The following is a 72,089-nucleotide window of genomic DNA, read 5'->3' as shown; positions in this document are numbered from 1 at the left end:
CCGGTAAAGCCCCCTGCATTTGCTCTATAAACATGTCCTATTTGCAGCTCTTGATACATTCTGGCCTGAAGCACCTTTTAACCCAGGGTGAATGTACTCTGACCGCTTAGCTTTCACAGGTGCACTTCCCTTCCTTTTTCTCCTTCTACCTTGGTGTGTCTTCTTGGCACCTCTCTCTGCAATTAGGCTCTTACTTTCTGTAGAGAGATGGAAGACTAAACAGGCTAAAACCCAGTATATACTACGGCCTGTGTTGGGTTCTTAGATGTTTAAAAAAGGTGTTTAATTGAGTCTTATTTTCCTCTTGTAGTCAGTCTCTTTGTGAGGCAGAATTTTTACTTAATATGACAGCATTTGAAAAAAGCAAAAAAGCAGCAGCTGGTTGACTCTGAAAGGTGTAGGACTGCTTTTTGCCAAAAAGAAAATGCAAGTTCAAGAATCATTCTTTGGGCTGTGGGGACAGGAAGGAGACTGCCGTGTGGCAAAGCAATTCTCTTCTACAAAAGCATCTGATCCGTACTTTCCAGAGATGTGCAAAAATCCTGCTCTATCACCTGGTGACAGTGATTTGCAGGCCAAGAGTTGGAAAATAGGACAACTCAGTTCTTAAACTGTGTTTGGACAATTGGAGCTGCACATTCCACTGACAATGGGTTTGCTTCATATGTTTAGGTCTCCCTAGATTCTAAGGTATGACAGAAAATAATAATTATTCCAGTTTCTTTTCCAGCCCTTGCTCTTATACCTAAAGAACAAGGTTCTGGCTTGGACCAATAATTTTTGAGAGTTTTAAACAGCTATTTAAAGTCCTAGGAGTGGGGCTAGCATTGTGGCACAGCAATTTTAGCCTCTACTTGCATATCTAAGTACTCATTTGAGTTCTAGCTGCACCGCTTATAGTCCAGGTCCCTGTTAATACACCTGAGAAAATAGCACAAAGTATCCCAGGTGCCTGGACACCTACCACCCATGTGGAAGACACAGGTGGAGTTCCTAGCTCCTGGATTCCAGCTCATTGTAGTCATTTGATGAGTAAAACAGTGGATAGATGATCTCTTTCTGTAGATCTCTCACTCTTTCAAATACATAATTAAATATTCAAAATAAAATGTGAAGTCTTGGTTGGCTTTTGGAAATACAGCAAAAGGAGGAGATAAGAAACAAGTCTCCAGTAAAAATGAAATGGCTGTAGAATTTTGAGCTGTTTGGTCCTGGGTCAGGCAAAAATCCTTCTCTAGATTTTACAGAGTTTGGGGGCAGGCTTTTGGGTAGACTAGGGAAGTAAGTTATGCAGAAAAGAAGCGCTGTACCAATTACGCACAAAAAAACATAGGTTCTGGTGTGGTTTTGTTGTTGATTAGTACCAGGACAGGTCATAGAAACTTGAATTTTCTGAGCTTCAGTTCCTTGGAAAACAAAAGTAACACTAAATCAATGACTCTGAACTGTGAGAGAAAGACAAGCCAAGAAAATATTATGATCACCTGGAAGTGAGCACATGTGGTGTGCAACTCTCTTGCCTACCACCAAAATTACAAAGCAAAGAAGCTAAGAGTCTAGGGATAGGTGTTCTGAAAAAAGTTCCTGAAATGCTTTTGATGGAAACCACACCCATCTCCATCTTTGTCACCTCCTAGTAGAAAATCTGATTTACATGATTTGCCATTGATCTCTAACATTATATGATGCTACCTGAAAAGAAATAAATAGGGCATCACAATTAAACCCATAAAACTACTAAGAGGTTACCTTAACATATCTGATAGTTCATTCCTATGTCCAATTTTCTTCATATTAGAGTAATCCAATTCAGAGAATTACAGGTCTCCAATGAAATGTTTTTTATTGAAGCAAAGGATAAGAGAAGCACCACTGGAAGGCAAAGAGTTAACTGTTAGCTTATGTTTTAAAAAATGTGCACAAAGAGAAAACTCATACATGGAAAATTAATGAAATCACTACTGTGAGTAGTTCAACTTATATGTGGCTTTTACCATTCCATATTTTTAAATGTGTAAATGATAAGCTTTGTCTTATTATCATAGGATGCAATTGGGTAAGAGAATATACACACAATCTATTAAAATGCTTTAGTGATTCCATTCCACGAAAATTTCCCTTTGAAAACACATACTACATTGTCTAGGACTTTCAAATGAGGTGATTTTCCAGCTCTTCCTACTTTTACACGTTAGCTCAATTCCAGCCATATCTGGAAAACAACTAGAAAGACAATCATTTGGAACAATCTTTTGTGATGATTGGAACTTTTGTATTTGTTCTCTGCTTCCTGCGTATTATATAATAATCTCCCTTCACATGCTCTGTAAGAATTATAAAATAAAATATTTTCCCTTGAAAATAGAACATCCATATAAATGTCAGAATGGGAAGCTCTTTCTTCAGTAAACATTGGCAGCCTACCTCATGTCAACTATTGGATTAGTACTAGAAATGCAAATATAAGTGATATGCATTATCAATTCTGAAGATATCTATATTTTTAACAGAAGAAATGACAAAACAAGCCATCATTTAAGTGATGGTTAGCTATCAGCAGATGGCAATATGCAGGCAATTAGGAGAAAGTTCTAGGTTAGATTAGACTGTAAAGGAGGGTCTTTGAAGTGATACTCTCAAAACATTTGAAGAATGCATAGCAGTTCACTAGATAGCAAGGAAAAAATAGAATGAAAAAAAATTTTAGAGAAAACAGCATGATCCATTGTGAAGAGATGTGTGATAACCAAATGGAGAGAGGCTAAGCATTCTAGAGATTGAAAAAACAAACAAACAAAAAACAAAAACAAGTTGTGGTGTTGCAGGATTTTTGACTCCGAGTATGGCAGCAACCTCAAATTCTTGTCTCGCAGGAAAGAAGAATTTTCATGGGGACACAGTTTAGTTTTAAAGCAAGATTTATGGTGCGGTGGCGCAAGTGGTTAAGGTCCTCGCCTTGCACACCCGGGATCCCATATGGGCGCCAGTTCTAATCCCGGCAGCCCCGCTTCCCATCCAGCTCCCTGCCTGTGGCCCCGGAAAGCAGTCGAGGACAGCCCAAAGCTTTGGGACCCTGCACCCCCGTGGGAGACCTGGAAGAGGCTCCTGGCTTCGGAACGGCATAGCACCGGCCGTTGCGCTCACTTGGGGATTGAATCATCGGACGGAAGATCTCCCTCTCTGTCTCTCCTCTCTATATATCTGCCTTTCCAATAAAGAAACTAAAAAATAAATCTTTAAAAAAAAAAAAAGAAAGGCTAAGAAGAGAAGACTCCCGTCCTAGCGACGGGAGGGGGTTTTGAGATAGAAAAGACCCGTGCAGGGGAAGTGTTGGGATCTTTTAAGGCTTTATTTCGGAAGGGGGTTTTCCAAGGACAAGGAATTTCCTGGTCCCCAGGTATCTGGTTTTGGGGCAAAAGACCAGAGACGTGCCAGACATGGGACATTCCAGGCCTTAGGCAGATGTGTATTACCTCTTCCTGTTCTCCTTTCAATGATAAAGAGATCCGCATGAGGCCTTCCCACAGTGGCCGGAGGTAATGGCTGATACTTCTGGTGGGGAATTGATACACTAATAGCACCCCTGTCCCTTGGAAGAAACATGCCCTTGTGAATCCAAGACATGGTGGGGAAATTGTCTTTTATTCGGGGACCCAGAATACCCTAACTGCCTACTACCCACTCTAACTCCTCTCTCAGTGGTTAGTAGGCTGAGGAACCTCAACCTAAGTCAGCAAGCTATGGAGAGATGTTAAAAAATTTTTTTAGCAAGGTAATGACATGATTGAAAAAGTGTTTTCCATCTGTGCTTCTGATAGCATTGTTAATAATGGTCCAAAAGGAAATTAAGACCAGGAAAAAAGGATATTAATCATGCAGGTAATATAAATATTCAGACAAAAGGCATAAAATCTTTACCCAAAGTGACGATCTAAGATAAAAGAGATAGGTTGCTAGATAAGAACTGTTTAAGAGCAGAAGTCAACAAATTCAATGACTACCTAAATTCAAAAGATGAAGGAGAAAGAAAATCAGAGGGTGTCAAACCAGTTTCTGGCTTTGTCAATTACATGAATAGTGTTGCTATTGATTTAGATAAGAAATTAAAAAATCATCAATATCTTGGAAGCTGTGCTTTATATCCCCATATCATATTCTAAACAGCAAACAAATAAAATTACAATTTTGTCAATTTAAAATTATATTTTGAAAAGGACAATAAAGACTATTGCAACAAGGCCTCTAAAGAGATAGAAAGGCATTGAATTCAACTGTCTGGTGAAGTAACAGCCTTAAAGTAGAAAGAATTTAGCTAAAATAAGAAGAAATGAAGAAACAATGGATAGGAATAAAAGAACAGAGACACATGTGTTAGTTTCAAATCCTCCCCAGGTCCCAATTTAATAAAAGTAAAATTATTAATACATAAAGGTATAAAAAAGGTTTGTCAACATTAACCACATGATTTGGGAAACTGAAAACAAAATGAGTGAATGAGAAATGTGGCATTGGGACAACTAAAGGATAAACCCAGCATATATCTCCCCACCTGCTGGGGATGCTGAAATGTAAGTAATCAACTTACATTATACTGACATTGGAGCATGTTCCTCCAGTCAAGAGCTTGCAGGAAGCCTTCGCTGAGGAATCTTGTCCACCTGCAAGAAATGACCCAACATAATGATGTCAGGGATGTGGTAAGGAAATAGCCAGACAATTCATTCTACAGTGAAGCTAACCATCCATAAAACTCCACCCACAAAGATAGTGATTCTGAAAGAACAGCAAAAATCAGCATTGGAGTTAAAACTATAGCTGTGCAAATGAGAACTTGAGGATAAAGACTGAACTGAAAGCCTAGGTTAAAAAAAAGAAGAAGAGAAAGAAAGAAAAGAAAGTTGAAGTTTAAAAACAGAAAAATAGGAAAGAATAAAATATTAGAGAATCATTCTAAAGAACAAATATAATTGATTTCCAGGAAAGGAAAACAGGTAAAGAAAATGAAACAAATAAAGTCACCAATTGATGAAGAAAATTTCCCCAAAGCATAGGGATCCAAGTTTACAGATTAGAAAGACTGCAGGACCCCATACGATCGCATAATGGCTAAATCCTTGCCTTGAATGTGCCCAGGGTTCCCATATGTGCATCAGTTCGCATTCTGGCTGCTCCATTTCCCATCCAGCTCCCTGCTTGTGGCCTAGGAAAACAGTGGAGGACAGCCCAAAACCTTGGAACTCTATATCTATTTGTGAGGCTGAGAAGCTCCTGGCTTCTGATTGGCTTAGCTGCAGCCATTACAGCCACTTGAGGAGTGAAACAGCAGATCTTCTTTCTCTCTATGTGTCCTTCTCTCTGTAAATCTGACTTTCCAATTAAAAAATAAGCAAATGTTTAAAAAGAAAGAAAGACAAAAAAGAAAGAAGGAAGGAGAGAATAAGAAAAGACAAGAAAGAAAGAAAGAAAAGAAAGAAAGAAAGAAAGATGTCAGAGTTGATAAACAGAATTAGCACTACACATGTACAATTCATATATAAACTTTAAAAAAGGGATACAAGGAAGTTTTCTCTCAAAATTTCACACATGAAGTACTAGACATTTCAGAGTTTTTGAACTTCTCAACAGTGATGTTAGAAACCAAATGACATGGCAAGTAGCTTCAAAATTCTACAAAAAAAAAAAAAAAAATTCCAACCAATAATTCTAAACCTAGCCAAATATCAAGCAAGTATAAGAATAATGACATTTTCAGACATGCAAAATGTCAGAAAAGATGACAGCTGCAAAAGGCATAGTATTCATCCAAACCAAACTGGAACAGATCAGCAGCTCCAACAAGAGGCCTTTCCAGAGGAACTTATCAATCTGGACTGAAGAGACTAAAAGAATATTCACACAGTTGAGAAGAGGTTAGAGAAAACCAAGTAGGTTCATTATGGAACCTAAGAAACTCAAACAGGTACGTTTTAATAGGCTCCTTCTATGGTTTGAGTGTGTCTGCTAAAAGCTCATGTGCTTGAAATTAATCATTAAATGCATGTGCTCACCATATTGAAAGGTTGTCTCTTGGGAGGTAATTAGTTAGAATCAGTTGAGGTTACAAGAGCAGGGTTCCCATAATGGGATTAGTGGATTTATAAGAAAAGAGACTCCATCTTATTAACTCCATTGCCTCACCATGCCACAACCTCTGCCAAATTGTGATACAGCAAGAAGGCCCTAACCTGATACTGGCACCCTGATCGTAAATTTTCCCAACACCCATAACTATAGCAAACAAATTTCTCTTCCTTTTAAATTAGCTGATCTGTGGTATTCTGTTATAGTAGCAGAAAAAGAATTAAGACATCCCTTCATCCCTTGATGAAGGAAGAATAACTGAACTCATAACACCTGACACTGGACAGACAACCCTACAGAGCTTATTCATGACAAGTGCACAGAGCCATGGAAGGGGATAAGCATACCACACAGGGCAACTTGTAGGGACTGCTCTTAGGAACAAAGTGACTAACAGAGTAATGTGGGAGGCAGGTTCTGTACTGTGAAGGGGTGGGGTGATGCTTGCTTCACATGGGATGATGTGATTGATTTATTTGAATTATATGAATCTATGGACTGACATGGATTAAAACCTTTACTCACCCAGGGACAGACAGAAATGGCACCCGGTGCTTTGAAAAAGAGCACAGTTTTGCTGCAGTATCTTCTCCAAGGGAGCAGAGTATATAGAGGTTACCAATGGCTTAGCCATGATTAGCAATTACATTCTACAACGTACAGATGAATAAGACTTGTGAAAGGATGAAAAGGAACAGCAGATCTGGTGGGCGCCCCGAGTGGGTGGGAGGTTTGCTGTATGAAAAAGTTAAATCTTAATGCTTCCTGTGGGAAGTCAATAGAAAGTGGATTAAAGGTACAAATCAGTAAGTAGCAACATCAGCATGATATTTAGGAACAGATGTGCATGCCAAAAAAAATTCAGCTGAGAGCAGTTGCTTCTCAGGAAGAGAAGATTAAGGCTAAGAAGGTCAGGCTCTGCTGTTTTCATACCTATTTGTCTCCTTGACTTGCGTGCATGAATAACTCAGAAACTTTTTTTATAAATCTAATTTTAAAATATTTAGTTATTTAGTTATTTACTTTGGAAGCAGAGCAACAGAGAGAAAGGAAAAGAATGAGAGGCAAGCATACCCTATTTACTCTCACACTGCCTGTACAGCCTGGGCTGGGCCAAGTTTCACTCCAAGACTCCCACATAGGTAGCAGAGACCTTGAGCCATCCCCTGCTGACTTCGACGTGCATAAAAGCAAGAAGCTGAATTCAGCAGCTGGGGGTAATATGAAACTCAGGCATCTTAGCTGCTAGGCCAAATGCTTGCCCTAAATTTAATTTTGAAAAATTAATGAAGGTAGGGGCAGGTAATAGGGCACAGTGGGTTAAACAACCACTTGGAATGCCCAAATGCCATAGAGTGCCTGTGTTCCCATCCCAGATACTTTGAGTTTCTGATCCAGGTCCCTGCTAACATGTCCTGAGAGGCAGTGATAATGGCCAAGGTACTTGAGTTTCTCCTATTCAACAGCATGGATGCTCCTCCCCTGCTAGTCATTCTGCCTTTCAATTAAATAGATAATTAGAAAAATAAACAAACAGGAGCCTGTTGAGACATTTGTTACTCTGGTCACAACTACACCAAGTTGTTATGGCCATCATCCACCCCAAACAGTTCCTCCTAGGAGAATCACTCAACTTCTCCGAGCCTATAGTACTTCCATTCTAAAACCATAACTATATTTATGTCATGAGAGTATAGAGAGGTTAGATGAGATGAGGTAAATTAAGGGCCTGGTGTGAAGATAGCACTCAGCTTAAATTAATGATTATTCATAAGGATGATTCTGTTTTCTCAGCAGGGTGACAGATGAAGGTCAGGAGTTTGAGGCAAGAGATTAAAACTGAGAACAATCACCATGCAAAGCTGGGTATGCAGAGTTGGGATGAGACTAACAATGGGTTGCCATATGGGGGAAGACACCATAGTGGTGTGGGCAGCAAGGCTGGCTGGTGTCTAGACAGAGAAATCAATTGCTTTGGGAATTGGAGTTTTGCTGAACAAATATAGCAAGGGAATTAAAAAATAAATAGTGGTGAGAGACTGACTGAAGTGATAAACTGTGGAGGTGAGGCTGGAAATGGAAGCTGGTGAGAGTTAAAGTGACCTGACACATGGGACCTTTAGGTTTCTGGGGAGTAAAATGGTGGCAGGAGCCAGGGAAAGAAGGAAGCTTCCAGCTCAGAAAGAAGATCAGAGGAGAGGATATGGGAGTTTTTTGCTTTATAGTTCCATCGTACAGAATAAAATGCATGATATGGGATAAAATATTTATCTTCTTATATGCTCTCAACAATCTGAAAGAGAGCAAAGGTGAGAAGAGGAGAGGCACAAAAAACTGACCATGGCTGAGTATTTAATGGGTGTCTGGATTACATTAGGATTGTTACATATTAATTTCATTTATTTTTCAAAACAGCCTTGTGATTCAGAAAACAATGTCCTATTTTACCAAGAATAAACTGTACCTCAGAGAAGTTTAATAACTGGTTCCAAAGCGTATACAGCTTTCACAGTGTCCAGCTGAAAAGTGAACTAAAAAATGGGCTAGAGGTACAGCAACTAGCTGTGTGCGGGAAGAAAGGAGGAGAATTATTTTTTCTGAAGTTCAACTTCCTAAAACTGAGTGGGCTAGATAGGTGCTCTTTAAAACACTTCCAAAACTAATTCCCTATAGTTTTTTTTCTTTAAGATTTATTTTATTTTTATTGCTAAGTCAGATATACAGAGAGGAGGAGAGACAAAAAGGAAGATCTTCTGTCCGATGATTCACTCTCCAAGAGACTGCTACGGCCGGTGCTGTGCCGATCAGGGTCCCAAGGCTCCAGGCTGTCCTCAACTGCCTCCCCACTCCACAAGCAGGGAGCTAGATGGGAAGCAAGACTGCTGGGATTAGAACCGGTGTCCACATGGTGATCCTAGTGCATTCAAGGCTAGGATTCTAGCCGTAGGCCACCGCACCGGGCCCCATTCCCTATAGTTCTAAACAACAATGTTTCTAAACATCATTTTTCTCATTTGTCAATAGAACTAACTAAATCTGCCTTACCCATTTCAGAGTATTATTATGAAGATCAAATAGGATATGTCTGTAAAAGTGATTTACAAATAAAGGTACATTGTGTGTTATAAAGGTTAAAATATTTTTGAAATATGGATGGTGGGAAATAAAATCATAAGGAAAAAAAGAGATCAAATTTCTAGCAGCACCTTGGGCAGGTATCTAATCATCCTGTGCCTCAGTTTCCCTATCCAGAAGATGAGGACTACTAGAGCCAGCACTGTGGTATAGCTTGGTAAACCCACTGCCTGCAATACTAACATCCCATATGAATGTGAATTCAAGTCTCAGCTGTTCCACTCTCAATCCAGCTCCCTGCTGAGGCACCTGGAAAAGGAGTGTAAGATGGCCCTAGTGCTTGGACTCTTTTACCTACTTGGGAGACCCAGAAGAAACTCCTGGCCCTGAATCCACCCAGTTCCTGTCATTGTGGCCGTTTGGGGAACGAACCAGCTGATGAAAGCTCTCTCTTTCGAATCTCAGAAAAGTGAGTATGCTAAAAATATAGCTATTAATATAGTCATTACTGCTGCTGCTAATACTATTTTCCAAGTGTGGCATTTCTGAAAATAAAATATATATGAAATACATATGGAAAATACATGTGAAAATATTAAATAATATTTTACCCTAGTATTTGCCTATCTACCTATCAATCTATTGATATCTATATTCAATTGTAACAAATAAAATCAAAGAAGAAGTATTAGGAGCTTGGAATAGCAGTAGAGATTGAGACAAGAGAAACAAAATGTGAAAATTAAAGAAATTTGGTCTGCTAAAAGTTCCAGATTACTAACTAGAAATAATGGGCAATCAATCCTATGGAAGTACCACTGCATCCTTCTTTCTTTCTCAAATCTACCACGTGTTGATTCCATTAGATGTTGTAGAATCACCTGACAGTGACAGAACCAAGTATTTAAACAGATAACTGCAATAAAACACAGAAACTGTAATTTTTAAAAGGACAAATAGTAATAGTCACCAGCAAATATTGAATGCTTGCTGTGAGCCAATACTGTGCAAATGCTTTACATATATTATTTTTACTTATGTCCTTAGAGAGACTAGAATTCTGGCTCCCAAGTGGATTACTGCTTACTGCTAATACATCACCCTGCCACTGTGCAAAGGATATAGTCAGGAGGCAATTTTCATAATACAACAGGGATCTGCAAGGATCTGAACTAGGGAAGTAGCAGCAGGAATGAAAACGAGATGATGGGATTAAAATCAGTAGGTCTTGACAACTGCAACAAAAGTAGTGGATGAGGAGATATGGAAATCAAGGAATATTTTCCTAATAGCTCTTGAAGGGCAATGCCCAACATGAGTCTAGAAGGCACAGACTTAGAAATGATACTTTGAAAGCTCAAATTTATTTTTATGAACTCGGACATCAGTGACTGCTAATTTCCCACCAAATATCCCAGAACTCAGCCTTTTCACTAGTAGAACATATACATTCCTAGGTGCAAAATAAAAGGTGTCCAGCCAATCTGCTTGATATGTCAACAGAATGCTTTTGGAAGGAATTTCTGGAAAGATCCTTTGTGCTTGACCTTTTTTATCTACATTAAACTTGGCTAGGATGGCTAGAGCTTCAGCAGCCTTTTCTGTGGACATGGGGAATCTGTCAGAATGAACAGCAAATGGTAAGGATGGGAGAGTTAAAAAATTAGAGTAGCTTATGCCCCTGAAGACTTCCTGGTACAATCAGACCACCCAAGACTGCCTATGTTTGCTTTTTCTGGAGAGAAAATTAGCTAGTGCTATTTCAGATGTCTACTGGCAAAAACTAACTGCTACTTTTAACCAATATGGCTCCCCTCACTACCAATACCAAACCCCTATTCTTTCTGTCACTCCACATCTCTCCTCACTGTGGATATCTTGGGACACTCAATGGGCTATGGACCATCAATACTGGTAGTCAGGCAGACCTTGAAATCAGAATCTAAAACTCAAAGACAAAGAACTCTTGCTACTTCCTCTTAGCCCTTCCCCTCTTTAAACTTGTTTAAGTCTGTTGTTCAATTGAAAATCAGTTATAAGCTCTGATTCCCTGAGTTTCCTCTCTTGTGGTTGAGGTAAACAGATACCACTGTGTTATAGCAGACGGGATCTGGGAATATGAAGAAACTGACGATTTGAGTTTGGAGGGAGCTGACCTCAAGATGACAAGGACTGCTGGGGGAAGATACACACCTGGAGATGAACATGACTCCAAACACCAAAAGAATGTGTTTAGCCACAGGTTGGGTCTGGTGGTATTTGGCACTCTAAATATGGATGGAATCCTTTGATGGTGTATGTAGAGGAAGAAGAGTTGTAGGATATGAAGTAACCACAGGGACAGCAACCTACACCTATGGACAGAGGAACCCTAAAAATGACAGACATAGCCCAATTTGGTAAACATCTAGACAGCCAGCGAGAAAATGCAGAGATAGGCAGGAAAAGCTGTGCAGACAGAGAAATCTTCCCTAGAAGTTATGCCCTCCCACTGCCAATCTTATTTTGGATGCAAGCTTTCCTCCATGCCCACTGATGTATGATACTAATTTGACTAATTTAAAGAGTGTTTAGTCTCCACAGGCTTTCCTTCTAGTCTAGGTAGAGGAAGCAAGGAGCAAGGGAGATTTGAAGGCAAGCATGATGGACAAGAAGTGACAGGAAGCCAAGGCAAGCATGAAAGTCAGGACCTTCTCTACTCCCAGCTTGCACAAGGTTTCATGAATCTCATGCTGTCAACAGATCACCAATGTTCTGAGTAAAATGGGCCCTCTTTGTACCTTTCCAGAAACCTGTAGTATTTGATCAGAAAGCCAGTCTTTGACACTTCCAGAACAAGACGTTCATTCATTAACATTGTTAAGAATGAAAAGGTGACAGGACAGGCATTGTGACACAATGGGTTAAGGTGCCACTTAGGATATTGGCATCCCATATCTGAGTGTGAGCTCAAATCATGGCTTGTCTGCTTCCCATCCAGCTCTCTGCCGCGCACCTGGGAAAGCAGCAAAAAATGAACCAAATACTTGAGGCCCTGCCATCCATGTAGGAGACCAGCATGGAGCTCTGGATTCAAGGATTCAGCCTGGTCCAACCCTGGCTATTATGACTATTTCAGAAGTGATAGAAGAGTTCTCTGTGTCTCCATTTCTCCCTCTCTTTTTATCACTCTGTCTCTCCAATAAATAAATTAGTTTTTTTAACATTAAAAAGTTTGGAAAAGCTGGTTAAAACACAAGGCAGAGTTTAAGAGGGTGACCACCGATAGCCATTTTCAAGGTCATATCTGGCTCATGTGTGTAGCAGAATGAATACTTAATTTTAATGGATCTTTCTGAACGATCATACAACTTGACTGAGTTATGAGCTGGTAGTACCACAATTTGGTTTCAGAAGCTTATTTCAGTAAATAGTGTAAACTTTTGCCTAACGCATCCCTATATCGGATAAGAACCTTTTCATATCCTTTAGTAAAACCACTTTAATCATTGTAGGGGATATGCACCCAGGTGTAAAGCAAGTGACTTTTTTCCCCTAACAAAATGTGCATCAGAAATGCATATGCCAGGTGCTTGCTGCTTAATGCAGTATCAAAGTATTTGTTCTGCTGATAGTTATTTTAATCACTAATATCCTTTATTTTGAATCAGATGGAATATTTGTTTAGTATTCCAGAGCCCCATTTGACTGGTTTTTTTTTTTTTAGTTCTTTTCCTAAGAGAACTAAAGCTATTTCTGTGAGAAGCTCAATAGAGAATGAATTTAAGATACAAAAATCCAGTAAAATATCCATGTCCCCAGTTTCACGTTCGGTTTTATTAATGCATAATATTATAAGCAAGGAGATCTCCCTCCAGGTCCACCACTCAAAGATACACACAACATTTATTGAATGCTTTTTCAATTACATATTACCAATCATGTCTAGTTTTAAAGATTCATTTTCCTGTTCTCAGATCCTTGATCATTATAACTGCATTCCATATCTCTGAAGGGTGCAGATTCATAATAGAACAAGCTTGATCTAAAAAAAACAATGGAAGAAAGCCCAGAGACAATGTCCCTTTCACACTCCTTACTATGCCTAACCGCTGTGTAATCAGAACAACAAACTAGTGAGAGGAACTGAAGCACTAACTTGATACCAAGAAACTAAAAGCTCTAGGAGGGACAGCCAGGAGCCCTGAGGGATCTGCAAAAACAGAACAGCAAACTTCCTTCAGGACTAGGGAGAGGAGCGTCTTCTGATCCTTGCTTAGCTCCAGCTTTGGATCCCCACCCTCTTTTGCAATGACCATCAGGATCGCCCCAGAGCCCCCCCTCCAAAAAAAAATAAAATAGTCAGAGAAATACAAGGAAAGCTTAGAACCAAACAGAAAACGATCAGCGTGGATCTACGTATACCTTACTAGATAGGACACATAGATTAGTTACTCCTCACTAGGGTATGGAAGATTTCTCTGCACTCCCCTCCTAAAATTGTTCTGCACCTCAACTGTTGGCATATGCTTTGTTAGATTTATAAGCCAGTTTAGACTATCCTAAAATCTACCAAGTACAGCAAAATTATGCGTCAACACAATAAACTGCTAAATACTAAAATGAAAACAGATACAAGACAGCTGAATAGTACCCTATAGCCATTTTAAGGTGTATAGCAGCCGGTTCTGTGGGTTCTGTGTACAAACAAAAACTGAATGGTCAATGAAGTAGTCACAGGATGTGGTTAAGAACTTGCACTGTTATAGTGTATTGATTACTCAATACCATATCAATTAATTCCACAATGTTGTAAATTGTTGTTGATGTTGTGCTGGGCCTTCTAATTGATCAGGACAATATTCTGCCAGCTCTACCTTCATATCAGAGAAGGTCTCCCCAAGAAACTGTTGAAATTATCTGGACAATAAAATGCTGGACAATACTCTATGCTTGGTATATGGTTGCAAAGAAAGAATCTTGACTTAATTTGAACTGTAATACTGCAACTAGGTGGAGGAATCCACCATGGGAGGAGGGTACGGGGAGGAGATGGGGGAATCCCAGAACCTGTGAAACTGTGTCACATAATGCGACGTAATTAATAAAAAAAAAAAAAAGGAAAAAAATGTGGCAGGACATAGAATAAAATTTGTTTGCTCCATCAAAAAAAAAAAAAAGCTCTAGGAAGAAAAGCTGGCTTGTCAAATGGGATTTCTTTTCTTTGCCATCTAGAGAACATTTGTAATTTTCACTTGTCCAGATAACACAAAGGTCTCTGCTCTTCTTCAGACCCATATCCCCAGTTACAAGAAAATTGTGAAGTCCTTTACAATTTCACCTTTTATCCTGTAAATCGCTGTGATTGAAGAGGAGTCCTGATCCTGTCTGCATGCCAAGACTAGATTTCATCAGGAAATGTTTCACTACATTCTTCTCCTGTCATTAGAGCCAATTATCATGTATATTTATGCATTCCTTTGTGTGAAAGTGCGGTTTGAGACTGAAAGCGCCTTATGAAAGGTCATCTTTAATTAGACAACCTCTGAATCTCCTGACTCATAAATGGCTAAATAAAATTATATATACCTCGACTGGACCAGCTCACTAAAGTCAGTTCCTACTGCTTAGCAATATTTCACTAATGGAGCTGGTGAGGAGTCGGCTGCATTCCATTCGACCTGACACATCATCAGCCAAATATCCAGCTGAGCTTGAATCCTGCAGATTATTATTGGTAATGATGTTTAAGGCAAAATTGTTTGGGCACAACACCCTGAGCTTCTAATTTGGCAGTTAGAGCAATCTTGTTGTGACTTGTAAACTTTACAGTGAATATGCAAGGCATTTGATACAGAAATTAGGTGTAGGGCTGAAGGCCTTGTGACAGATGTAATTGAGTGAAATTGCGTATTCTCTCTGATCAGAATGAGCGTTCCTAAATTTCCAAAGAAATTGAAAAATCACTATTTCCCCTGAATCCAGACGAAGAATTCTTTGACAGTTTTCAAAGCCTATATAGTGTTTTCAGAACTTTCTTGAAGTTCTTTTAGCTACAGGATCTGAACTCTCTTGACAAAGCCACCAAAGCATTTCACACTCCCTGGCAGCCAAAGAGTGTGGGCACACAGTGGGGCCCCACCAGAGCAGTACCATTCCCTTGCTTTGAAACAGCAGCAGCTGACAATAGGAGACTGCAACCATACAGAATCCTCTGGGCAAGGTACTAAGGGCCAAGTGATTGCTGCAGCTTCCTCTGGTTTCAAAGGCAACTGTCTGGTAAAGTGTCTTGTGCTAAGGACATCAGCAATGCAAGCCTGTGTCTGTGCCCAGCAGTGGCAGCTATGAGGTTTTCACTAGCAAGAGGAAAAACTTCTCCTCTACCAACAACTTGGGTCCTTAGCCTGGGGCTGCAAATCCACTGACAACAGACAGTTGTGTAAGAAAATGTATTGTACATGTGCAAGTACTCTATGGAGAGAGTAAGTCTCAGAACTTCTAGGAGCAGAGGGTTACTATACTGGCTTACATAGGGGATGGGCGGGGTGGGGGGCTCCACAGTATTAAAGGATGGAAGGTTTGATAGCAGACTGCCCTATGCTACATTTCCCCCTGAGGCCCCAAACTAAACACCTCTTGTTATAATCCCCAAATCTTTTTCTGAAAAGCTCCTCCAGTTTATGCTTTAAAAAATATAATCATACATTTATTTATCTGGAAGGTGAGGAGACCCACTGAAAAAGAAAGAAATCTTCCATCCACTGGCTCTCTCCCCAAACACCCACAGCTGCCAGGTCTAGGCAAGGCTGAAGCCAGAGCCAGGAACTCCAACTGAGTCTCCCACATGTCAGGCAGAGAGAGAGGGAAATAAGGCAGGAAGCGAGTGTAACCAGGGAATGTTCCCATGGTCTCTGTTCCTGTAGCCCTGCACTGTAATTCCACCCCTGGCATGTCAATCCAGTTTGCAAACTTTCCCATGATGCTACTGCATCTCATTCTGGAAGAGGAAGGAAGAGATAATGCAAGGGGCATGTGGAAATTAAACTCCACCTGGAACCATTATAAAACTCCCAGAAAAACCCTGCTCCAACTCTATACAATTTATGTATTCTATTAAGGGATCGTACCCTACCTCATTAAAGGAACTGTAGCATATGGGAGCACCCTCGTTGGGGAACTTATATCCTTCCTTTTTGACCCCCCTCTTGCTTTTCCCCATGTGCTCTCTCCTCGTGGGAGGCAGCTCTCCAAGCGAAGTGGTCCAGGTTCACATGAACATATGCTCACTTTCTCATTCTAAATAAATCCTGCTCTAATTTTTTGTACCTTATTTTTGCCTTTGTTTTCAATTCTTACCTCTCATGAGGGCAAACATTTTAATAATAAATTGGGAAATATATTCCCATCATAAAAAGAATCCAGATCATTGGATCATCACCTACATTATCAGGAAGCAGGATTAGAAGCACAGTGAAGCCAAGATGCAAACAAGGCAGTCTGATACAGAATCCAATCATCCCCAGCAGCAGCTGAACCACTGTGCCACAATGGTGGTCTCTCATCATATTTTCTGACATCTCAGCTTTTTACAACATCTGCTTAGGACATGATGGTAGGTGCACAGAGAAAATTCAGAGCGCAGAACTGCACTTCACATAACCTGGGCATGTGCAGAAGTAGAAAAATTTAACTAGCAGAACCAAAGACATCATAGTACTTCTGAAGCCTAAATACAACAGAACTCCTTCAGAAACTACAAGCCCATGGAATAAGGAAATCCAGAATTCAGAAGTTAGTCTTACCAAACTGGCCTGATTCTAAGCCCCTGAAATCAAAATTTGCTTTGCCAGTGCTTCCACATTGCAGCTTTCTCCTACCTGACCCATAAAATTTTCCTCACACCCCTATTGGGCAAATTTGAGTCATATTCGCCTACCTCCTACTAACCAAGAATAAAGCCTTCCTCAACAGCTTTTCATAACTCCATTTTTTTTTCTTGCAGCCTTTTGAAACCTCTCTGGATTGCCTGGATTCTGTTACTAAGTACCCTGAGCAGAGAATCAAATTTATATCTAGAAGTTACATTGTAATTCAAAGGGATCCTGTCCATTCCCATCATGATTGGAGGTGGTTTATTCCACAAAGGTTCATATGTTGGAAGCTTGGTTGTGAGTGTGATGACATGACAAATGCTGAAACTTTAAGAGGAAGGTCATAGAGGAAGGCGACAATCTGGGGGGCGCTACCTTCAGAAGGAATTACCAGAGTTTTTGTGGGATCCCAGTTGATCCCATAAGAGCGGCTTGCTATACTGGCCCTTTCCCAATCTCAACTGTTCTCCCCCTACGACACAGAGAAAGGGAGAAAGATCATTCCCTCTGTTGGTTCACATGCTAAATGACTGCAACAGCTGGGGCTGTGGCAGCCCTAATTCAGGAGCTTGAAACTTCAACTAGGTCTTCCCATATTGATGGCAGATACCCAAGCATTCAGGCCATCTTCCGCTTTCTTCCCAGGCACATTATCAAGGGACTAGATTAGGAGGAACCAAGACTAAAACCGACACTAGGATCTGTGATTGTGAACATCTGAAGCAGCCTGCTGTTTTTTAAAATAAGCTTTTTGAAGTTGCTTCCATTTACTCAGCCTACATCATGTAAATATGCAATTAGAAACCTGGTAGCTAATTTCAGAACATGTTTCTACTTTCCTTAAAGAATTTCTTCTCATATAAAAAAAAATTCTCAGACATTCTGAATGTATCCATTCAGATAGAACAGGCAGCGTTTAGCTACTACACAGACACATTTAGAAAAGTATGCAAGAGAAATCATGCCATTTTGCAAAGTATACACAGTACTCAGACACAAAATTCACAATAGAAAAACCCCATGTGAGATTTTGTTGCCAATACACCTGTCGCAAAATTCTGTTGCCTAATAACAGATTGTCAAGTGAAAATTTAAGTGTAATAATAGCATTATTAATAATACAGCACACCTATGGGAATTCTCTGACACCAAATACCAACACAGTCAACTTGAAAATAAATCTCAAAACAGGTTATATATATATTTGACTAAAACTAGCAATAAGATGTCATAATGTCATACACACCACAAATGGTGATAAAAAATTTTGAAAAATAATCAATGATCAGTTCTCAAGAAAAAAAAATAGGAAGATAAGCTAACCAATAATGAGACCCTAGATTTTGAAATGAGTCATCGATGTTGAAATCAGATTGCTGTGGCTCAACTCTCTTGGTTCTTGCAAGTAAGAAGATAAATGAAAGAAAAATTTCAGGCACAGGGGGCTGAAACTTGGGCAGGAAATTAAATACATTCCCAAGCAGTGTCAGTGAGTTTAGTTTGTGAAATGCAAAGGAATAGTAGAAGAGCCAACAGGCTGAATAACAATAATGTTTTGAGGGGGAAAAAATGTCAAATAATCTATGAGAGGGAAAAATACTCTAGCAATCGGCGGTTCAAACAGCAAATCCAGCTACCAAGCAAAGAATAGTCCCTCAAGGGTCTACCTACATTTGGCATTTCAGCCACACACCATAAATAACATAGGCATTTTAGCTTTAAAAACGAATCATTGTGCAAAACCATTTCTCTACCACATGAACACACTGAACCACTAGTGAAAGCCAGAATCTTTCAGATTACAAAGGGAAACTCTCATGATTCCTTGGTTTTCTTGGGTGACTTCAGATAAAACAAATTATGTCCCAAGATGCAAAAAGCACCAAGACGGTGCTAGAAATATAGATTTTCAAAAGTATGTCTATATGGTTTATTAGTGTTATCTATTAATATACAAAATGTTCCCCTGCAAGAGTGCGAAATCCTCTGCCAAGGGTCTTTTGGATATTCTTAAGAATCAACCTAAAATTTAGCCTGCTTCAGATTTATTGAATTCTGAGTCCTGTCAGCAGTTGTCTTGGAAGAGCCAGACCAAATGATTTTATGTGGCTTACACAGCCCGTGGGCCGAATGTTCCTCACCACTGAGTCTAGAGAACTAAATACACAAATGTTTAGTACTTCCCCTTGGATGTTTTATTTCTGATAGAGGGATTTTTGTCTGAAAGAAAATGTGTTTGAGGGAAAAGCAAAGAGATTTTAGACTATAGAGATAAGAGGGTATTTTGCCAAGCAAACCTAATATCATGATTTTTATTTTGATGTAAAAAATACCAGTTCAAGAAGCGAGAATCCCTGGGAGATGGATCTGATCATTCTCTGATAACAGGTGGTACCAGTAACACTTTGGATCAGGAGGGACACATGACAAGACAGTTTTAAAAATACTTGTTTATTCTAAAGGCAGAGTCAGAGACAGGGGAGGAAGGCGAAACAGAGAGATCTGCCATCTGCTGATTCAGTGGCTGAAACTAGGCATGTCCAAAGCTGGGGCCGGAAATTTCCTCCAGAAGCACTTTCTAATGATTTTTAATTCTTAGAATTCCTTATGAATTAGAAGATAGGAAAGCTACAGACAGCTTCAAATATTTGCAGTCACATTGAATCCCTATAAGCCACTAAATGAATCTCCTCCTTGTTCACTCTGTTCACTCTGTTCCCCTCTACATTCTAACTTTCTAATCCTTGAGTGTCAAACCCCTTCCCCGGTTAGGGTCATTGCATTTTTTATTCCCTTTACTTACAATTATGTGCACCAAAATTGTAAAATGGCTGACTCCTCACATTCAGGTGTCAGCTCAATGTCACTGCTTCAGGAAGTCCTTTGCAGGTTTTTCATTCTAAAACAATTCCTCATGTGACCCTTCAAAGTACCACTTTGCTTTCTTCACGGCACTATTATTTTTCTCTATGTCCACTAAGAAGTAAGCTGCTAAAAAATTCAAATTGCCTGCTTTCTCTACAATAATTTCCAGAACACTTGGCATATCATCAGATCTAAATACTATGTAATGAATGAGTAACCTAATGAGCAAAGGACCAAACTTTAGTATCAGACTTTCTAAGTATAGTTTCAGAAAAATCAATATTCAATGCAAAAAGAATAGAAAAAGTCTGTATCACTATGCTGTGCAGAATTTTCATTTCTCTTCCATCCACAAGATCACACCAATATATGCGGTCAGTAAGGATTTGGAATGAGGAAAGGAAAAGGAATAATAATAACAATAATAGTAATAACCATGTCAATCAGGGTCCAATAGAATTAACAGGAACTGTCACATGCATGCTAAGAAAAAAGTCATTTAATGCCATGTAGAAGTTGCTTAAAACAGCACAAGGATTGGAAGGGCAGGTTTGAAATCAAGCTTCCAGAAACTGCATGCAAACATTGCAGATATGATACAGTAGAGGAACAGTACTTTTATCATTCTGGAGAGAGAGGAATCAGTTGCCTGACACTGGAATTTATGAATTCAACAACACACTACCAAAACTGTAATGCAGGGATCAAGAAGCTATCAGTTAACAGCTACAGTGGTGACTGCCTGCATTGTGGCTTATGGAGGTGAGCCAGCTCTGATATCAGTGATTCCCAATTCCCATAGGTTGAAGATCACATATTGTATCCAGTTTCTACTACCACAGCAACAGTGCATAACCCAACCCAACCCAACATCAATGGCATACATTTGTTTCTATGATTCCGCTGTGTGGTTCAGCTCATCATGGCTGGCTGAACCAGCTCCTAGGTTGACCAGGAACTAGCTGATCTACAATGTCTGAGATCACTTGTTGGTTTACTTGGCCAAGGCAAGCAAAATTCCGAGAGCAAAACTAGAAATGTATAATTGTCCTTGAGGTCTAGGCCTAGAGCCAGCACACCTTCATTCCATAACATTCTACTAACAAAAGCAAGTCACACAATCAGGCCAGAATTAAAGGGTGAAAAACCAGCTCCATTCTCTGATAACAACAGCTGTAAGGGCACACCAGAGAAGAGGACGTTCATTTGGAGCTATCACTGCAGTCAGTCTGCCACAGATGCTAAAAATTCTTCTGTGAAATAGAGTTCATCGCTCTACCATCTACTTGCCAAGCAAAAAATGACCAAAAGAAAAAGATGGTTTCTTACTTCCTCCCACCTTCTAAATTCTACATGATTGTAGTAAGTAATTCACACATACCCAATTTGTCGCCAGAAACTTGGGTGCAAGATGGTTTAGGAATTGCTTTTTTTATCTTCCAATTTGTGATAGTATAGGAAAGCACATCAGAAGACAAGAAAAGGAGGGAAAATTGCCTGTGTTCACAAAATATCATTTGTTAAACATTTAATTCAAAACAAAATATGTCACCTACTAAGCAAATTAATATCCCTGATTTTTTTTTTAAGTTCTCTCTCTCTTTTTTTTTTTCCTACTCATCTCTCTCTTTTCTTTCTTCCTGGGCAAATCATAGATTTACCTTCCACTTATGAACATTTCCGGCCTCACAGAAATGTGCCAGAAAATCAGTACCAGTCTTTAAAACATTTCAAACAGCACTGAGGTTCAGACCTGCAGGATTTGTGCTCAGGCTTGCAGCCATTCTGTTTCTACTGTGTGTCTTTCTGAACTGGAGCCAAGAGCATCCCTTCAGGCCTTAAGAATAATTTACCTTCATGTATGCAAGGAGGATGAAAATTATGATTATATCTGATCTGTCATACCATCCGTTTGCTGACCCAATCAACAAACAGCCCGAAATTCCAGCAGCAACCGGAAATGTACATCTGACATGAATTTGTTTGAGAAAAGAGACTTTTTGGTAACATGCCTGGAATTGTTGGTGCCATGATATTTGCCTTTTTGTTGTTGTTGTTGAAAGCAGATGTTCGCCATAGCACCCTTCACAGTGAGCTGCCAAGCCAGCTTGCCTGACACTGTTTTACACCAAACATAATCCTTGTGGTTTCAGTCCCTTGGCATATTAGTCCTGCTTCCACAAGAAACAATTTTCCCCATATACTCATCCCTTTGTCTCTGCCTCAGAAATGCCTTTGTCCTCTTTTTCCTTGCAAGTAAGATACATTCTTTCCGCACATCCCTTTTCTTAGTTGCATAAATTGTTCAGTTAATTGTGGTCATCACCGTGAGCCTATTTTATACTCACAAAGCAATTTATGCTTCCCTAGCCTTCCAACTATGATTTCAAAGAGTTGTTTCTCGTGACAAATGTAAGATTCTTTGAAGTTTTCTTTGATTTATAGCTGAATATTAAACAACTGCCTAATGTTACACTTGAGACACTTAGGCTGGTGTCTAAGTAAGATGTTTTAGGCAATTTAAGATTTACAGTAACTCTTGCATAGTACCTAGCTGCCTTCTTAACTAACCGTCAAGAATTCACAATAAAGTTGGATCTTAGAAATACTCTAATAATTACTGTGAGACTGTAGTCTAGTCTTAGAAATATTATGGATTTTGCATAAAAATCTCAGGGGGCCTCAAAGTAGAAAAATAGGAAAGACAAGAGCTTATATCCCCTACTACTCCAAAGTGTTCACACACACACAGGCACACAAACACACATATATACCACTCATCCCACTATATCGCACATCACATAGAAAAGCTCCTACATCTATATAAGTGATTCAAGTTTCACTAACAATAGCACAGAAACCTGAATGCCATCAACTTATAAGGGTCTAAAATAGCAAGTGACATAACCAGGGCACTGGTTTCATGTCTACCGGCCTAGAGATTTCTCCACTCATGCTACTTTCTTCTACATTGCTCTTTTTTTTTTTAATCAAATGCAAAAATCTTAAAGAATATTTTCTTAATTTATAATTATCTTTTGATTTGCCTAAATATTTGATTTGTTATTATAATTATAAACAGAGAAGACTTAGTTCTGTTTCAGTAAGAAATCCTTTTTAGTTTGTCACTTTTTCAAGCACCTAAAAAATCAACATTAACAGTGCTAAAAGGTGTATTTATATATTCTAATATTGACTTCACCAAAATTTCAATGTAGTTCTTTTATCTTATACAGAGGTCAAAGAACTGTAAGATGCAAGACAAAATTGTGAATCAAAAATAACAGTTTTTCCTTCTGTTTCTCGAAATAATTTGCTATGCTCCTTCGGTCAGTGTATCATCTAAACACCCTTCCAGTCAGTTCATAAAATATACTTGACTGTCCCTGAGAAAGACTGAATATTCAGAAAGTGTTTATAGTATGCCCACCTCTTAGGAAGGCTTTTGGGAAGCTATTACAGATACCACCAACAAAATATTAGAAATCTCACCATTATATTTTCAAAAATAAATTTAATTTAATACAAATAATATTACAATTGAGGTTTTGCTTGACAATGTAGTGCTAAATACTTGCAAAAATCATAAGAAATGGCTCTGAAGTTCCCCAAGGCTGTGAGGTGGAGTTTGGGACTGTCACTGTAACCATATCTGCAATGTGACTTCAAGCAAACTATTCTCTCCTAAATACTTCATTTAGAGAGCAATTTAAAAAAAAAATAGGTACTTCAACTTTTAATCTATGCAAAAGACAGAACAATGAGAAAGAAACAGAGACAGAGAGAGACTCTTCCATTTACTCACTTGCTCCCCAGCTACCCTCAACAGCCTGGGTTAGGTCATGCTGAAATGGGGATCCTAGAACAGACAGCAATATGAACCAACTTTGTGCAAATTTTGTGAATAAGATATATCATGTTAACCTTTCTAAAAAGAGATATATAAAAAGCCTTATAAAAAACACAATCACATGAGGCTGGTGCCATAGCATATTATGCTGAGCCTCCACCTGTGGTGCTGGTATCCCACATAGGTACTGGTTCAAGTCCCTGTGGGCAGGGCTGAGATAGCAGCAGAAGATGCTCAGATCCAAAGTTCAGGATCCAGCTCTGGCCATTGCAATGCTTTGGGAAGTAAGTCCAGTGGACGGAAGATGTGTGCGTGTGTGTGCATGCACGCGTGTGTGTGCATGTGCACTCGCACATGTGTGTGTCTCTCCTCTGTGTAAATTGCTTTACAAATAAAAATAAATAAATCTTTTTAAACAAATATAATCACTGGGGCCCAGCGTGATAGCCTAGTGGCTGAAGTCCTGGCCTTGCATGCACTGGGATCCCATATGGGGCTAATCCTGGCTGCTCCACTTCCCATCCAGCTCTCTTCTTGCATCCTGGAAAAGCACTAGAGGATGGCCTAAACTCTTGGGATCATATACCCCCAGAGGAGGCTCATGGCTCCTGGATTAGGATCGGCTCAGTTCCAGTCATTGGGACCACTTGGGGAGTATACCTGCATCTCCTCTTTGTAGAGTTTGACTTTCCAATAAGAACAAATGTTTAAAAAATATGCAATCATAGCTACTACAATAAATATGTTCAATGACTATTATAAGCAAATAAAATTTAGAAAGAGTGCTGTGGCAATTTAGATACTGCTTAGAAAGCCCACAATCCACAGCCAAGTGAGTTTTTCTGACTCAGCTCTAGTTCCAACTCCCTGCAAATGGGCATTCTTGGAGTCCTGGGTACCCACATGGGAGATCCAGATGGATTCTCAGGCTTTGGCCTGGTCCAGCCCTAACTGGTGTGAGCATCAGTGATGTAAACAGTGGACAGACTTCTCTCTCTCCTCCCTGTTCCCATATCTTTCCCATTTGAACAAATAAAGAATTTAAAAATAACTGTTAAATTGTTTTAAAAACAAAAATCTTTGCAAAGCAAAAAAAAAAAAAAAAAAAAAAGCCTATTCCTAGCTTCTGAGAGTCAAGCAATAAAGGATCTTTTTTCTTCAGAGCCTTCCTTACTGCCAAAGCAGAAGTCCTTCCTCCTTCCCCAGATAATTTATAGAGATGTCATTTCCCCAGTACTTTGTGCTTTAAAACGATGCTCCGTGGAGATCTCTGAGGCCGCCTTGATGGTGAAGGTGACGATACTGATGGCGGAGGAGATTGATGAGACAGGAACAGATAAGACCCCAGACCGTCCAGCAGGCTTGAAGTTACATTTTCCATTACCTTCTGCTATGGGATTATAATGACAGAAGGGGGGTCTAAGCCTTAAATAATTCCTCAAATCAAATTTTATAATTTCATCATACCCAGTTACATTTATCTATCCTACTCAGACTTAATCTTTCTTTTGGATGATTTCGTAGACTTTTGTAAGTGGAGATTTTCTTTTTCATGTCAACATGGTATAAATACACAGTAACAACAGCATCAAAACACAGCAAGAGGTAAGTCAGTAATTCACAAGAGCTCATCCTTAAAGGGGAGTTGGAATGAGACTGAGGCAGAAGCACACAAAAATGTTTAGGTAAAAGATTGCTCTGTTAAGAGTCAATAACAATAACACAAACAATACAACCTGTAGTGATTTCTTTTTTAACTTTAAACTTGAGAAACTCCCGATACCATCAAATTCATTCATTAATGATCTCAAAAATACCTACTAGAAATCTCATGCTTAAAAATGGTCTTCTTGAAGTAGGTCTGGCTACAGGACAGTTGTTTGCTTCATTTCCCCTCATTCCACTTTTTAAAGTTTTTTTTTTTAATTGGAAAGTCATATATACAGAGAGGAAGAGACAGAGAGGAAGATACTCCGTCTGTTGATTCACTCCCCAAGTGGCCAGAATAGCCAGAGCTGAGCCAATCTGAACCAGGAGCCAGGAGCTCTTCTGGGTCACCCATGTAGGTGCAGGGTCCCAACGCTTTGGGTCGTCCTTGACTGCTTTCCCCGACCGCAGCAGGGAGTTGAATGGGAAGTGGGGCTGCTGGGGTTAGAACCAGCGGCCAAATGGGATCCTGGTGCATTCAAAGAGAGAACTTTAGAAGTTAGGCCACCGTGCTGGGCTCCTTCATTCCATTTTTATTCCATGTTTACCAGTTTGTAATAACCCAAAAATGTATATTAGGAAAGCAATTATGCTAACATCAAGTTTTGTATTAAAATATCACATGGACAAGCTCTTCGTATGTCTTGAAACTCTGTTAGTGTGACATATTTTTGCGTGAGTAGCAAAGCAGAATGCTTACTACAAACCATAAGCATTACATAAAAGTTTCCATGCACTTTTATTTAACATTTCTTATTTAACATTTCTGAGTGATTTTTTTTCATAAACTTCAGTTTTAAAAATGAGACTGAGATTCAATAAATTAAGTTTTTACGGTGAGTAACAAAAAATGTTTGAAACTCCAGATCTGTTTATAAAATTTCTATGTGTGTGTGTGTGAGAAAGAGAGAGAGAGAGAGAGAGAGAGAAAGAAAATGAATTTATACAAGGAGGCTTTAGAATGTTTAAGTAGAGGGTATATATTGTGGTATGATATGTTAAACTTTTGCTCAAGACACCTGCATGTTTTATTTGAATTCTAGTTTGGTTCCTGGATAGTCTGCTTCTGATCTCATTTCCTGCCGATAGGTTTAGAAGGCAGAAGACGATGAGCCCTTGGTTTCCTGCCACTTAGATGGGAGATCTTAATGAAGCTCCTGTCTTGAGCTTGGCCTAATGCTGGCTGTTGGTGACATTTGAATCGGGGGGATAGAAGATATATTTCCTCTTTGTCTCCCTTATCCCCTCTCTGTCACTCTGCTTTCAAATAAATAAGTCAATAATACTTAACTTAGTGGAAATGCAAAGACAAGTCTGTTTTTAAAACTGTACGTCAAAATGGAATTAAAAATAGTGTGCCTTTTCTATCAACTTTTTAAAGACTGTTCATATGCACAGATACATACTTGACCGTGTGTATATACACATCCCTTATTCAGGAACACTCATTTTCTAAATGCAAATTAGGTTTTTTCTTGCTTTTACAGAAATACATATTATTTCTTACTTAGTAAATTTAAAAACTTACAATGTGATAATCTCATTTGAATTTTTCTGGAATCTAAGTACTTTCCTAGAAGACTGTTAATTTACTATACAGAGGTTTTTTTTTTTTTTCAAAAATAACCACTGAAATAAAAGAAGTTAAGTGTTTAATTTTCATACAAAACTCAATTAGTGTTGAGTTAGCAGGCAAAAAAAAAAAAATAAAAAGATGCTGCTTTAGACACCTACTTTCTACATCACAGTGTGCTAGTTGCAGTCCTAGCTCTGCTGCTTGGTCCATCTTGGTCCTGATGTGCGCTCTGGCAGGCAGCTGGGATAGCATAAGCCGTGTGTCTCTCCCACTGACATGAAGATCTGAATCGAGTTCTAGATTCCTTCTTCATTCTGACCCTTGTCAAGCTGTTATATGCCTGTGGGGAGTGAATAAGTGGATAGAAGATCTTTCTCTCTCTGTCTCATTTCTCTCTCTGCCTCTCAAAAAAAAAAAAGATAAAAAGAAAATCAAATCACATTTTTAAAAACTCTCAGTTCTGCTAACATTATAACTATAAATTTTCATGTATAAAATAATGTAGCTTCAAAATATGGAAAGTAAATAATTAAACTGCAAGTTGAAACTGCAAATGCTATCATCAAATGTAATGTTTTAATATACTATTCTTCAAGAAAAAAAAAAGAAGATCAGGCATAAAAATATACACAACTTAGGGCCCTGCGCAGTAGCCTAGTGGCCAAAGTCCTCATCTTGAACGTGCCAGGATCCAATCCAGGCACCAGTTCTAATCCCAACACCCCCACTTTCCATTCAGCTCCTTGCTTATGACCTAGGAAAGAAGTCAAGGATGGTCCAAAGCCTTGGGACCTTGCACTGGTGTAAAAGACCTGGAAGAGGCTCCGGGCTGCAGGCTTCTGGTTGGCTCAGCTCCAGCCATTGCAGTCGCTTGGGGAGTGACTCAATAAACAGAAGACCATCCTCTCTGTCTCCCCTTCTCCATATATCTGACTTTGCCATAAAAATAACTAAATGCTTTTTTAAAAAGTATATACAACTCAATCAACTATATAACCAAAACACTTAGAATGTGAGTGTTCTTATCAAGCACATGGAACTCATGTAAAAATTGTTGGCAGAGTTAAACATAAATAAAATCTAAAAGGTTATCAGTGTATTTTGTGAGATCATTCTTTATGGCAGGGCTCATTATTACATGTCATCAGCAAAATAGAGAAAAAAGCCTATGCATATAAGTATGAAATACTCTCATAAATAATTCACATGTCAAAAGTATCATCAGAGCATAGATGTTAAAATCACATAATTGAAAAAGAACAAAAAATCACATATTAAATATTGCAGGGTACAGTAGAAATGGTTTGAAAAACATGTGTGGCCTTAAACTGTATTATAAAACCATTAAAGCTAAAAATAAATGACCAACATTATCAAATTAAGAAGTCACAGGGAGAAAAAGAAACCCATATAAAATTAAAGGAAAAGTTCAGAATTAGAAAAGGATAACTCAATAAATTTGATTTTTTACAAGCTGAATACAAAAGATTAGCAAGGCCAAAAGGTATCATTGCAAAAACTAATAAAATAAACTTTCATTACATATATAAAAAGCAGAAGGCACAAAATATCAGGGAGGGACAATATTGTGGCATAGCTGCTCTTAGCAACACTGGCAACATAAGTCAAAGTGTTGGTTCAAGTCCCAGCTACTTCATATTATCTTCCTACTAATATTCCTGGGAAAGCAGCAGAGGATGCTTGGGTTCCCGTCACCCACAGGGGAAAACTGGATGGAGTTCCTGGTTCCTGGATTCAGTCTGGAGCAGGCATTTGGGGAATGAACATGTAGATATGGATTTAACACTCAAATAAAAGATAAACAACTATTTCTTGAAAACAATACATTAAGAATGAAAATAGGGGCATAATTTGCTAAGCTTACATCTATGATGATAGCATCCCTCACAGGCACCAGTTCATTCCCCAGCTGCTCCGTTTCATAGCTAGCTCCCATTTTATGGCATGGGAAAGCAGTGGAGGATGACTGAAGTACATGTGACACATTGGAGCCCTGGAAGAAACCCCTCCTCCTGGCTTTGAATCAGCTCAGCTCTGGCCATTGTCATTTGAGGAGAGAAATTGTGGTGGAGGATATTTCTTTTTCTCTCCTCTCCCTGCAAACTCTGCCTTTCACATAAAAGAATATTGTATTGAGAAAAAAGAATATTGTAACAAGGTTCTTTTATTTAGGACAAGAACTGAGTTGGTTGTCTACTTTAATGAGTCATACAACAAATGAGAAATTTAATACTACATAAGCAAATATTTTCATTACATAAAGAAGACTTATTTTCCTTGCAGGCATTGAGTTTACAGATTTAGGGAGTAATAAAAGAACTACTGGTATTATTTACACCAGTAACACAGATATACTAGCTTTAAAAGGTGACATTCATAATTATTATAAGCCGGACTCCTCTATCTGCTTTAATGAATCACATATTGTTTGCATAATTTATGTGTTTCTATGCACAGTAAGCCATTGACCAATATATACAACTGCAGATTCTTTTATTATAGGTCAGAAAAGCATCCACAAGCTCAGGCAAATTAACAAGTGAAGCAATAAAACTCCAACAGAGTAGTATACAAGAACTATGAACAGACATTTCATTCAAGGGAAAAACAACAGATAAAAATTGGAAAATAGCTTTTTTATACTGAAGAAGAGCAAAGTGACCAACAATGAACTATTAGTGGTCATTACATTTTTAAAATCACTTACAGTGATAAAACAAAATTATGAAAAGACATAAGCTAGTTTATATACATATGAGGGTACTTTGAGAAGTTTCTGCCATTGTGGTACAGTTAGTTAAGTAACACCTGTGACTCTAAAACCCATTTGGGAGCACTAGTTCAAGTGCCAATTGCTCAGACCAAGTGCTAATCACCTGGAAAGCCAGGAAAAGATGGTAGGGAAAACAAGATGGAGGTCCTGGTTCCTGGTTTGGTCTGGTTCTGACCTGGCTGTAACAGTCATTTCAGGAGTGAATCAGTAATTTGAAGATCTCGTTGTTTCTCTTTTTTTTTCCTGTCACTATGACTTTTAAATAAGCAAATACATAAATCTTTTTAAATAAACTTGTCGAAAATGGAATTTAAAGGTAGGTTTATTTTGTTTCAAAAATTGTTGAAATCCATGTAGGATTATCAGAATGCATGCTTTCCATTTCCAAAAAGTTCCATGAACTTTTGAAGACTCTTTCTATGCACATATTTCAAAATTTTGCACCAAAAATATCTTGATAGTATAACCCATGAACTTGTGACATTTATTCATAGGTTTTTGGTAGCACTACAAATCAATAACAACTCTAGAAAATGATTTGGAAATATGCCTTGAGACAGTATCTACTTGGGCCAAGTAATCCCAATTCTGGAAATTCACCTTAACAAAATTATCAAAAATCAACCTGAGCACTAAAACAATAATTTGGAGTTTGCAAAAGTTTTCTCTAAAGGGCAGATTATATTTAGGCTTTGTGAGCCATACAGTGTTGGTTGCACCTACTCATCTTGGCTAGTGTAAAGCCACTAAAGGAAATAATAAGAGAGTGTGACTGTGTTCCAGTGAAATTTAATTTACAAAACAAAGTACCAGACAAGAGTTGGTGTACAGACCAAACCCTTATTCACAGTGCTATTTATTAATGGTAAATGAGTGGAACAGTCTAAAGGATCAACAATCAGAAAATGCCAACTAAGATAGTAGCAGCTCTAAAAATTATAGCAGCATGGGAAACATTAAGGAAAAAAAAAAATAGCCAGAACTGAAGACAGCAGACCATACAGATATAAAATGTTGTCTTCAAAAGAAAAGCAAGATGCACCAGCAGTGAAAGATTTTCTACGAAGCATGGGCATTTTGGAGTGTGTTTGGAGTGTATTTTCATCACAGTTATTAAAAATATACTTGAGAGGCAACACAAAGCTTAAACACTCATAGCTATATTGTGTTGCTGTCATCACATACCATCTATCCATTGGCTTTAGGTACTTCTATAATTCTAGGGTGAACATTTGTAGCTTCATAATTGTAGCTGAATTTCTAATTTCCATCTATCATCTTGCAATGTAAATAATCATATGAAATATTTCTGGCCAGAAATAAACATATAAAAATGTGAATAATTTTAACATATGTACATGCACTACCATAAACTAATTCGAAGTTCTTCTTAAGCTTATGGCCGAGTAACATTGTGCCCTTAGGGAATGGTAGCCCATAATAATCAGATCTTTAAAAAATAAGAAAATCTAAATTGCATGTTTTTCAGAAATTATACACGCTTTTAAATAACTGTCATAAAGTCTTCATGCTATCACATATACTTAACACTTCTGTCTCCTTTATAGCAGTCACTGTAAAATGACACTGGGGAATTTTAGCATTCTTGATTTGCCATGACAAGTTGACATCATGTGTAACCACTCTATATTTTGGTAATTAAGAGTTTAGTTATGGATCTAGACTTCCTGGGCTCAAATTTCAACTTCTTTACCTACTAAATTTATGAACTCAGGCAAATTTACTAACCTGTCTGCCTCAGTTTCCCAACCATCAAATGTTTACAATAGCAAAGTCTAGCTCTTTAGGCTCTTTTAATGATTAAATAAATTACTATTTTCACTACATGAATTTATTGAAGCATAGTTTCAAAACACTTACCAATACTAAATACCAAGCACTTGTGAATATTTGGTAATTATCTAGTACTGTCTTGGAATATATTCCACTGCTATTTTATTTCAAATCGCTGCTGTATATAGATTTTATCTCACCACTGTGTTTACATTATTTTCTCCTCAAGAGAAACATACAGGGACAATGGTTTATAACATCTCACAAATCCTGAAGAATTCTAAGAATCACAATGGAAAAATATGTATTCTGGTAACCTTAATTTTACTGTTCTTTCACAAACACTGTTTATTATATAAAAGCAGTATTGACGATCAAACCTCATTTGGTCTCTAAGAAATAAGACCAAAAAAAAAAAAAACATTTTGGTTTGCATGAGGCGCTATATAAGAGAAAGGAGATTTTCTCTGACTGCCTTCTAGGAAGCAGGTAGCAAAATTTGTCGAGATGTCTACTGTTAGCCAAACACAAGGATTCAGCAAAGCAAAACCTCAAATGTGTATTTCTTTTTAGAAGCTACAGTCAGCAGTAGTGTGATTTTCAATAGTGTTGTCAACACCCTACCTTTACTTCCCATGTGTTGCAGATTGAACAAACTTGTATTTTATCAAACATTTTCTCAAGACAATTGATAATAGTGAAAAATAAGCAATATCTATAACTGGGCAATGGTCTCCTTTATTTGTTGTCATTTGTCATTGTAAACATTTTGATATGTTTTCTAGTTTGTACTATCTCATCATTTTTGTACCTGATACTATTCCTCTGTAGCATAGGAAAAAAGTATTTTTCAACTTTATCCATCAGTTTCCTACAGATTTCCCTGCTCATCTGATGTATTCAGCAAGACCTATTTGCATTAAGAATTCACCACTATCCTCTTACCAGACTTGATGACAAGATAATAGTTTAGAAATAATTAGAGCCCTATTGGAAAGTCAGTTAAAAAAATTTTAAAGAAAATATTTCCAGATATGGTCCCAGATGCAGACATGGTAAGAAGTTCTGGAATGTTTGTTAAGCATAACAATTTATACATCTCATAACAATGGTTCTCAAAACTTAATGTACAAGGCATTTGTCTAAGAAATGTATTTAAAATACAAATGTTTAAGCTCCATACCCGACAGAATCTGATTTAGCAATTCCAGGACAGGATCCAAAATCAGCTTTTATCAGATACGCCAAGTGTCTTTTATAAGTCAACCTCAGACCACACACAGATGAAGACTGCTCAGTAAATAGTCACAGTATTTCCATAACACCACGTCATGCAGTGCTGACACATGAATCTGTGTAGTACTTAATGCACCATTGTTGATAGTTTTTAAATTAGGTTCTACAGGAGAATGTGCTACTTTCTGTGTACTGTGGTTAGGATACGGCCTGCATGTACCCTTGCAGGGTTCATGGCTTGGGAGCTGGGTTACCAGTGTAGTGAAGTGGGTAGGACTTTTCAGAGGCCTCATGAAAGGCCATTACTGACCCCTCTACTCACTGTCTGGCTTCTAGCCATGTGATCACTCCCTCTCACCCTCACTCTCACATAAGCCCCTCACCACAGCCAGAAACATGTTGATTGAAAATTTAGCCTCTAAGACTGAACTAAGTTAGCCACTATTCCTCAGCTTACTTAGCCTGCTTGTGGTAACAGTGATGGAAAGTGGGCTTAATATGATTGTGTTGTCTGTCCAAGGCATATGGACTCCTTCAGAATTAATCTTCTTAGAGGTTTTTGGTTGCTTCCCCAACATCCATTGCCAGAAACAGCTACCTGAATTTCCTTGAAATGCCATGAGTCTGGAATTGATCTTGCCTTCAGCTGCAGATTGATAGCTTGTTACTTTAAACCAATCAACAGATGTGGTTTCATTAATCTCAGAGACTAATTCAAAAGAAAGAGTGGCACATAACTTAAGTTGGGCCCATCAAGTCACTGATGGGATTTGGGTAGAGGCAATGTAGAAGCAGACTTCTTTTTCTGGGTTGGACTGCCAGCAAGCATGTGACTAGAAACTGCTAATGCCCATCTTGGGACCTCTGTCTAAGAATTTTGCTCATATTGAAGAAGCAGGACTAAGACATGGAGAGTGAGAGCCAGACCAAGTCACAGAGTTCAGGTCCTGGATAATGCCTTTTTAAGGAACTTTCAGCATTGTGAGTGCCCAAATTCAAATTTTCACTTGAGACATTTGATTCATTTTTCTGTTACATGCAATTCAAAGCTGACTTATTTGTATGAAATGAAAATATTTTCCTAAGTGACTATGAGATACTTTCCTTTCCAAAAAAAAAATCTATGATCTTTAAAATTCTTTTTACTTAAAAGATTATATTGCATTGAGGGTATGCAATGGCTAATCCTCTGACTGCCAGCACCAGCATTCCATATGGCCAACAGCTTATGCCCTAGCTGCTCTATCTCCTGATCCAGTTCCCTACTTCTGTACTTGGAAAGCAGTGGAGAATGTGCAGACCCGGAAGAAACTCCTAGCTCCCTACTTCAGCTCAGCCCAGCTCTGACCATTGCAGCCATTTGGGGAGTGAACCCGTGGATGGAAGATCTCTATCTCTGTCTCTCCCTTTCTATCTATAACTCTGACTTTCCAAGTAAAACAAATAAACATTTTTTTAATTAATTATATTGCAGGCCCAGCATTAGGATAAAGTCCTTGCCTTGCATGTGCCAGGATCCCATATGAGTGCTGGTTCTAATCCCAGAGGCTCCATCTCCCATCTAGCTCCCTGCTTGTGGCCTGGGAAAGCCGTAGAGGACAGCCCAAAACCTTGGCACCTTGCACTCACATGGAATACCCAGAAGAAGCTCCTGGTTCCTGGCTTCAGTTCATTGCAGCTCCAGCCATAATGGTCACTTGGGGAGTAAATCGTATCGGATGGAAGATCTTCCTCTCTGTCCGCCCTCCTCTCTGTATATTTGACTTCCCAATTAAAAAATAAATAAATGTTTTAAAAAACTATTTTGCATGACATAATGATACCTGAAAATCTTGTGTACAAACAAGTACAAGTTACATCTTCTGTTGACTTGTAAACTAATCAGGAAAATTCCTGTTAGCTACACTTGGGCATATATTCTTGACCTTTGACACAAGAACCATAAGATGTGAAAGTCAGAAAGCATAAAGATGAAAGTAATGATTAAGTTCCTATTTCAATCTTCACCAAAGAGAGAATTCAATTTAGATGAAGAAGTACATCATAAGTTGTGTAAGTTGGAGCAAGAAGGAACATTAGCAGACATAAGTCACTGAACTTAGTGTGAGAATAGATCTAAACCTATTAAATACAAGCATTTTACTATAAGGAAAAATGCATCAGATGTAAAAAATTTCTTTCAGAAAACACAAAATAACTTTTGCTAGTTTTAAAATACATCATTTCAGTTCAAGTCCGCCAAATTCATTGTCATGTTAGATATTTAGAAATTATTTTAGACATTTAGGAATTATTTCATCAAATTCTGTTACTATGTTTTACATAATAGAGGTACAAGATAAATTACTGAGAAGTAATGAAATCATTAAAAATAACACACATGGACATATTGCTTTCTAAATTAATGTACCATTACACGGTATATGATGTATTCTGGTCAACCCTTTTGAATTCATTAGCACTTAGATTGAGAATTATCATTATAAAAGAATTTGTCTAATGATATGAAGATACAGGGCAAGGCATACAGTTAGATGTTATAAAACTAACGTTTTTCACTTCTGTAAATCGTAACGTCAATGTTTGTAGCATTTTGAGTGCAGACACCACAGGCAATAATAACTGGCTTAAATGCCTTCACGGTACAGCTGTTGGCAACAATACTGCCATTCATAACTCTCAATAAACGAAGTGACGGCTACAAGTGCTTTGAAAGAATATGTGCTCTTCTCTGCATGGTCCTACAGGTTAACTCCCAGGGTGCTCTCAACTCTACACAATACCAATCACAATGGAAGCATTGCACCCAAAGTTATTATACAAGGTCGTAGATAACTGCAAACAGCTCTGTGTTTTCTCAGTACTAAATCTATGTTTGAATTGCAGTTTGACACCCTTTTCTCTATTCTGGCAAATTTGTTCTTATTAGCATAAAAACTTTAAAATAACTAGTTATTGACCAGACTTAAGTGGAAAAAAATAAAAAGAAGAAGAGAAAGAACTTAAAAAATTATAGTCATGTTTTGTTCTACAAAACACTCTGTATTAATTAAGACATTTTCTTTGATTAGGCATGCTAGCAAACTAATTGGCTGAGGGAGATATAGTGATTATTTGATTCTGAAGTCCAGTGGTAGATGTATCTTTTTTTTTTTTCCTCAAGAAAATGATTTGTATTTATTTTTATCTCAAAGGCAGATTTACAGAAAGAAGGAGAGAGAGAGAGGAAAATATTTCCCATCTGCTAGTTCACTCCCTAGATGACTGCAAAGACGAGAACTGAGCTGATCTGAAACCAGGAACTTCTTCCAGGTCTCCCACATGGAAGACAGTCCCAAGGCCTTGAGCCATCCTCTGCTGCTTTCCTACGCCATAAGCAGGGCACTGAATAAGAAGAGGAGCAGCCAAGGTATGAACCAGAGCCCATATGGGATCTCAGTGCCTGAAGTTGGAGGATTGATTTATTGAGCCTTGGCGCAAGCTCCAGTATACATTTTTAAGTGTGGATGGATTCAGGGATAAATAAGATGCCCACAGATCTGCCTCTCTTCACTTTTACCTTTGAACTATGTTTATCTCTACCTACCATATTATGAGTAGGTTCTTTCTTTGTGTTTGTGTCAGGTAAGATGACCTTAACGAGCCTCATGTGTACATTTCTCTTGCTTAGCAATCAGGGAATTAGCTGTCCACCATACATTGGAAGCCTTATACCAACCTCTAAGGAAAGGCAATAATTTAGCCTTCTTGAATCCCACACATTCCTGGATCAGTACTTGGTCCTCCGGTAGAAAAAATAGGTCACATATTACCCACAGACTGGGAATGAGTTGTTCTGATTGACATTACCAGCTGATCCACTAAGAACAAAAAACAAGCAAGACAGAAGATCGGAACGATGCTGAGCAGACAAAAACTATCAGTGTAGACTACCTTGTACTGCTCTGATGAAACTACAGTACCTGAAGTAAAACTTCCACAATGTGAGAAGAATCATGTCAATATGGAAGATAAGTCCTGGGAGTTTGTAAGTTTCCATTTAGGAAAGTGCTTAAGCCAATCAGTCAGCAATGTAAGATAATTTTCACCTGAGTCAGTGCGCAATTGGGTATTAGGATATAATGTGCAAAATCAATTTTGACATTTCTTAAAACTTATAATACCTTGCTTGCCATGAACATTGAAGTTATGAATTAGAAAATATAATGCTTAAATATGAAATAAATGAATATTTTTTGAAGATTCATTTATTTTAAAGACAGAAATACAGCAATATCTTCTATCCATTGGTTCACTCCCATAAGGGCACCAACAGTCAGCACTGGGCCAGGCTATAGACAGGAGCCTAGAACCACATCGGAGTGCAATTAGTTGGCCATCTTCTGCAGTTCTCAATTGCATTAGGAGAGAGCTAAATCAGAAGTGGGACTCATATGGGATACTGGCATTGAAGGGAGCTGGTTACCCCAATGCACCCCAAGACCAGTCCCAATTAAGTGAATCCTGATACTTTACATACAATGCTTGGGAAGTAAAGTCACTTAAATTTAATAACATAGAATGAGGCTAATGTGGCTGCTTCAACAGGTTCATCCCCCTCCCTGTGGCATTGGGATCCCATATGAACATTGGGATCCCATATGGGCATTCGTTTGCATTGTGACTGCTCCACTTGCCATCCAAATCTCTGCTTATGGCTTAGGAAGGCAGCAAAAGTGGTCCAAGTCCTTGGGGCCATGTGCCAATAGGAAAGAGCTAGAAGAAGCTCCTGGTTCCTGCTTTTGGATCAGCTACACTCTGACCATTGTGGCCCTTGGGGAGTGAATCAGCAGATAGAAGACCTCTCTTTATCTTACCTTCACTCTGTAAATCTGCATTTCCAAGAAAATAAATAAATAAATCTTTTTTTTTAATTAATACCATAGGAAATATACTATCATCTGATGAAATTTCATCATTTGTTTGTATATTCTGAGGGGTTCCGCATTATTTTACTTCATAATCCTTACATTTAATTACAAAATTTTACAGAACATGAATTTTTTGTGTGTCAGGGGTTCTCCTTCCTCTTAAAAAGGCATAAATACTTAGAGCCCAAACTAAATTTCATTCCATTTCTACCTTTAAAAGTATACAAATCTTCTCTCTTCATTGTTCAAATCATTCTTGGAGAGTCAATTATTTCTCTGTGTGTTTTTCAAATCCATGTAAAAATAGGTCACAAATTTATATTATTTAGACAAATTGAATTCCTACTGAGTGAAAGAAGATAGAAAAAGTCACAGCTGTTCTTCTGATTCATCTCTAAACTTTAACAAAATTACAGATTTATAACTACAGGTTTGAATATTCACAATGGTCCTTAGTGTTTTAGAAGGAGACAGCTGTTCTAGCTGGCAAAAGTGGACTTCTTATATCTGCGGGACAAAAAGAAAAAAAAGATAAAAGAAAATCTTGAGCCTAAGAACATTAATTTCATGCTTACAAAACAAAGGATGGGATCTATATTTTGCGTGCTGTATGACTTAGATGTCATTGTGGGGAACCGGTCTTGGATGGAGAATATGGTAAGAAACCAGAAAATAACTTTAAAATAATTAGAAATAAAATATTTGACTGTAAAATTAACATTGCTATTATTACATATGATCTTTGTAATAAAATGTAGTAGGTGGGTTAAAAATTAAGACACAGGTGTAACTTGGTATGTTTACAGAACCCCAAAGTATCAGAAATAGCTAAGTGCTTGTGCCAAACTAATTATGTGTCCAGAATCATTAAAAAGTTGTATAAAGGTATTTCTTCAGCAAAGGTTGGAAAAGTAGTATAGTTGATTTCATATTCTTTCAAATTCATTAAATCCATACAGTATATTTTTATTATTTCTGAGGAATGACAAGAAACTCTTCTAAGAATATTAGTCCTGTTTTCATTATACAAGATAGAGACTCACAGAATTGTTTTCAAACCTTTGTTTCTTTACTAAAATCCAATTGAAATTACAAGGCAGTCATTTTTCTTTTGACCGAAGTTATCCACTCTAACCCAACTTCCTATTAAGTCCCTTCTCAGTAATGGTATGATAAATTTGCTGAATTTTACCTATTACTTACTAAAAAACTTGCCTTCTTCTCTTCTTTCCTAGGCATAGAAGCTTTAAAAATCTATCTTTTTAGTACTATTCTCAAAAATGAATTCACCTTGCATTGTCTTGCAGATATATGTTGTTAATATTTGTACATATTTTAAGTTAAAACAGAAATCTAGGATTTTGTTTGAAATATTATTTGTTCACTATTATGGAAAACATGTTAATATGAAACCAGTTTCATTCAAAGTTACCAGTTTAGTGTGACTGGAATCTCAGCAATCTCATGTAATCAAGTAAATATTCTTTCTCTTCAGTAACCTTATTTACAAACAAAACTAACATTTTACTAGAACAAGATACACAATTTCTAATGGTTAACAAAATACAGAAGATATGCTTTAACTGTAAAGCATTTAATTTTCAATTGCAACTTATCTGGAGATGTATTTATAGGGTAGTTGGACAATGTCATTAAAAGTATGTAAAAGGTTCAGTTTTACTACAAGTACACTCATTCTACCTATACTATATAGAAACCAAGTCTGTGCTGCCTAAGTGAAAAATTGTCTTCCATGCCTGAAATGTAAGAGATTCTAATCTGTATAGACATGTCTGAGACACTTCAAGGTGGGGACATGAGAATGCAGAGCCTATTGGGAAATCTGCCTTGCCTTGGAACTCATCTTGCTAGCAAAAGTGAATCTGGAAGAGGAACTTGCTTTCTTGGATCTCCCTCACCCTTGAACACCATGCAGCTTTGGCAACCTAATGGTGCTGATTATGAAGATTGGTAGAACAGCTGCCTGATTCATGTGCCAACCAAGCACTAGTAGAGATCCTGATGCCTGCTGGAATGAATGTTGAGAAAAATCCCAGAAAAAATCCCAGAAAAACTCCCAGAATGGTCTCAAGGCCAAAAAAGGGTTACATCTATTCAACACAAGTCAGAGCCATTTTTCATCTGGCCAATGACCATGTAACCAATTAGATTTCCCTCTTCTCATTGGCTGCTAGAAAGGTTAAAGTCCAGCATGGCTTCTGGCTATATGATAGATCAGATATCCTGAAAAAAAATTTTTTTAAAACTGAATTAAGAAAAACAATGGATCTTTAACTCCATTACTGAACTGGCACAAAATACTAAAAAGAGGAAGAGGAGGAGGGAGAAGGGGGGAAAGGAAGAAAAAGAAGAATCCACAGAGGCCAAAAGTAAAGTAAAAGCAATAAATTCAGTTAAACAAGTGCTGAGTGCCAATACCACTTTTTCCACTGTGAAGATTATACTATGCCCTAAAAACTTTCAGTTTCTGCCATGACAGTGGCAGGTAGTATGGAATACAGGAAATAAATAGTGGTCCAAGATGGAGATAAAATATGGGTTTATCTCCACATGGTGATGGGAAAACAAAAATTGACATCTCTTCAAATTTAAGATAAATTAAAATTAAGTCAACTTCATAGAAGTGGACAGCACAAAACTTCATCTATGTCAACCTTAGAGCAAAGTAGAAGAGAATTTGTAACATGAATTACTTACATAATTAGAGAACTTTAAGAAGAAAAATATACTTAAAGGGGTCTACCTAAAGTATTTCTGTGCCAAAAATAACCGGATAAAGTGAATGCAACCTCTCTTTGGAGATCTCCATTTCAATATACATGTTATTGATTTTCTGTAGTTAAAAGAATATAATCTGCCACTAAAAAAGTCATAAGACACACAAAGAAACAAGACATAAATTAGATCAACTAAAAAAAAATAAAAATAAGGAAGAACCATAAGCACTTCACAAATTGGAATTCCTAGATGCAGAATATAGCAATCTCTCTTTTTTTTTCTACCTTTAAGAAAGAAAAGGACAAGAGGAGCCAGGCACATGTGAGAATAACAAACACCAATGCTTTTTTTTTTAAAGTGCTGTTTAAAATTTTTTTATAAAGATTTACTTATTGCTATTTGAGATTTTTACAGAGAGGCGAGAGAGAGAGAGAGAGAGAGAGAGAGAGAGAGAGAGAATATCTTTCACCCATTGGTTCACTCTCCAAATGACTGCAACAGCCTGAGCTGAGCCTATATGAAGTCAGGAGCCAGGAGCTTCTTCTAGGACTCCCACATAGGTGCTGAGGCTCAAGGACTTTGAGCCAGTTACCACTGATTTCCCAGGCTATAAGCAGAGTGTTGGACATGAACCAGTGTCCAAATGGAATGTAGCATTGCAGGCAAGTGGTTTAGCTTGATATGCCAATGTGCCAACCTATCCAATACTTACTTTTAAAGGAATCAGTAATTTTTAAATAAAAATTTAATGAGCAGACCAGAATGCAAGTATCTGAAGAGATAATTGGTAAACTAGAAAGCATCCAAAGAAATCATCTTGAATTCAGCTAGTAGTATAAAAAAAGAAAAACCTTCAAATCATGTAAAATACATGAAGAAAAAAGCCAAGACTACTGTATGCTCAAGAAGAGTTCCATAAATGAGGGACTAGCTGAAGAGGCAATATGAAAGATATAAGGATGCCTGCATCCCATGTAAGTGCTGGTTTGTGTCCCTACTGCTCCACCTCTGACCCAATTCCCTGCTATTGTACCTGGGAAAGCAGTGGAAGATGGACCAAGTACCTAAACTTCTGCCATTGATGTGGTAGACATGTAAGAAGCTCCTGAGTCATGACTTGAGTCAATCCAGCCTCAGTTGCTGCAGCTATTTTGGGAGTGAACAAGCAGATGGAAGGCTCTCTCTCTCTCTCTCTCTCTCTTTCTTCTCCTTCTTTTGCTTTATAACTCTGCCCTTCAAATATATGAATGTTAAAAAAAAAGACCATGAGCAGAAAGCAAGGGTGCATCCTGGTTCTTGGTTCCTTCTTAAAGCACCAGGAAGGTGAAGACCAGACTCATTTAAAACTACTAGAAGTAAAGAAAGTTTAGATCCTTACTTTGGTGACTAGATTAGTTTCAGATGAGCAGGTATAGGGCCATGAAGAACAACTTAAGTGTAGTGGCTTCTGAGGTTATACCTATGCTGTACAATGGATCCAGAAAAACCATGGAGTAAGTTTGCCAAGACCCCACAAAAAAAAAAAACAAAAAAAAACCAAAAAAAACACAATGGAACTGAATATCTGCCATTTCACTGCTAAGGATTTAGAACTCAAATTACAAATAGAGTAACCCAAAAGCCCTTGATTATATTCTTCCATGTGTTGAAAACATGGAAAGTAGAGAAATGCTTGATATCCCCTTTCTGTGTCTTTACTATTCTTTGTACTTAAAATGCTCCTTGGCATTTCCTGATAATCATTGCTTTGCAAATGCCCCTTTCATCTGTTCCCAGAGAATTACAAGTTCATCACAGTTTTACTCTACCACACAGAATTGTAATCATCTCACAATCTGGCTAATTCTCCTCTCCACACCTAACTTAAAACTAAACATCTCAGCACTATATTGACCTGATATCAATAGTTTTGGTGTATTAGATTCTATTAAGTTCTAGATTGCTGCCTCATTTATAGTTCAATGATTTGTGATGAATCGCAATTATTTATTTACTTTAAAGGTCACAGGGTCAGGTGGGGAGTGAGGAGATTGAGTCAATCTACTGGTTCACTTCTTCACTTCACAAAATGCCCACAGGAGCTGAAGATGGGCCAGTCCAAAGCCAGAAGTGCAGGCCTCCATCCAGGTTTTTCAGGTGTGTGCCAGTTTGAACCATCACATGCTGCCTCTCAGGGTGGGTATGAGAAGGAAGCTGAAGTTGGATGTGGACCCAGGACTTGAACCCAGGTATCCCAATATAGATATAGATATTCTAATTTGCCTTTTATCTCTCATCCTTAAGGCTGATTGCACAGATATTTTTAACCAGAAACACACATACACATACCCACACACACACAGGCCCTTCAAAATATTGAAAAGTGGAATGAAAAGATAGATTTACTTTGAGGGTTCAATGTAGTGGCACACTGATTAAAACCATCACTCAATATGCTAGTATTCCAACTAATGCAAGTCCCAGTAGTCCACTTCTGAACCAGTCTCCTGCTAATGCACATTGGAAACAATGTATGATAGCCCAAGACACCCAAGACACAGAGTTTTTGGCTCCTGTCTTTGGCCTGGCCCACCTCTGGCTGTTGCAGCCATTTTAAAGGGTGAGCAAATGAGCAGAAGACCTCTGTCACTCAACTTGCCAAATAAACATAAACAAACAGATAAATCTTTTGAAAAAATATTTATCTTGAAGCAAGCATTTTTAATTGGTTTTTCATAATACGTATTTTTGTGAGCTCTCTGAAAATCATTAATTTGCGTGGATTTCAAAAACTTTTTGTATCAATATAAACTTATCTTTTAATTGTATTTCTATAAATTTATTTGTTTTCAACATCTTGAAAAGCAGAACAGAGACAGAGAAAATTCTTCTGTCCACTGACTCACTTCCCAAATGCCTGCAACAGCAGAGTTGGTTCAGGTTGAAGCCAAGAGGATTCATCGAGGACTCCCATGATGACTGCGAGTTGTGCCATCATCTGCTGTGTCTGTGAAGGCGTTAGCAGTGATCTGGATCAGAGTGAACAAGCTGGATCAGAACTTGGCACTCTGATATAGAAGACAGGTGTCCCAATCGGTGGCTTAACTCACTGTGCCACAACATCCACCTCACCATGAAGCTTTTGTAGTTCACTCAAATAGAATACTTTTGAATCTCACAAACATATAAACACATATATCCTTACTAATTATATCTTAGTTGGTCAAGAAGTCAGTACTTTGAGGTATAATTGAAATGCAATTAGAATTGCATTTAATGGGAAGGAAAAGTCAGTTTAACAATAGGACAAAAGAGTATAGCTAAAAAGAATCAAATAAGTTTTTACACTTATTCCTTTGCTGATTTAAATGATTTTTATTAAAACCTAATCTTATTTATAAAATTAGGCAAACCTAGCTAGCAATCTTTATTTTCTAGACTGCATGAATTTTATTAAACTCCTTCTTTTCAAACTCCCAGGCCTGTCGGTCCTCACCTGGCTGTGTCCTACCTACATGAACTCCCAAAACATCAGTGCCCCTGTGAATTGATGTTAGCATCCAATCCACAAGTTTTTCACGCAGAATTAACACTATACCCTCACATGACTCACTAATTTTACCAGAATGTTTTGGAAAGCTGATGCTTTATGGCATGCTATTTCTATTCTAACAATAAAGTTAGATGAATTACAAAGATAAGGGGCCAGCAAAGTGGCAAAGTAGGTTAAGCTTTCACCTATAGCACCAGCACTACATATGAGCACACTTTCAAGTCCCAACTGCTCCACTTCCCATCCAACTCTCTGCTTATGGCTGGGAAAGTAGAGAAGGATGGTCCACGTCGTTGGGTCCCTGCATCTTTGTGGGAGACCCAGAAACAGCTCCTGGCTCTTGGCTCAGTTCTGATCATTACAGTCATTTGAGGAATGAACCAATGAGTGGAATATCTCTTTTTCACTCTCTCTCTCCTCTCTCTGTAACACTGACATTTAAATAAAACAAAATAATTTTAAATTACAAAGATTATTATTTCATGCAACATTAAGTCCTAAATTATACCCAAAAGGAGTAACATGATCATGAAATAAAGTATATAATTTCTATAGATTTCAAAGTTTTCATTATTACATAATATCTAGCTGTACTATTTGTTAGCATTTGCCCAATCTGCTTGAATTTTTCTCTCACTTCACAGGTAGCTGGGTGATAGATTACTAAATTGAATAACAGGAAATTATCAGCATCATCCCCCTGTATCTTTAAGTATTTCAGTATATATTTACCAAGGATAAAAACATTATCCTGGGTCAGGTGGCTTGGCCTAGAGGCTAAAGTCCTCGCCTTGAACACGCCAGGATCCCATATGGGCACCGGTTCTAACCCCAGCAGCTCCACTTCCCATCCAGCTCCCTGCTTGTGGCCTGGGAAAGCAGTGGAGGACAGCCCAAAGCCTTGGGACCCTGCACCTGTGTGGGAGACCTGGAGGGTGCTCCTGACTCCTGGCTTCGGATCAGTGCTGCTATGGCTGTTATGGTCACTTGGGGAGTGAGCCATCGGACAGAAAATCTTCCTCTCTGTCTCTTCTCCTCTCTGTATATTTGACTTTGTAATGAAAATAAAATAAACCTTTAAAAAAAAAAAGACATTATCTTATATAATGACAATGGCATTATTAAAAAGAAGAAACTTACCATTGACACTAATTATCAATGTTCTATATTTTAATAGATTTTAACTGGCACATAACTTTTGCATGTATTTATACAGTAGAGTCTGATCATTTGTCACATGAATATAAATAACATGCATTGGCTAAAACAATGTAACTAATATTTCTATCCTTAAATATCATTTCCTTGTGTTGAGAACTTCTGAATTCCTCTCTTCTGAAAAATTTCAAATAAATTATTGTATAATATGGTCACCCTACTTTCACTATGGACACTAGACTTTATTCTTCCTATCTATACACATCTGAGGACCTACTAATTAACCGCTCCCCCTTACTGCATCTTTTTATCCTTTCTATTATTTGGTGACCACTCTTCTACTCTCTGTTCTGTGAAATAGGACCTAGACTTGAATTTTATCAAGTATCCCAACAATATCTTTCATAGTTTCTTTTTTTTCTATCAAACTCCAAAATCCAAGACAGCATCAGTTACCTCCTTGGGCTTCTTTTTATATGATTTATTTGTTTAACATTCTAAGTTACACAGGGAGAAGCAGAAACAGAGAAAGAACTTCTACCTGCTGATTCTGCAACAGCCAGAGCTGAACCAGGATGAAGCCAGCAGCCAGATACCCCATGCTGGTCTCCATCCTGGGTGACAGGAGCTAAAGTATTGAGTTATCTTCTGCTGACTTCCATGCTGCATTACCAGGAAGTTGGAACTTAAACTGGCACTCTGATAAGGAATGTTTAACCCTCTGTACAATATCAATCCCTAGTTGATCTTCTTTAAGTTACTTGGCCCTTCCTTGTGTTTCACTTTATTTTTCACGATAAAGGCCAGTTATTTTGTCAAATGTTTCCCAAGTTCTGTGTGTTGGATGTTCTTCATAATTAGATTCAGAAATCAGCACCATAATTAGATTCAAAAATTTACACTATTGGCAAAAAAAAAAAAATGCTACAAAACGGATGCACATTGCCCTGAGAGACACTTGGACACCAATGTAGCCCAGTTACAGCTGGTAACTTTGAAAAGTATGTGTTTAGCTGTTAGTCAATCTAGAAGTACTACAAATACAAGCTTTATGAAAGGTCCCAAACAAACTGAGCCAAAATTAGAAAATCTTTGGCATTTGGATAGCCAGCTCACATTCACCTTATCCCTTTTGGACAAACAGGCTAGAAAATAAATGCGACAATAGAAGTGGAACAAGAGAGAATTTACTATAAGGAGGTTTTACAGATTGGACATTTGCATAGAAAGGAAAAACAAATTGCTAATAATTTCATGGAATGGATAACACATTTAAGGTAATTAAAAAAATAATTCCAATTCCTCTAAGTTCTCCTTCCAGGACATCACTGATAATTATGATTATAAATTATAAATGTTTCAAGACAATGGAAAGTCTGGTTTATCTATAGGAAAAAAATGTGTAGTTTCTTTTTCAGTTCCCTTTGGTTCAATAGCTTTTAATTTTAAAGTGGTTGGGGAGTATGTCCTTATGACACAACTTTTAGTAACAAAATTATACATGGAGAGATTTATAAAAATACATTAAGTAGTTTTATACATGTATGTGATTAATGGTATGTATATACATATTTTATGGCATATAATATGCAAAATGGAAAGTTTGTTCATATCTACCAGTAAAGGCTACAACTCAAAAAGCATTAACTCAGTTAACATCTCCTTTGTCACCATTTCCCATTCCTGGAGTTTCCATGTGTAATAGGCAGGATAGGATTCTACAGCTTCCTATGGTAATTTTACTCCTTCCTTGCAATTGGAGATACTACAATGCTATTTAGAGTAAAATAGAAGGGAATTTCAGCGCATTACAATGTGCAAACTGTAATTTTAGCCCCAGTTTACAGAAATTGTTAAGTCAGAAGAAGTAACTTCTCTGGCTGGTTTAGCAGTGTGCTATATTTATAAGATGCTAGGCATGTTCACAGAAAAGATCTGGATGCACAACAAAACGATTTGTGCTTAGCTTTACTAACATAGTTCATTTAACCTTCAAGTGGAGAATGAAGATTTCACTTTATATTTAGATGACAAAGAACAAGGAATAATTTTTTTACTTTCTTCTTTATCATTTTCTGAGACCAAATAAGCATAACATAAAGGCACCCTTTAAAACTCTGATGTAGGATTTTAGGGAGACATTCCATTGCTTGAACCACTTAATAGCTCCTAAGGATACAATAAATACCAATAATTGTTGGATAATGTTGCCATGAAACTTTATAACAATTCTCAATTGACTCAATGAGAGAAGTCCTGTAAAAAAAAAAAAAAGACTCTTAAAACAGCAGAATGAGTGCAATAGGAGTGAGGATGTGGCTGAGGGCTTTGTGTTACTCCATCGTTGGGATTCTCCCACACTTTTTTTTTTAAAGATGTATTTATTTTTATTGAAAAGGCAGATTTACAGAGAGAAGGAGAGACACAGAGAAAGGTCCTCAGTCTGCCAGTTTACTCTCCAAATGTCTGCAACAGCTGGAGCTGCGCCAATCCAAAGCCAGGAGACATGAGCTTCTTGTGGTCTCCCACATGGGTGCAGGGTCCCTGCCCTATAATGTTTTCTCAGGCCACAGAGAGTTGAATGGAAATGCAATCAGGATAAAAAGCATCACCCATATGGGATCCTGGCACTGGCAAGATCAGGATTTATCTACTGAGCCACCGTACCAGGCCCCTTCCCAGACTTTTAATCTCACAGAAAAGTATAAAAATAAAGATATTTCTAAGACTTCATTAAACAACTCTCCTAGCCTTTTAACTTGTGTTACAAGATGGAGAACATGAAGTTGTTCAGAGGTGAGGAAATAGCTCATGACAAATGAGGAATACAGTAACGTATTCCCATCCTTTTCTAACAGGTCTTGTGTTAACTCCCTCTTGCCTCATTCACTCTGCAGCCTACACAATTAAGCACTTTCTCTTTTGGTCATCTTTCAACTTCATCCTCATAAGTATTCCCTTACAAAGGATTTATGGAGAAACAGTTGAAAGTAAACTTGGCCATGGCACTGTCTTTATAGCTCCAAAGAAGATAAGAAAACTTGGCCACTTTTTCATGTCAAATAACTTTATCAGAACCAAAGAATGAGTGAATTACTCAAAGTCGCCTGGTGAATCATTGTCAGAGGAAGCAATAACTGACTTTTGGACCCTTCTTGCCCTTCACATGTGGCCTTTCATTTCACAGCTGTGAGATAGCCTATACGGAATGCACAGGGAAATCACTCTTCAGGAAGCCAGCAATTCCAGCACCAGCTCATCACAGTCCCCAGCTACTTAAGTTCCGTGGGAGCCATTAAAAATAACCCTGTTTATAGAGGAGACCTTAGACGAGGGTTGGTCACTTTTGCTCTTTTATTTTTATCTTGATGGAAATAAGCAGGAAGTTGTTTATGTGAAAATTGCTACTTGTTGCCATGGGTGACAGTGAGTTTCAGAAGAGGACATAACAGGTTAAAGCAGAGCAAGACATCTAAATAAATATAAAAGAAAAGGCAATGGAAAGCAACTTTCCCACTTTGCTTTTCTATTCAATGAAGAAATGTTGAAACTCCTATTAGTGGGATGCAAGAAATCATTAAAACAACTATTTTTACTTTTAGAGCATTTCCCAGGCCAGGAACTTTGGTTTCCACACAAATAGCAGGAGCTAATTTGAAAGAAAACTAAATTCCATGCTGTTTGAAGAGAGTTACAATAGATAAGATCACATAGTTTAAGAATTAAACTGTATTATTCTTGGGGTCAGTTATGCTCTTGCAAAGTGGAATTTATTACATAATATTTCCCTTTGACACGTTTTCTTCAGACTCATGAAAATAACATGGGCCTTAAATGATCCACGTGAGAATCAGTATTACTTAATAAAAACACTGTGTGTTTCATAATCAGACATATCTAATAAATAACATACAAGTACATTAAATGCAAACCTCACTTTTCCAATACACAATGAAAGCTGACACAGAAAATCAGGAAAAGATGTTAAATGACTGAACTGGACTGAACTCACACCAAGGAAAAAAAGAAAAGAAAAAAAAGGAGAGAGGAAAGAATGGTTTTGAAGTGGTTGTTTCTTTGTCAACCTAAGAGACAGCCTGATTCTTTAGCATATTTTAATTAATCCTGCTTGTTTAAAAAGTTTGGATGTGACTCAAATATGGCCAGCCCCCGAAGCTTAGCATTTCCACAGCTGATGTGATTTACTGGCTGGCTAAGTTGAACATTGGGATTGCTTGCAGGAATAACTTGTCAGTGGTGAGGTACTGAAAACACTCTTATCCCACCCACACTCCTGAGTGACACAGCTGAGAGAAAACGGGGATTGTAAGAGACTGAACATCCCATTGTGAATCTAACCTCCAAGCCAGACTTTGAGCAGAAGTAAAGCTAGAAAAACAAAACCAAAGTGGCAGCACCCAGCCTTTCATGCAGTTTCTTTCAGCAACCCTTCCCAACAGGTTTGGTTGTAACAATGGAAAGTTGAACTCAACAAAATAATCTACCTTTGAGAGTTGACAAAATACATTGCATTATAATGAGCCGATTAAAACTATTCAACAGCTAAAAATAATCAGGTAAATTATACATATCAATATGGAAATATTAGGGAGGAAACATAGCAGGGAGGAAAAACTGGCATATGTTAGGTTAGCCATGACACAAAGTTTATCTGGGTACAAGAGAAAAAAACACTTTAAAAAAATATATTATATTTACCTAGATAGATATAAAGCTCTTTGGACGGATATGCAAAGCAGGACTTCAAACTCTCTGAGCGAGGATTATGCAATAGAGACAATAAGATCATTTTGGGCTCGATAATTCTTTGTTGAGGTTGGTCATTCTTTAGACACTTTTCCATTACCAACCAAATACTACCAGTACAGTAAGAGTTCTTCCAGTCCAAAGCCACTGGGGATAGTGAGGCTGGTGGAGGAATTGCATCTTTCTGTGCTTTTGAATTGTTTGATTTGTTTATATGTCTTTGATCCTCCTGTTATATGTCTATACCAAAGAAAATTCAAAACTTAGTTGATTTTTTTAAAAGGAAGCAAGTTTGTAGACCTATCTCATAAAACTGGGGGGAGAGGGGGAAGGGCTCAATTACTACGAAAATACCCTAAAACCTGTGTTGTCATTGCAGCTGACTGAATAGAACCTCATGTAGTACATTTACTCCAAAGAGCTTAGGGTTCTATTAAAAATTTGTTTTCAAAAAATATGTTCTAAAATGTTGATAGCCAAAATAGGATTGCCGCAAAAGCAGTAGAGTAAGTGGCAGCCAACATCAAGCTATTTCATACAAATACTTGGAACTAGAATCCCTAACAAGGAAATTATTTTCTGCCCAGCATGACCAGCCCTCAGCATCACTACAAGTTTAAAAAATGTCTTCCATAGTGGGCTGGCTTCTCATGCACTGCCCTCAGGGATCCATTCATTCACTCACTCATTGAAACATAGAGACCATTGAACACCACATTCAGATTTGAGAAGCACCAACAACTTGGTCTATATGTCTCCTATAGGAGCTTGGGGAACAGAGTTGCCTGCCAAAGCACACCCCAGATGTAACTCCTTGGCAAGTTCCAGGGCAAAACCATGACGCTCCTAAGCAAAGATGCTTGGACAGCCACATGGCTTCACTCAATAAAGACAACACGGAAAGGGCAAATGGAACCCAAGGGTTTTGGAAAAGCAAAAGGGAAAGTTTTTGTCTGAGAGGGGAAAGAAAGCAACACGGAAGAGGTAGTGGAGAAGTGGGAGAAAAAAGAGAGGGAGAGGGAAGGGTGGGACAGAAACCATATCCCCACAGAAGCATAAGAAGGCAAAATCTCAAAAAAAATGAGAATCAAAACAAAGAGCCCTGCATGGACAGAGGCAGGTCCTTCAGGCAGCAAATGAGTTCTTTAAACACTGAACCAGTCACAAACTGTAGACTGGGTTGATGAAACACTGTTCTTAAAAGTCAGAGATGTGAATAAGTAGGCTTCTTTTTTTAAAAAGTATGTGTCTTTCTCAAGCCACTGTATTTTAATTGCGGAGTGTTTATCCATTATTCAGTCTGCTTGCAGCCAAGGTTTGAGTTGCCATTTCCGGGTTCTGTGGGTGGGTAGGATAATGAGGGGTATTCTATGATTTTTCCTCACTTCTCGAGCCCCTCCCATTTTGCAAGTGTGTTCTCCCTTTGCTCTTCTCCATAAAACAATGCTGTCATATATGAACACTGTCTGTGTGTGTGGCCCTGGAGCCCCTCCAAGCCAGATAATAACAGCAGCAGCCAGCAAAGGCAGAAAATGGATTATAAACTTCAGTGTTAATGTTAGGACTCGCAGAGGCCATGGTGCTGTGCTATTTTCTTTTGAAACAGGAACAGAAAGAATCGACGTTCTGGGCTTTGTATGAAATGAGTCATCATTTCCAAAAACTTTTCTTTCTTGGACAGGGTAGTTAGTGTTGACTTTTAAATACAGTGTTTGCTTTGTTTTGTTTTGCTTTGTTTTGTGTTTTTTAACAACTGGAACATCATAAGATCAAAAATCCATTACTAATTTTTTTTTTAAAAAAGCAAGATGTTCCTCCTCATTTCTAATCTGATTTATTGCAAATTTAAATCATTTATCTAAAACTGAAATGTTAAAAATTTTGAAATAATCAACTGGAGACTCCTTTCTACATAACTGCTTCTCACAAAAACTCCTTTTTATATAACAGCAGTGGTTCCTAATCTGAAAGAAATAGAATCCCTTAAGCTATTTTTGATATTTCTAAAAGTTCAACAAAAGCACCTAGTTCACTTTCAGTGAAGTTGCACAGGCTAGCTGAAATGTCAAGCACTTTGACTTCCACCTGAAGTCTATTCTGTAATATGGCAACATTTCTATCTTTTTCTGATCAGAATTTCTGTTACAGAGAAAAGGGAAGGGAAGAAAAAGGGAAGCAAGAAGAAAAAGAGGTAAGGAACACAAAAGGAACTCCAGATCTGAACCAGTCTCAATACATCTTCGTTTTCTAATTTCTAAGTTGACGCACTGTTGATCCACTGTGCACTGGCGATAACCTGCACGCCCTGACATGCTGTGGAATGACCATTAGGGTTTGAGTGCTCACAGTGTCCTACGCACTGCTCACAGCGCTTTCCATGCATTCATGATCAACTTGCCACAATGATTATCCCCTTTTGGATGAGGAAATTCACAGTGAGCAGTTTGCAACATTCAAGCAATTGACCATGTGTGCCTGACTCTTCATTGTAATTCCGGCTCTTATTCTTTCTGCCCTATTATCTTGACACTTAAGACGAACTTACGTGATCACTTCCATCACTATTACAAAACAGAAAAATAAATTGCCACCAAGAATATTTATCATGTTTAGAAGACAAAATTCTTCAAACCTAGGGATCTAACATACTAAAATGTTGATAATCTTTGTTCTATAATAGACAAATTGACATTCTTATGGTCACCAATAAAAATTATTTGGTCATCAGATTTTCATATAAAATGACTTCCCATTATTGACTCACTTTTCTAGTCATTCATCCATTTACCAACGGCAGGCTGGATTCTCTGCACTGTATGAGGCTGTTTTGACATATTGCTGTGTCGTGAACTTAAATACACCTTTATTCGGAAATCAGAATATAGTTATTATGTGTTTTATACTCATTAGATCAAAAACAGAATTTTAGATTCTATGAAGCCACAAATAATTGGCTTGACCCATCTTCCCAATGGGTACTCTTTCTAATTTTTAATTAATGTATGGCTACACAGAAAATATATCTTCTTTTTAAAGATTATTTTTATTGGAAAGTTAGATATACAGAGAGGAGGAAAAACAACGAAGAAGATCTTCCGTCCAATCATTCACTCCCCAAGTGGCTGCAAAAGCCGGAGCTGAGCCGATCTGAAGCAAGGAGCCCAGAGCCTCTTCTGGGTCTTCAACGCAGGAAAAGCGCCCAGAAAAATACATCTCAAGCATATTAGAATTCTCAGGATTCTTCTGAGAAAACTAAACCCAAACTAAAATGAAGGTAGTATCCATACAAAGAAAAATATAAAACCTCCAAATAATCTTTCTATATTATGAATTGTATATAAAAGGCACATAATGATCTTTTCTCCATATTATATTATACAGGTCTTACATATTCTACTTAAAAAACTTTAAAAAAAAATTCTGGCGCCCTGGCCTAGCAGCTAAAGTCCTCACTTGAAAATGCCAGGATCCCATAAGGGTGCCGGTTCTAATCCAGGCAGTCCCGCTTCCCATCCAGCTCCCCGCGTGTGGCCTGGGAAAGCAGTGGAGGACGGCCCAAAGCCTTAGGACCCTGCACCCACATGGGAGACCTGTAAGAACCTCCGGGATCCTGGCCTCCAATTGGCTCAGCTCCGGCTATTCCGGCCACTTGGGGAGTGAATCAACAGAAGGAAGATCTTCCTTCATCTCTCCTCCTCTCTGTATGTCTGACTTTGCAAGAAAAATAAATAAATCTTAAAAAAAAAAAAAAAGAATTCTCCCTAATTACCAAGTAATTAGCTGCAGTGGATGGCCCATTCCAAGCTGTTCCATAGCAGGCTATTCAGCTTATGAATTAACCATGCTCTTATTCTTCCATTTTCTCATTTTATGCTTCCATGCATCTCTTCCTTTAGCCTTGTACCTGTTCATTAACATGGGAAGAGGAGAGGATCAAATAATAGAATGTTGAGTTAGAGAGACACTTTGGCTCTGTTGTAACAGTTCTTAAGCAGGAAAAAAAAAAGGAAAAAGAGACATCTCAACGAGCTTTCACATACCAAAATGAAATCACCTTCTTTCAGTACATGACATCTTACAACTGCAAATATCTACAAAGTTCACAGATTGCTAGCTCCTTATTTAATGGATGATAAAACTGAAATCCAGACAACCTCACTGATTGGGCCAAGGTCAGCTAATCATACATCTCCGTTATGAGAAAAATCAAACACAGAACCCTGGGTATTGTGAATACCTCAACCAGTTCTTCTCACTCCCTCATGGTATCTTTTACCCAAATTCATGTTTTCCAGGTACATTTTGTTTCACAATAGTGAATTGGGTGACTTCATGTAAAACAATGACATTAACGAAAATAATAAAATTAACTTCTCTGAATAACAATTTTGAGTACTACCTTCCACTGGTGGAGCAAGCTTGTATTCACCAAATGTTTCTGTCTAATGTTGTTCCAGGCAGCTTCACAAAGGATAGAGATCCAAGGGGTGGCTCTGGGATGGGCCTGCCTGAAATCACCCTGAGCTAGTGTGCTCCTCAGGAGCTGCAGGCAACTTCAGCAGCCTGCTAGGGTCTTTTTGCCCCTGCCCAGTTGGCGGCAGAGGCGGGGTGGCTCTGAGAAGGCCAGCCCAGGTGCCAACAGCACTGGGTGCTACCCTTAGGCCACCCAGCAGCACACACCAGGAGCTTGGGGTTGAGAATTTGCAAGGAGATGGGAGAATTACACAGGTGAGGGGGAGTGATGAACTGTGGATTCATGCCCAGGTGAGGAACTGCTGCTGAGAGACATCCCCAGAAAAAGCCACCATAAATGCAGGTGATGAATGACTCCAGAAAGACTATACTATATTTGCTGGTAAATGAGAGGAGTGAAACCTGGTGGTTTGAAGCATAGAGACTGGAAGACCTTTATGGGTCAGACCAATGCTCCAGCCCACATGAGAGCTCTGAGCTGGACTTGTTAACACAAACCATTGCTGACTACCAATGACTTCCAAGCCACAAGAAAGTTAGAGCTAGATCCCAGTACCTGACTGTGAGTGTCAGAACGGGGGAAGGGTCACATTATGCTAGGCCATGATAACAACCAGCACGCAAGAGAGTCAGGTACGGGATAGATCCTATAGAGGATATATAGGCCTATACAAGTCCCACTGGTTAGCTTGAGAGTTGGAGTGGTGAGGGACTGAGCTAGGTGTGACCATGGAATCTGCCAACACTCACAGGTACTGGAGCTGGAACAGGTTGGGCAGATACAGGCTGCAACACTCACATGCACACCCTAAAACAGGGTGTGGGGCAGGCTGGGTTGCATCAGCCACCAGCTCATAGAAAGGCTGAGACTGAGGGGACAGGCTGTGCTGGGTAGGGGCCTGGCACCTGCTGGTATGTGTGAGAACTGGGTCTGGGAGTGAGCCAAGTAGGGGAATCTGAGCAACACTCCCATTGGGTCATAGCTCCCACTGGAAAACACATGGCCCAGCCCTGGGTGTTGGACAGTCAGGGCGAGGTAGCTCTATCTGTCAGCAAGTGTATGGGCTGGTTTTGGAAAGGGGTGACCCAAACAGGGCTGAGCAGACCTTAGCCCACTAGCACGTGCAGAAACCAGGCTGGAATGCAGATCATACTGGGCTAGGCTACCATATCTGCCAGTTGGCAAGAGCCAGGGATGAGAGCAGACTGAGAAACGCCAGGTTGCAGCACCTGCTGGCAAGAGTTTGGACTGGGGGTTAGCCAGGTCAGGCTAGGCCATCCAAAGGCAAAGGCAAAGACAGTACAGAGGCTATGCCAAGCTGGGACCCTGGGGTGGTGTCAGGTGACTGTCCTCCATCCCAAAGTACAGAGGCATTTGTGAGGCTGGATGTGGCTTTTCCCCTTATCTCCCCTCTTTCCTCCAGATACAGGAGGGGAAACAAAGAGAGAAAGAGAGATAGAGAAAGAGAATGTAGAAATAATGGTCTGACCCACCTTCCTATAGCCCTTGACCCTTTAATCATCAAAATAAATAAATCTGAAAAAAGAGAATAGAGATCCAGAATAATGGTTACAAAAGTTAGGTTTTTCCAACAGCATTAGTGTTGAGGTAAATAACTTGAATTTCTTTGGAATGAGACATGAGGGAACAGGCAGGAATGGGAAAACAGGGAACAAGGAGATAGTATATTAAACATTCAGTTCTTCTAAATGTAATTTTTTGAGATTTATATACTTGTTTGAAAGGCAGAGTTACAGAGAAAGAGGTAAAGACACATAGAAAGAGATTTTTCCTCTGCTGTATCACTCCCCAAATGGCTCCACTTGCTGGAGCTAGGCTGGTGCAAAGCCAAAAGCCAGAAGCTTCTTTCCAAGTTACCCACCTGGATTACAGGGGCCTAAGGACTTTGACCATCTTCTGCTGCTTTCCCAGGCACACTAGGCACTTGAACTAGTGCCCATAAGGGGTTCCAGCATACAAAGCAGTGGCTTTACTAATTAGGCTACAACACTGGAGCTCAGAACATAATGTTAAATGCTACCATAGATAATTGCCTTCATTTTATTCTTAGTAATTGCCCCCAAATTCCAGAATTTACAATCATGATCTCCTATTTATGCTTAGCCAAATATGTTCTTTAATGCATGATAAAAGCAGATATCCTAAACATTCTAATAAATTATTATTTGTATAAATCAGCATCCCCAAAGAATATTACCTTTCCATAGTTTGGCCACTGGTTTATTTATACTTTAGGGAGTATAAATACTTCATTATTTCCTAAATTGCCTGCAAAATTAAAGCAAGGTAAATGACCAAGATAATTTAATTTAACTATGTTTAGAATTATACAATTATATATGTATTCATCCATATCAAGAGCTTGCATGATAATACTTTTCTGTTATGCTTTCTGTTCCTTATCCTTGACCTACTTTTATTTGTTCATTTCAAAACTTTCATCATTCTATTCACTTCACTCTGTAATTGCTCTAGTTTTTGACATATATTAATCTTGAAAGTTGCCTTCGCTTGAACGTTTAGTGAGCAAATGTTTCTTCAAACATTGTGCCTCTCAGAACTTAGATCAATTCTTCTTTTATGCAAAAATTTGAACAAAAAATAGGAAAAAATACTTCATTTCTTATGGATAATACTTTAAATCGTTTCCCGAAGTAAAAATTTAGTAACTTAAAAGAGACCAAGGAATATTTAGTATTTTTAAAAAATGTTTTTTTCCTAATACTAGTTTTTGTAGAGTTGCTTTTAAAAATGCAAGTCCTATGCAAATACTTATTTTTCCTGATCTACTAAGCTATCTTAAAATATGCACATATTTATTCTTAATATAAAAAAAAATTAGTGGAGAAATTACTTTGATGCCACTGTGTTTACATTTTAAAAATGAAATAAGTATGTAGATAGCATGATTCATTCTTGAGAGAAATTTTAAATTAATTTTTACATATTTACATTTGTTGCCATGTTTCTGGCGATATTCATGTTACAAATTCTGTGATGACCATGTTTTCAGTGCAGCTGTGGCAAGTATAAATGGGGCAATTTTTAAAAACAAATAGCTAAAACAAGTATTTGCTACATCCCACCCATTCTGCTGAGGGCTTTTCATGCATGGTTTATTTTCATAGTTCTGCGAGGCTACTGTTTTATTCTCATGTAACAGAAGAAGAAAAATGTTTACAAGTCAAACAACTTGCCCCACAACTCATACTTATTAAGTAGCTAAACTGGGATTTGAAACAAGTTGTGTCTAAGGCTTTTCCATAGATAACAGTATAGGGGCAGAAGAAATTTTTCCTGCCCACTTAAGATCTGCTCATAGAATCTGCTGGGGAAAAAAAAAAAAAAGACTGACACTAGACAGCCTAACAGGAGAAAAGGTACACAAGGCTATTAAACTCACAGGGGCATGAGAGTAAAGTAAATTCCCAACAGATCAATGAGATTTGAGGTTTAATACTCCCCTCACAAGGGAGACAGAGGTGGGTGGATATAGGCAATTCAGAGAGAGATTGAAAATTGCTTTCCAGATAAATGAACAAGCATAGTGAAGAATTGATAACTTGTGAGAAAGTCCATCTGGGCATGGAGGCAACACTACTCTTCCTCTGCAACGTGAATCAGGCTGGCCAGGGTGATATATCTAAGGAAGGAATTGACAACACTTCAATATCTTGGACCCAGCCTCTGGGAGGATAGAGGAACTTCAGAGAGAACTTGTTCCTCAATGTGTTGCTTTCTAAACTCTGTTGGTTTGAAGATAATGTCCTAAAGTGCCATACTTTTAAGATATCATTTTTTTTTTAGCCCAGCAATAGACATTGCCATTGGGAATATAATATGTAAGTTTACTTAAAAAACAACTTTATAAACTCTACCTCAACATCAAAATTTATTTAGGCTTTGTGCACCCAAACAACAAAATAGAAAAAAGATCAGATCAGAATTTGCATACTTAAAGAAGCTGATGAAAATTTTTATACTAATAACTCAGTTGTCTTCTTGAAATATGATTGTTGAAATGATTAACTGAATTAGATGATAAGGTTTTATATACAAAGTGCCAAGAAGAATTTGTTGAACTAATTCTATGAGATAATTCTGGCTTTTTGAAACATTTAAGCTAACTATTTGAAGTTAAGTGATCCAAAATGAAATTCTAGTCAGCTTTTTCTGATTCTCATACACAAATTTCTAAAAACAATAATTCTGGGGGCCTGTGCATTGACCCAGCACAGTTAATCCTCCACCTGTGGCGCTGGCATTCAATATGAGCATCAGTTCAACTCCTGGCTGCTCTATTTCCAATCCAGCTTCCTTCTTAAAGCCTGAGAAAGCAGCAAAAAGTGGATGAAGCCCCTGGACCTCTGTACTCACAGGGGAGACTCAGAAGAAGCTCCTGGTTCCTAGTTTCAGATTGGCTCCAAGTCTGGTCCTTGTTTAACTGTGATATCTACTTTTTAAATAAAAATAGATGAATCTTTTTAAAAATTCTGGATTTGTTTTTGTCTTGGTTGACTTACACTCACACTGATATTGTGTTTTCCCCATTGTCTTAATCTTTGTTGATCATAAAAATTTGTTCTTTCCCCAAATCTCTTTTATATGCCTTCATGCTTAATTTCTATTATTTCTTGTAAATTAGAAAAAACAACCAGTTCTCTGTTAAATACTTTACACTTTATAAATTCAATTTGTCCTACAATAAAATAGAAAATCAAAAGTTGGAGAAATGTGAATCAGGATGTGAGTAGGAGGAGAGAGAAAGAAAAACACACCAAAGAGAAATACGCCATTCAGAATTATCATGAACAAGAAACATCTCAAGAAATGCCTACAACGGGATTTTTAGCATAAGCATTGCTGGAGTACTATCTTCAAATCTCTGTAAAATCTTCTAAAACTCAAAAATACATCATAAAACCATTGTACAGATGAAAGCAATACACTGATCTCCTTGTTTGGGTAAACAAGAACTCCCAAACCAAACAGCATAATAGTGGAATGGCCCTGATGAAGTCATTTGGTGAAGATTAAAATCAGAGAGGGCTATGAGAATATGAACCCAGAAGAATTTTTAAAAATTTATTTATTTTTAAAACCCAGAGGAATTTTAAAAAGTAATAGAGATGGCCTTGCCTCTTTTATTTTCTGTAAAAAGGGGTGATTATATCTACTTCATATAGACTTTTCAGGGACAAGATGCCCCAAGCAGACTTTGGAATTGCTATTTTTTTAAAAGAATACTTCATCTTACAATAAATTAATTATGAAGACTTTACAGGAAAAAAAAACAAATTAAAAACACTGAGGGATCTTTTGGTTGTCTTAAGAAGCAAATGTTCTCAAAATAGTGACAGGAAAGCAAAAGAAATTGTTTTAAATATAATTGATTTAATTCCTTATAAACAAATTTAACCACTAATAAACAAAATTAATGAGGGCATTATCTCTCTAGAAGGATTTTTCAGATTATTTCTTCCACTTAATGTCTTAGTTGTAAAAAAAATTCTTGACAATTTTTTCTCTTTTTTTACTATCTCAAAGGGAAAATCGCTCATATAACCTAGTTTATTTTGAATTTTGCATATAGATCATGAACCTTTATGCTTGACAATGAATATTAATAGGGTTGGCATTACAGTACAGCAGGTTAAGCTGTAATTCTGAGACTTCTGCATCCCATGTACTAGAACATTCACTCCAGTTCTGGCTGCTCTGTTTCTGATCCAGCTCCTACTAATCCTCATAGAAAGGCTGTGGAAGATGGTCCCGTTATTTGGTCCCCTGACATTCACATGGGACACTGATGAAGTTCCTAGCTCCTGGCTTAAGCCTCACCCAGCCCTGACTATCGTAGCCGTTTGCAGAATGAACCAGCAGATGTGTGTGTGTGTGTGTGTGTGTGTGTGTGTGCTCGCACACACATGAGTCTGTGTGACTGTGTGTAAGTGCAAAAATATGCATGCTTTTTTTGACTTTCAAATAAAACAATTTTTTCTTACAAAAAAGATGGTAAATATCGGTCTCTTCCCTCTATTTCCTGATTCCTCCAACTCTCACAGCAATACTGTTTATATTTTATGCTGTCCCTTCAGCAGGTCTAGTTTAAACACCTTTGGAATAACATAATCTTCATCCATAAAAAAAAAAAAATCTAAATTCCTAGCTGATTTGCCCTTTGCGGGCATGTATTTTATTACAGTCATACAAGAGCCTAGCTCGGCATGACCTGTGCTCCGTCCTGGTCTTGTTTTGCTTATGGGCTAAGGTTTGCTCAGTCCTGCCTGATCTACCCTGTTCCATTACCAATTGACACGTTTGCCAGCTGTTGGAGCTACTTTTCCCAGCTTGTCTGACTCCCAGGTCTGGACCACATGTTCACCAGTGGGAGCTATGACTCGCCAGGGGAGTTTCCCAAGTTCTTCCACTTAATCCACTTCCAGACCCAGTTCTCATACATGCCATTGGGTTTAGGCCAGCGCACGGCACAGTCTGGCCTTCCATTTGGCCTTGTATGAGCTGGTGAACGTTGAAGCCCGGCCCATCCCACACCCTAATCAGGGTGCACAATCGGGTGCTGCTGCCCTGACCAGTCCAGACTATGGGGGGTTCCTTTACCTGTGATTGATGGCAGGCTCCTTGGTCACACCTAGCTTAGTCCAACACCACCCCAACTCTTGAGATAACCAGTGGGGCTAGAATTTTCACAGGATGTGGCCCACACATCCCTCACAGAATTTACCCCCGGCTATGGTTCTCGAGTGCTAGTTAATGTAATGGCTTGCTTAATGTGACCCTTCTCCTGATCCATCATCATGTCAGATAACATGATATAATTCTGCTGGACAAGCCCCAAGCCATAGCTTCTGCATGGTCTGGTATTTGGTGATCAGCATTGTTCAGTGATTACAAGTTTTACAAAGGAAGAGTTACTGCCAATGGGAATATTTATGAATGCTTCACATCCTAGAAGCACAATGGGTTCAACCTGGAGCTAACTATGCAGGAACTCAAAGAACCAAAACCCCAGAGCTCCCCGGCCAGGCAGCCAGCAGGCGGAGCCTGGCACCAAATGGTGCACTGGCCGCCCAGGGACAGCTCACCATGTGCACATGGTGGCTGGAGTCTGGGATCCAGGCATGAGACGCCCCTGTCCTGAGACCCACCAGCAGCCGGGAGGCTGCTGGAAGTTTAAACTCCCAGGCCCAAGGTCGTGCCCCTCCCCAATCCCATTCACCACCCAATGAAGGCGGCGGGTGGGTCCCGGACCTGCCCAGTCACGGAGACCTCCCCCCTAGGTGTACTTACCCTGAAGGGAGCAAACCCCAGAGCCCAGGCAGGCCCAAGGACAGCTCACCACATGCACATGGTGGCTGTCATCTGGGATCCAGGCATGAGATGCCCCGTCCTGAGACCCCTGCAGCCATATTTCTTTATATACAGTTAAGACGCTTCTATTAGCCCAGTGACTCACTGTAGTGAACTATTCAAAGTGGTCTGGAAATGACAATGATTATAAATTCAGTGGGGTCCTTGCCACATCATGCAGTAGGAATGCAAACACACCTATACCTGGTTACAAGGACCTCTACTCTAGAATGGATGTAAGTTAACACGCATAGAAAACACTCACTCTCAGGCCCGGCACAGTGGCCTAGCAACTAAAGTCCTCACATTGAAAATGCTGAGATCCCATATGGGTGCCGGTTCTAATCCTGGCAACCCTGCTTCCCACCCAGCTCCCTGCCTTTGGCCTAGGAAAGCAGTCAAGGAGCACCCAAAAATTTAGGATCCTGCACCCGTGTGGGAGACCCAGAAGAGTTCCTGGCTCCTGGCTTGGATCTGCTCAGCTCTGGCCGTTGCAGTTATTTGGGGAGCGAATCTGATTTTGCATTAACCTTCTCCCTTAATACCCCCCTTTAAACATGAAGGAAACAATTTGGAAAAAATACTAGTCTTACCCACTTTCCTGTAGCCCTTGGACCTTTTTACCCTAATTAACAATGTAAAGATTGTCAAAATATTAAAAAAAAAATATATATATATATAAACAAAAACAAAACAACAAATTGTGAATAGAGGTGGAGCCTTTGGAAACTGTTGAATTAATGGAGTAGTCATGATTAAATCCTCATGGTTTATAAGTAAAGGGAGAGAGACGACACAGAGTTACAGACAGATGCACGTTGTCCCTGTGTCTTGCCATGTAATGTGATATACACCTTGGGGCTTTGTTAGCAATGATGCCATTACTTGGGCCCACCCCTATGGACTGTGAACTTTCAGAACAAGAAGTCAAAGTAAATCTCTTTTCTGCAAAAAAGGAAAAAAAAGATAAATATCTTAAAAAAAAAAAAAAGAAAACAAGTCACTTTAAACACGTTACTGAAATGGATAGTGACAGCAGCCAATCTTACTTCCATCCATTGTTTTTGAACTTTTATGTTCTGTTGGAGACAATGTATCATATATTAATCATTTCTTCAATAATAATACCTCATCCAGAAGGTCACAACTGAATCTTGGAACATCAAAGCGTTGGCTCAGTTAGGTCTTTACAAAGTAATTTCTGCTGCCTGTTGGAATAGCTAATTGTGGATTGTGTTTACATTTGATCCAAGAGATCTTACAAAGATTTAGCCATTATTATATTTCCTTAAAATATAAGGTCTTTGTTAGAACATGGCTGTAAAAAAAATTATGCCGACAAATAGGCATTCTTAAATCTATAGACTGAGGTGCTGAGCAAGCTTTTGCAGACCAAGTGCAGAGTTTATGTCAATTCTAGAATTATTGTCCTTATCAGAGCAGAGGGTTCAGTGTAACGAATTTCAATGAACGAGATGGTTTGCCTCCTCACAGTGTTACTGGTATTGGTCTCTGTTGTTGACATACTAGGTACTGGGTAGTGGCAATAGCTAGATCATGATGCACCTATCAATACCATCAGTTTTCATGACTATGGCCTCACTAAAGACCCGTGTCTTAAGAATTAGGCAACTTTGTCATAAGAGGAATGAATAAGGATATTGTCACACATCTATTCTGTGGAATACTACTCAGCCATTAAAAATAATGTAATTCTATCATTTGCAACAAAATGTTCCGAGCTAGAGAACATGATGCTCAATGAAATAAGCCAATTCCAAAAGGACAAGTATCATATGTTCTCTCTGATATAAGGTAAACTTCATGCAAAATACAAGTTATATGTATGTGTATGTATTTGTATATACATACATTTATCTAGAAGAACTGTATATGGAGACAGGTATTACATGAAGTGGAGATTCATCACACTATGCTGTTGTACTTCTGAATAAAAGATGGACTCCAAAAGAAACTTAATTATATTTTGACAATAGAATGCTGGTATTTCTACCATTTTCTATATCTACAATGTTAGCATACACTTAAACAGAAGAATGATGGACTTGTGACTATTGTTGAAGGACTTTATTATTGTTATAATATAGGGGGAAATAGTGGCAGGGATGGTGGGTAAATAGGACATCCTTGAGCCTAGAAAAAATGTATCATGACAAATCAAAAATGAAAATGGTTAAAATTAAAGAAAAAAAACTGGACAACCAACAACAGAGTCTGGTTGGCCTTTGTGAATGAGTCAGCCATCCAACTAGTTATTCAAGGACCTTTGTATGTAGAGCTTTGCTGGTGAAAATCATCTTACCATGCAAATATGCACATGTTTGTGCCCACTCTTATTTACCCATCAATATCCCTCTTCTTGTGTTTCCTCACCTCTAGTTTTCCTATTTTGTTATTTTCTTGACCAATTAGCCAAACTATTTACCACAACCCAGGAAACTATATTATCCCTACAAATATTAGTAAGCCACTGAACTTCTTGCAGTTCTACCCACTGGAAAGTCTTCCTACCATCACTGTCCTGTAAGTCCACCCCCATGTAGTGCTGTAGTATTGCAGCAGTTCATTTCTGGCCAGCACAAAGACACTGAATCAGCCCATATGGGACACTGATGAAATATTTTTTCCTGATGCAAATGGTTATGAGACTAGAGCTTTAAAAAAGAGTGATCATATAGATCACAAAGAACTCTGAGTCACAAACTAAATGTAATTTATCTGGTCACTGGCCTTGCTCAAGGATCATTTGCAGATGTGCCATTTCCATCATAAAGGACATTGCTGCTATACCCACCTGGACTGCTGCTATCCAACTCTTACTGTATGTTATCACAGTCATCATGTCCCATTGCAATGTACTCAGTCTCTGTTAAGGTGCAGGGCAACTGCAAAAGCCCTCTTGCAAAGAGCTGGCATTTTGCTGCAGAATACATAATCTGGCTCCATATCCCTAGGATATGGGTTTTTCATCGATTTCTCCAGCTCATTGGATATATACACTAACTTGACTTAAAACACATTCCTTGATTTGATAGTTGGCCAGTCAGCCCTTGCTGATTTCTTTGTCTCAGACTTCTAAAGCAGTGAACAAAAGCCAGCTAACTTCTCAAACAGTATAGGTACTACTGCTCCTCTAATTTGCAAATGCCACAGCTAACATACAAACCACCTCCCATCTCACTGTATCATCAGTTCATCATCAGGAGTAACTCTATCCTTGTATGTTAGAGGTTCCCCTCTTACAATCAGTAGGAGTGCTCTCACTATTATATGATCTGTTATGGTCCATTTTCTGATACTCGCACAAGATCTGAATTCTAAGGCCACATCTGGCACCAACTAGAAAATTATGCGCAGGTAGTTTACCTGGGGAATTAATCTTAGGAAACATGAAGAGGAGTGGAGAAAGTAAAGTGAGAAAAAGTGAATATGAAGTAATTTCAACAGGTTGAATTACAGTTTTCTAATATAGTGTATTTTTCATAAACTTTTGAATTCCCCATACGCCTAGATTTTAAAATTTTTTCACCAAAATTAACTTACTTTAATTCCATTTTCCATGAACCTTTTTAAGAGTGCTCATATAGGGCTGCAGTATCCAGATTGTTACAATTGATGACAGTAGAGCCTTTACAGTTAAGACCTTTGGAGATTTGTACTGTAACTGAGGAAGGAGAACTTTAGCGTGAACTAACATCTCCACCAGAGTGTTACACTGACTCATGTATTACATAATATTAGGCTGTTATCTTCTCTCCACTTCCTAATTAGGCACACAGAAGTGCAAACAGCCCAGGTTCTAGTGTCAGAAAAGCTCCAAGGAAGAAAATGAGGTATATACAGTGCAGTGAGGACAACTACAAGCAACTAAATTAAGTTGGCCTTAGCAGTAAGAGTTAGCAAAAAATATAGATCAAAAGGATGGAAACCCAAGAATAAGAGGCTCCTATGCAGATGATTCCAGTTATTTTGCCCCATCGATTACTGAACTACAGTCCAAAGACAGAAAAGACTGTGATGAGAAACTTTTAGAAAGAAAAATAGGAATTGAGCTTGAGACTTAACACACTTGAGATGTTTCTTGGAGAAGTAAATGTGGATCCTGAGTAGGCATTTAGACAAACAAGTTGAATGGAGGGAGTGCCACGTTGGAAAAACAGATTTGGGAGCTGGCCATCTAAGTAGATATAAAGACTAAATCAAGAGTGAGTGTAAATAAAAGATTCAAAGTCTAAATCACACGATCACACAATTTTAATCAAGACAGAACAAACAAGAGGAGAGGATAAGTCAGGAGGAAAATCAAACCATTGCATTCTGTAAGCTGAATGAAATAATGTTTTGGAGAAGAGGGAGAAATACACATTGTCAAATGCTGAATATAGGTCGGATGAAATCTGGAAATGGGACCCTTGGATTTCACAACAGGGTAGTTACTGCTGAGTTATTCAAGTAGATTTTTAAGTGTACTGCAGATGGTGGGCAGGAGGAGGGCAGTTAATTAGAATGCAAGAAAAAAAATGGGAAAAAAAAGGAAAGCTGAAGACATAAGTGCTGACAATTCTTTGAAAAGGTTTTAATATTCATGGAGGTTAGTAGAATAAAGCAGTAGCTGGAGGAGAATGTAGTCAACAGTTTCGTTTGTTTTAAGATGGAAGAAATATTTCATATACTGATGAGAATGGTCCAACAGAAAAGAAAAACTGATGAGAGAGCAGAATAGAGAGGGGAGGATTATAGGGATTCAATATCCTTGAGTAAATAAGCAGAAATAGGATATGTATTCATTTTCTACAGCTCCCAAGGCAAATTCCCACAAGCTTGGCAGCTTAAAACAAGACAAACTGATTATTTCAGGGTTTCAGTGGTTCTGTGGTGATTGAAAGTAACTGTCTGTTTCCTCTGCTCAGGCTGTGGTGTCATAAGCCAAACATCAAGTTATTAGGCAGTCTGAATTCTCATCTAGCGTTTCTTGGGGACAATCTGATTCCCAGCTCACTCAGATTGTTGGTGGAATTCAGTTCCTTGTGGTTGGAGGACTGAGATTCCCACATTCCTGTGCTTGCTGATAGTCAGGAGACTCTGCTCACAGAGCTCACAAACATTCCTTATCATAATGCCCCCTTCATGTCCACCAACAAACGCATTTAGAGTCCTTCTGAGGCATCAAATCCTCTGACTCATTCTGCTTTATCTCTCCTTCTTCAGGCAGATCATGTTCTGCTTTAAGGGTTTGTGTGACAATGCAATCTAGGATAATCTCTGTTTTAATGTTATGATATTATTATGCCCATAAAAACAGGTTTTGCCAAATAACATAACGACACATAGTCACAGGTTCTAGGAATTAAGGTATGGAAATTTAGCATAGAGGTATTCTGCCTACCACAGGAACAGCTCTCACACCTGTTTCAGACAGCAGAGTAGAATATACACATACACCATACAGATGCTAAATGCAGCAACGTCAGGGAGGATTCGGTAAAGTCCCCTTCAACCTACTCCTGTTTCCCAATCATATCATGTCATAGTCCATCCTGGTTGCCAAAACAAAATACTGTATCAGGGCATGTACACAATAGAAATTTGTTTTTTACAGTCCCAGAAACAGGAAAGTTCAAGATCAAGATACCGACAGATTTAATGTCTACTTCATAGAAGGCAATAGAAAAGAGAGAGGATCAACATAAGAAAAGATACTGAAAATGTTAGCGATTCCATGACTATGTAGGGAAACGCAAAGTAAGAAGTCCAATCTAGGGAATAAGTATTATTGGATGAATAATGTTTCATTTTTGAAGGCATATCTCATAGAAAAAAAGCATGTTAAACATAATTTGGTGGAGTTTGAGGGAATGATAAATTCTGTATTTGATATATTATGCTTGATGGAGTGATAAATAGCACTTTTCAGAAAATAAAGTACCAGGCTCAGGGGTCAAAAGAGTAATAGGGCCCAGAGATGCAGAGTGGGAAATCTTTGAGGTGCTGAGCACTGGAGATAAGGGAGGAATATGCATTGTCTAATCATGTATCTTACAGAATTGTACAAGGACTACAGAAGAGAAAATAATAGTAGCTATGCTTTCTATATGGTGCCTTGCACAAAGAGAGCAGTAAATATTAATTCTTAATATTAAGTTCTTTCTCTATAAGTTCAGTATTTTTTTCATTATTACTATAAATGGTAGCATGAGAATCTATATCTGGTTCTTTTGACTCCAAATGCTACATTTCTTGTCTATGCAACATAGAAGGCCATACAACTTATTTTGCATTTACACCATTCCGTTTCTATTCATATTTTTTAAACAAAATCTTTGAAGGGCAACAAAATTTCATGATAGCACTTATAAATATGAAAAAGACTAACTAAAAATTTGTGTGATCTTACAAACAAATTAAAATTATCAGTCGTTTCTAATTCAAAAACATTTTGTGTTCTTATTATAAAAAATAGTCTTTGAAAAGATAATGTTAGAAATGTTGATATAGCATGGTCAAGAGGCTCAGCTCTCTATTCTACAAGTCATTTTTGTTTTTTTTCCTCAGTATTTCATACAAAGCATTAGAGTAAGCAATGCACTGGCCAAAGGATACATGAAAGTGTAGTTTCTGTGGTCATCTTAAGAAACAGCACAAGAAACAAACTTTTTTTTTATTCTGCATTTCTCTGCCTGAGTACTAAGCACTAATCCATTCTTTTCAAAGGCATGAAATTGGGAATTTGTGATGCCCAAACCAGCTGTGACATCACAATTTCAAACACCCTGAGCATGAGCAGGCTAAGTTCATTCCTGCAGGGTGTGCCAGCTGGCTTCCATCATGACAGCCAGCTACTTTTCCATGATCTGCTGTCATTCTACTTGCTGGCTTGTCTATTGCAGAGATACTTGCCAGTCTATGATATCACAAATAGTGTCAGTTTCTGGGTGCATGGGTCTCTTCCCGCACCCACCCCAGCCTTCTTATAGATGGACACTTGCTTGGCATACATCTTGGTTTAGCACTGAGGTATTATTTCAGGCTTGCTAGTGTATGAGAAGCACATGGAGTTCAACACATTTGCCAGACAGATTATACTATCTTGCGCTTGTGTATTGTTTCCAAATACTACTCCACTTGCATTTAATGAATTTCTATGTGCATCTTTGTTTTTTACGATAATATTTAGAACATCTTACTATTCATTCATAAACATTTCAAAATCTGTGTGGAAATAATTTATTATTGACTGCTGCCAGGTGAACTAGCTGAGATGCCTGGCACCAGCAGGAAGACAAGGCTACTCTAGCATTTCCCTCCAGCAATGAATCATGGGAAACATTGCCATCCACCGTACATATTTTAGGATCTTCTTTAATTCTACAAGTCCAGAAAGTTAGAAATTTCTGTAGGAATCCATTTGTTGAATCATTTTTACCTGAGATTGACGATGAAGAGGATATACTTAAAATAATGGTAGTAACAGTAAAAACTATTAATAATAGTAATAATAAAGACCATTTCAAAATCTGTAAAATATAGAATAAAATTTTAAAGATAGTATTAACTTTTTCTTTTCTAATAGGTGTTTTGGTTTCCTTAGGGTATGTAATCCTAACCTCTGATCTCTCAATATTACATTTATCTCCTAACACACACAAATCTAATTTCCAGATAAAATGAACACCATAGGGATTAAAGTAAAATTAGAATTTGCACATTAGAATCTGCATATGCATAGCGATTGCGACATATTTATAATTCCTTATGGTTTACAAGACAATAAAATACATCACCATGGTGATAACTGACAGCTATTTAAGACAGGGTAATATCTTCATTTCTACAAAGGTCAAAACTGAAGTTCATGAGGGCTAAGAAACCTTTCCAACATTAATGGATAGTATAATTTGGAACTATATGTAAATTATACTACTCAGCCATATGTGACCTGCAATTTCATAGGATTCAAATCAGTGCATTACAGCAAGACCCTGGTAAAGGACACTTCCTTTTATGCCTCCATCCTTGGATCTCAGTCTATGTGGAATTTTTTATGTTACAATAAAGGTAAAGATAACATTGTTGCTACAAAGCACTTAAAAATAATAACTCTGGCTACTTGTTCCCTACCTCATTCTTGATTACATGATCATAAATTCAGAAGTTTTATACGTTGACCAAGGCAAAATATAAGGGAAAGGGAAGTGAAACAAAATACATGAGAACTTTACAAAACAGTACAGAATTCTAAATTGATTTAAACAGAACATTTATGATTCATTTGTTCATAGGAATAACAACTAAATAATGAAATTTAAACCCCAAAACTGTTACTAGAACCTAGAACCCCTAGAACTGTATTGTACAGAAAAGACAGGGATTGAAACGTTAAATGTTGGATTCATTAGCCCCCTTTTTTGTTGTCTTCCAGTATTTCCACTATGCACCTTTCATAATAAAAAGTAGTAGAACATAATCATTACATAAATTCTTAAGATATTCGATTGTTTTATAATTGTATTACTATAAATATTGTTTGCTATTCATGTATCAACTTGCAAAAGGTTATTCACACTGAAAAATGCATAAAAGTTTGTAAATGAAGAATACAAATACGATAACATACACAAAATATACTACCAATAGAGCTTGTCCCATCAGGACAATGATTAAATTTCAACTCAAGCTATAGCACGACCATTTCTAGAAGACAGGAATAGCATCTTTTTACAGACCTTATAAGGTAAAGGTCTTAAGTGACATAATAAATCATAGTAAGAGACTATATTATTTCACCGGGGAAAAAAGGAGCATTCATACCTTAAAATAAGCAATCTAAATTATTACTTTAGTGATGGATAGTAAAGATAATATTAACTGGAATCCTAAGCCTAATATTTTTTTAAAGTTTCTATCTTAAAAATTTATTCTGATTTTAAACACTAAAAAAAGACAATAAAATTGCTTATATGATTTCTTGTTTTGCATATGAGACATAGTTGACCAGAGAAACACAGATCAAGAGGATATTGCCAGCTCAAAACTTTTCCATGTCTACTACATTAATTTCATATCTTGTAACCTCCAGCATTATCCCCTACCTCAAAGCTTGTATCCACCAAATGGACAACTAATGAGCAAAGCTGCATGGTTATGACTACTCATTTTCTCACCTTTTCTATTCTTCCACCCTTGCCTTGAAGACAGAAAGAAGGTTCTTGGGAGAAAAACTTTTTTACCTCCAAGTATTTTCAGCAAGGGATCCAAAACATTATTTTTCATGAAGAATTTGTATGGAACAGATAAAAGTGTTGGGTGATGTATTAATATTACTGATAAAATTAAATGGCTGAGATGGGGGGGTTAATAAGGAAAATCTTACCAGAAATAAAACATAAAGACTGGCTTGCAGTTAAACAAGAAATTAAGCCAAAAGTTGGCCTCAGCAAATTTATGAACTTCAGGTAGTCTTGAACTTTGGTTTCTGGTAGGCACAAAGTCTAAGATCTCAATGAAATCAGCATCCAGGGAAATTATAGAAAGTCAATTTGCAGGGGCAGACAACATGGGAACTTGTCATTTTCTGTTTGGGTTCTATCTGAAATCAATGAAATATCTCTTTGAGAATAAAGAATCAGAGAATTTAGATGGGTCCAAGAATTTATGTGGATCACATAAGAAGAACCACAAATAGGCCCAGCATGATAGCCTGAATCCTTGCCTTGCATGGGCCAGGATCCCAGATGGGCATTGGTTCATATTCAGCTCCCTGCTTGTGGCCTGGGAAAGCGATGCAAGGCCTTGGGACCTGCGTGGGAGACCCAAAAGAAGCTCCTGGGCCCTGGCTTTGGATTGGCCCAGCTCCTGCTGCTATGGCCACTTGAAGAATGAATGAGCAGATGGAAGATATTTCTCTCTGTATTTTCTTCTCTCTGGCTACCTGCCTTTCCAATAAAAAGTAAATCTTTAAAAAGAAAGAAAGACAGGGCCTGGCACCATGGCCTAGCATCTAAAGGCCTCACCCTGAACGCACCATGATCCCATATTGGTGCCAGTTCTAATCCCAGCAGCTCCACTTCCCATCCAGCTCCCTACTTGAGGCCTGGGAAAGCAGTCAAGGATGGCCCAAAGCCTTGGGACCCTGCACCCTTATGGGAAATCTAGAAGTTCCTGGCTCCTAGCTTCGGATCGGCACAGCACCGGCTGTTGCGCTCACTTGGGGAGTGAATCATCAATGGAAG

The sequence above is a fragment of the Ochotona curzoniae genome, unplaced genomic scaffold (assembly GCF_017591425.1).
Source record: "Ochotona curzoniae isolate NIBS_2020 unplaced genomic scaffold, NIBS_Ocur_1.0 scaffold_4505, whole genome shotgun sequence".
Lineage (NCBI taxonomy): Eukaryota > Metazoa > Chordata > Mammalia > Lagomorpha > Ochotonidae > Ochotona > Ochotona curzoniae.
The sequence above is the reverse complement of the archived record's forward strand: the minus strand, read 5'-3'. Positions refer to the sequence as shown.